This window comes from Peromyscus maniculatus, chromosome X (genome assembly GCF_049852395.1).
Source record: "Peromyscus maniculatus bairdii isolate BWxNUB_F1_BW_parent chromosome X, HU_Pman_BW_mat_3.1, whole genome shotgun sequence".
NCBI classification, from domain to species: Eukaryota; Metazoa; Chordata; class Mammalia; order Rodentia; family Cricetidae; genus Peromyscus; species Peromyscus maniculatus.
In genome coordinates, this window is record NC_134875.1 from 52,283,278 (window position 1) to 52,355,366 (window position 72,089).

Consider the following 72,089-nt stretch of genomic DNA (forward strand, 5'->3'; position numbering starts at 1 on the left):
CAAGTTTTTATGATTCTCTGAATTTCATGAGGTGTACAGTTTTTTACGTTTCTCCAGATTTCCCGAGGAGTACAGTTTTTTTTTTTTTTATTATTCTCTGGATTTCCTGAGGAGTACAAGTTTTTATGATTCTCTGGACTTCATGAGGTATGTATGTTTTTATGATACTCTGGTTTACCTGAGGTATGCATGTTTTGAGTATCCTCTGGATTTATTGAGATATGCATATTTTTATGATCTGGATTTCCTGAGGATTACAGGTTTTTATATGTCTCTGGACTTCCTGAGGTGTGCAGGTTTTTTTTTTTAATTATTCTCTGGATTTCCTGAGATATACAGGATTTTATGATTCTATGGATTTCCTGAGATGTAGAGATTTATATGACTCTCTGGATTTCCTGATTTATGTATGTTTTTTTTGATACTCTTGATTTCCTGAGCTAAACTTGTTTTTATGATTCTCTGGATTTCCTGAGATCTACAGATTTTTATGATTCTCTGGATCATCTAAGTTTGCATGTTTTTGTGATTCTCTGGATTTTTTGAGATGTTCAGGTTTTTATGATTCCCTATATTATTCTCTGGATTTCCTGAGGAGTGTAGCTTTTCTTTTCTTTTTTTTTTTAAATTCTATAGCTTTCCTGAGGAGTACAATTTTTTTTTTATTCTCTGGATTTCCTGAGGGATGTATGTTTTTATGATATTCTGGATTTCCTGAGGTAAACTGAATTTTATGATTGTCTGCTTTTCCTGATGTATGCAGGTTTTTAGGATTGTTTGGATTTCCTGAGGTACGTCTTTTTTTGTGATTCTCGGGATTTCCTTAGGTGTGCATGTTTTTATGGTTCTCTGGATTTCATGAGATGTAAAGTTTTTATGATTCTCTGGATTTTCTGAAGTGTACCAGTTTTTATGGTTCTCTAGATTTCCTGAGGTTTACAGCTTTTTATCATTCTCTGAATTTCTTGAGATATAAAGGATTTTTTTATGATTCTCTGTATTTCCTTACATAGAGAGGTTTTTAAGATTCTGTATATTTCCTGAAATATTCAGGTTTTTATTTTTCTGTGGATTTCCCCAGGTGTACATAGTTTTATGGTTCTTTGGATTTTCTGAGTTCAACCTTTTTTTTTTAATATGGATTTCCTGAGGTGTTCAGATTTTTATGTTTTTCTGGATTTCTTTCAGTATACAGGTTTTTATGACAGTGAGGATTTTCTGAGGTATACAGGATTTTGTTGTTCTCTGTATTTTTTGATGTGTTCATATTTTGTTGATTCTTTGGATTTCCTGTGATATACAGGGTTTTTTTTTTATGATTCTCTGCCTTTCCTCAGGTTTTTGTGCTTTCATGGTTCTTTTCTATATCTGAGGCACACAGGTTTTTGTGATTGTCTGAAATCCTACCTTGTATATGATTTTTTGTTTTCTGGATTTTCTGAAGTTAATAGGTTTTTATGATTCTCAGGTTTTCCTGAGATATAGATTTTTATGATTCTCTGGATTTCCTGAAGTGTATTTTTTTTTTTACAATTCTCTGGATTTCCTTGGTGTCTGCTGTTATGTCCCTCCTTTTCACCTTTAATTTTGTTTAGATCTTTTCCCTCAGCCTTTTCCTTAATTTGGCTAATGATGTGTGAATCCCAGTGATTTTCTCAAAGAACCAACTCTTTTTTTTTTTTTTTTTTTTTGGTTTTTCGAGACAGGGTTTCTCTGTGTAGCTGTGCGCCTTTCCTGGGACTCACGTGGTAGCCCAGGCTGGCCTCAAACTCACAGAGATCCACCTGGCTCTGCCTCCGGAGTGCTGGGATTAAAGGCATGGGCCACCACCGCCCTGCATAAAACTCTGCTTTTTTTTTTTTTCTTCTCCAGAGCTGAGGACCGAACCCAGGGCCTTGTGCTCTAGGCAAGTGCTCTACCACTGAGCTAAATCCCCAACCCGAACCAACTCTTTATTTCATTGATTCTTTGTAATTTTTTTCTTTTTCTTTTATTTCCGGAGCTGAGGACCAAACCCAGGTCCTTGTGCTTGCTAGGCAAGCGCTCTACCACTGAGCTAAATCCCCAACCCTTCTTTGTAAATTTTGTGTGTGTCAGTGTGCTGTTAAGTTGCTGTTAGGAGATCTCTCCAGTTGTTTTTAATGTAGGCACTTAGTGCTGTGAACTTGCATTTTAGAACCACCTGCATTGTGTCCCATAAGTTTGAGTTTGATATGCATTCATTTTCATTCAAATCTAGAAAGTCTTTAATTCTCTCTTTGTTTCTGCCTTTACACAGTAGTCATTCAGTAGAGAGTTGTTCAGTTCCTATGAGTTTGTAGGCTTTTTGTTGTTTCTGTTGCTGTTGTAACCCAGCTTTAATCTGTTGTGGTCTGATAGCATGCAGAGGTTTATTATTTCAGTTTTCTTGTATGTGTTAAGACTTGCTATGAGGCCGAGTAAATGGTCAATTTTGGAGAAGGTTCCATGAGGTGCTGACAAGAAGGTGTATTCTTTTGTAGTTGGGTGAAATGTTCTATAGATATCTGTTAGATAGATTTGGTTTATAACATCTGTGAGCTCCATTATTTATCTGTTTAGTTTTTGTCTGGATGAACTGTCTATTGGTGAGAGTGGGTTATTAAAGTCTCCCAAAATCAATGTGTGAAGTTCTTATATGATTTAAGCTTTAGTAATGTTTGTTTTATAAATGTAGGGATGCCCTTGTGTTTGGAGGCATTGATGTTGAGGATTGAAATGTCTTTTGGTAAATTTTTCGTTTGATTATCCATCTCTTTTGATTAATTTTGGTTTGAGGTCTATTTTGTTGAATACTAGACGAGCTACACCAGCTTGCTTCTTGGGTCCATTTGCTTAGAAAATCTTTTCCCAAGTCTTTACTCTGAGTAAATTTCTATTTTTGATATTGAGGTGTATTTCTCATGTGCAGCAGAAGGACAGGTTCTGTTTTTACATCCATTATGTTACTCTGTGTCTTTTTCTTTGTGAAATTGAGACAGCTGATGTTGAGAGATATAAATAAGCAGTGTTTATTGATTCCTATTAGTTTGTTGTTGTGATGTGGGTTTCCCTTTTTTGATATGCTGATATGAGATTACTTATTTTTTTCGTTTTCTTGGGTGTGATTAACTTCTTTAGGTTGCAGTTTTCTTTCTAGTGCCTTCTTTGGGGCTGGATTTGTAGTGCCACCACTGCCTGACCTCTAAGTCTAATGTAGTGGCTGCCTCTGTCCTCTGACCCTCAGGCAAGTTTATTGGGGTACCCAATGTATCATCACAATGTGGAGCTTTCATGAGACACTTAAAAAGTAAAATAAATAAATAAATAAATAAATAAATAAATAAATAAATAAATAAATAAATAAATAAATACAGGATTACATATTTAGAGTTTGAAATGAAAGCCCTCAAGTTCTGGCTCAAGGAGTAAGGAATGCCCAGCATTCTGAGAGCACAGACATTTCTCTTTTTCTTATTGATATACTTCATTTCACATACAAAAATTTTATTGAAAAGCATTATGAAATTAAGATGTTGACCCTAAAATTATACAACTCCTACAGGAAAACATTGTTGACCCTAAAATTATACAACTCCTACAGGAAAACATTGGAGACCAAGTTTTCTTAGATGTGCTAATAAAAGCTTGAGTCATAACAGAAGAAATAGATAAACATATTATCACAATTAAATCTCAAAAGGCACTATTGAAAGAATGAAAAAAAAAACAAGTGACAGAGAAAAAATATTTTGAAATCATACCTCTGGTATAAGACAAAAATTTCCCAGTTTGCCCACAAGTTAAATCTCAGGCCTTATGCCACTGTCTATGAATTTTTCTCAGCTTTCACTGTCAGTGTCAGAGTTGGGAATATGTGCTTATTCCTAGAAGCAGAACTGACCTTCTCATTTCCATATGTTTGTACCACTACTTTTACCTTGCAAACATAAACATACCCCACAAACTCCGCTTTTCCTGGAACTGAGTTTCTGTGTTCATGCCTGGAAGCTGATGATCGAGACTGCCACTGGATGTCAGCAATTGTGATAAGTAAAGATGTATAAAATATTATTTGTTATTCAGGGAGCAGTCCAAGTTCATAATTGTGTAATAATACAATAGAAGAATTCAGCTTCTCACAAACTTGCCATGCCAAATTCTCATTTGTTTAAAACTAGATGCCCTCACCTTTACTATACTGCATTGTTGAATCCTGTATTTGTCAGTTGTGCTCTCAATCCCGATAAGCACATTAGTTTTTATCTCGTGTAAATTTCTATGCAAATAACTATTTTAAGTTCTAATTTTAAAGGAGAGTTTAAAAACATTATTTTGTAAAGTATCTCTTTGTGCTTGTGCTGGTTAGTTTTGTCAGCTTTCTACAAACTAGAGGCACCTGGGAGGAGGGAACCTCAATTGAATGTCAATTAGGTTTACAATGTTATTTTTTTGGGAGGGGGGCGTGGTGGCAAAATTTTGCTATGCAGCCCAGGCTGATCTTAAACTCATCATCCTACTGCTTCCACTTCTTGAGTTCTAGGGTTCCCCACCATTACCAGCTTAAAGTAATTTTTACTTTTCAAAATGTGAATTATAACCAAACGTTTCAGAAATGGAATAACCCACCAAATTATTTCCTCCATTTCTCATAAAAATTTTATTTGTTCATATTAATACTTAGTTTTAACTTTTTTCTTTTTGTGAGGCTAGTAAAATATGTTAAGAATTTGTATTTTTTTTTATCAGAACTAACTGAAAAATAAGATGTAAGTGACAGTGAGATCAATTGGTTTTATCCCTGATAATCTATAGCCAAAATACTTTAAAGTACTTTCCTCTTGAACTAGACAGATTTACTAAGACAGCCTCCGGGTCTCCTAGAAAATCAATGCCCTCACCAACTTCTGGCACAAGGAGGGTCTATGTTAATTTATGGCCTAGAGGAAGCCAGAATGAGTCTTCACTGTGCACAACCACATCTAAAAAAGGAGCTGATAAAGTCATACTTAATTTTTCCCCTAAATTTACAAAGCTTACCAATCATTCTCCAGAGGAAAGGGAAGGCTATGGGGAGAGATCAAGGGTATTACTCTCAAATCAGACTTTCCTTCCATAAACAAGGACTTAGGAAAATAGTTGATCTCCAAGACTTTGCATTCCAGTGCTCCTCCAGGCTCTTGTTCTTGTAACACACACGACTTAACCAAGAGTATAGTTACATTCTGTCACTGGATTTCATTGGAGATAGCTTTCTTCCAGCATATTTCAACTTTTTAACTTGTGTTTTGAGTCTTTTTTCTGTCAGTAAAGTCATGAATTGTCAATGAACTGTTTGGCTTCCATGCTTTCTCCTAAGCTAGATGTCCCACACACATGTCAGCCAGATGTTCATTTACAAACACAGCTTTGCTGTCTCTAGTTCTAGTATTGTACCATGTGTTTACTCAGTGTTTCCTTATCATTTAATGTCTATTTATATTATTCAATTTAATGTGCCAAAGATTCTAAAAATATGAGATCACATGAAATGGGATCAATGTAGACATGCTCCAGATATGAAATTTCCTTTCTCTTTATAAATTCCAAGGAAATTAATAAGAACCAATTTTACTTTTATGCCAAATTTAATTAAAATCCCAGCATAAAATCATAATCATGAATAGTTGTTTTCCATAGTGTTGTCAATGTGCTCCAAATTTTTGGATTCTATCAACTTAATTCAGGCATTACATTCTGGAAAAAATTTTATTAGAGTTGGTGAATGATTTCAAGGCCTGAGAAATCATAGGCATCAAACGACAACTTTCTCATGAGCCCATCTTTCTCAAAGGCAAATAAAGAGTAGGACTTAAGAGATTTGGTTTGGCTAGTACTCCTTTATTCAATTTATTTCACAAATATCTACTGGGTACATTTTAGAAAATTCATTTACAGATTTTAAGATAATAGTTTTGTGTCTCAGAATACAGTAGAAGGTGCTGGCAAAGCCTAAATCAGTTGTATGTGATTTGCTGAAAGGAGATGTTACGCTTTATATAGCTGCTCAACTTGGACAGACAAGAGTCACTTAGGAAACTAACCTGTGGGCATTCCTGGGAGTGAGTGTCTGTATTAAGTTAACTGATATTTGAAGCCCCACCATGACTATGGGTAGCACCAGTCCAGATTGAATCCGGAGTCCAGATTGGATAACAAGGACAATGTGATCTGAGTATCAGAATTAATCTCTCTTTTCTTCTTCACTGTAGACACAATGTGACTAGCTGCCTCAAGCCCCTGTTGCTCTAACTTCTCGGCCAAGACAGATTGTACCCTTAAAGTGAGAGCAAAAGTAAATGGTTCCTCGTATTGCTTTTCTCGGCAATTTTTATCAGAGCAACATGTAGTTTCGAAGGAACACAATTTTAGCTTTACTATTACCAATGATGTAATGCCTACTCATGAAATTTCATTGTAGGGGATCTGTTATGGAGCCATATTATGCAAATGTCTGTGGATTAGTTGGGAAGACCTATTTAGGAATGCATTACCTTGTTTTTCTTTCCTAATATCTCTGGGGAAACATGCCAATAAAATATTTTGTACAATCAGTGAAGGCAGGTCAATTCTGTTATTCTGTTTGTTATTGTGTGAATGTGGAGGGGGGCATGTGTGTGCCATGGTATCCATCCCTGTAGAGGTCAGAAGATAACTTGCACAAATCCTTTGTCTCTTTCCACAGTGGGCTCTGGGGACAGAACTCAGTTCATAAGGCCTTCACAGTAACTGTTTTTACCTAGTGAGCCATCTTATCCACCCCTGGCTGATTTCTGATGTTAGATTTTGGTCTTTCATCACTGTGTGTGATGTTGTAATGTTATTTATAGATTTTCCTCAAATTATCATAGTAAGGAAATTATTTTCAATGCCCATATTGCTTTTTAAAGCAAAATGAGTTAATCATATTGCAGTTCTATATCTCAGAAATATGACATGTGTCTTACTGTACTAAGTTAAGGTATTGCAGTATTTTATTTTATTCTGTAGACTCTATGGAAAATCAGTTTCCTGTCATTTCCTGAATTCTTATATTATTTAGCTTCCCCTTCCTCCATTTTCAAGCCAGCAATAACACAGGTGGAGTCTTTCTTACATTTTATAACTGTAATCTCCTTCTTGGTCTCTTTTACTAATTCACTTCAGCTTTATTTAGATCCAGTGGGGAAGTAGAAATTGTACATATTTCCAGTATAAAGTAATATACGTATGTATAAATTATTAAATGAATATTCACCTATTCATGACATCTAATATTTATTAATCTTTCTGATATGAACATTAAGATCTAGGCATTTAACAGTTTTCAAGTATAGAATACATGATATAACTATGGTTACCATGTTATACAGTGAATCTCCAGAATGCATTCATCCTACATATCTGAAACTTTGTGACCTTTGACAAAAAGGTTAATGTGGTGGTAATCTAATTGTATTGAAATATTATTTTGATTTGTACTGAAATATTAATTTGATTGTATGTTAATAAATAAAGTTGTCTGGGGGTCAGAGCTATTAGAGCCATAGCAAGAGTGTGGCGGTGGTGGCACACGCCTTTAATCCCATAGATATCTGTGTGTTCAGGGTCAGAGCTATTAGAGCCATAGCAAGAGTGTGGCGGTGGTGGCACACGCCTTTAATCCCATAGATATCTGTGTGCTCAGGGTCAGAGCTATTAGAGCCATAGCAAGAGTGTGGCGGTGGTGGCATACGCCTTTAATCCCATAAGATCTCTGTGTGTTCAGGGATACAGTCAGCATTGGAGACATATGCCTTTAAGACCTAGGGGGCTGTACATTCAGACAGTGACGAGGCAGTCATGTGTTTGGGTTTACAACCAATGAGAAGGCAGAACAACATACTTTAAAAATACGAACCGAGAGGAAGTAGGGCTCTTTTCGCGAAGCTGGGACAGCAGGAGGAAGGGTGAGATTTTAGCTCTGAGCTCTGACCTCTCGGCTTTCTCTTTTACATTGTTTCTGTGTTTCTTATTTAATAAGACGGTTGGTTACATCAACATCTGGCGCCCAACGTGACAAGAATCCATTAAAAACTGCTTGGCTTGGCGGCAGGTCCGCTTTCCCGCAAGGGCGGCAGGCGGCCCGCGGCGGCGGCGGCGGCGGCGGCGGCAGCGGCGGCACACGGCGGCCGGCGGCGATCGGCTTCTTAGTCCGAGCTGCTGGCGTCCTAGTCCGGGTAGCAACTTCTAGCCCGGGCCTAGGTCTGTGAGCAGCTTGCCTAAAGCCGGTGCTACAAACAACTCAGACCTGCCCTGCCGAACAGGGCCCTGCCTGTAAATCCAACGCACATGGTCGGAGCTTAAGGAAGCCAGACCCAAGCCTTGACTCGGCACAAGAGGGAACACGTGGCTGCATTTAAGCTTTAGCCGGCTACGCTTTCTTGTGCGTTCTCTCTTTCCTCTCTCTCTCTCTCTCTCTCTCTCTCTCTCTCTCTCTCTCTCTCTCTCTGGATTTACACCTGGGACACTAGGTGGCTGCTTTGAAAATCCCCTCGGATTTCTACTGTTCTACGCAGATTTGGTAAGTCATAATATATCAGATATTTTAAAGGAAACTATCTAAAAGAGAATTTTTTTCCACATTAAAAAACAAATGGGTTTTATGTGTACATTGGAAGAAAATTGGTTTTTGTTCGAAATTTTAGGCAGTCTGGCAATGGAACAACTATATAATATTAGTATTGGTGGAATTATGCACCTCATCACTATAATAATCCACATTTTAATATTTAAAAAGATAGTCAATTTAAGTGCCAGGATAACAGCGTTAGAAGAACTTGTTAAACCTGTAAAAATTCAGACAGAAGAAATTAACAGTGAAGTTGTTTCAAGTCGGGATCATAAGGTTGCAGAAAGAAAGCCTGTTTTCACACAGTCACCCTTAATTTATCCTGTAACAGTACAGCAGATGCCTGATCAAATGGCTACACAAAATACTTGGGCTCCAATTGAAATGTTGGATTTAAAAAGGTTTAAGGAGGCAATAGTATCTTATGGCATGCATTCCCCATATGTAAAGCAAATGTTAAACACTTGGTCAACATATAATAGGATAGTACCACAGGACTGGCGGGACCTCGCACAAGGTGTTCTGGAACCCAGCCAGAGACTTCAATTTCTGACTTGGTTTAAGGAGGAGGCTAAAAACATAGAAAAACAATGGAGGGATAAAGGAGTACAAGTTTGCCAGGATCAGCTTATGGGCGAAGGCCAATATGCTTCAGCACAAGCACAATGTTTATATGATGTCCAAACCCTGATTTTATGTCGAACGGCAGCCTTGAATGCATGGGACAAAGTTGAGGAACCAGGAAAAAAATCTGAGTCATTTACAAAGGTGAAGCAAGGCCCAAAAGAGTCTTTTACAGATTTTTTACAAAGACTGGCTTCAGCAGTAAAGAGAACGGTCTCGGATTCAGAAGCTGGTAAGGCAATAATTGAAGCTTTGGCCTTTGAGAATGCGAATGCAGCATGCAAAAGAATAATCAGGCCATTAAGGGCAAGATCTGCACCTATGGAAGATTGGATTAGAGAAACAATTAATGTTGAAGCTGATGAGCATGATGATACATGGGTAGGAGAAGTAATTTCAAAAGGTTTGAGGAGTGTTAGATGTTTTGGATGTGGAAAGCAAGGACATTTGAAAAGGGACTGTAGACAGGTCATTTCCAGAAACAATGTTTCTTCAAGGAACAATGGCAACAGAATGCCCCTTCCTTCTGGAGTATGCAGAAGGTGTGGTAAGGGAAAACACTGGACCAATGAATGTAGATCAACAAAGGACAGACAGGGTAATCCTTTGCCTCAGTCTTCGGGAAACTCCCAGAGGGGCCTCAGGCAGGCCCCCAGTGCAAATCCAGTTCAAACCTTTCCGGCAGCCATAGAGGAAATGCCTGCTCTGGAGAGCGATTAAATAACCAAATGCCTATTGGAATAAATCATGCTGGTCAGAATGATGAAACAGAGAGAATAGAAAATTCAGGAGAAAACATAAAGAAAATTTTTTGGCAAACTTCTATTAATGAACAAAGACCAAAATTAACGATAAAAATAAATGGTGTTTTGTTGTCTGGTCTGGTAGACACAGGTGCGGACGTTACCATAATTGCACCAGAATTTTGGCATCCAACTTGGCCTCTTCAGGAGGTAAACGTTCAACTGTTAGGAATTGGGACATTATCTCAGGTGAAACAGAGTGCAAGATGGCTCGAATGTATAGGTCCAGAAGGACAGAGAGGAAAATTAAAACCATATGTGGCTAACATAACTATGAACCTGTGGGGTCGAGACTTGTTGCAACAATGGAATACTCAGATTAACATCCCTCCAATCTCAGAAACAAATCATAAACTAGCACATGTTACTGAGAGAAATATTAGAAGATATTGTTCTAATGAGTGGTCACCAGCCATCCATATTATACAAGAACAGGGCACAATAACTGATGATCTTCCAAAGACACCAACAGCTCTACCTTTAAAATGGTTAACAGACAAGCCTGTATGGGTCCAGCAATGGCCTTTAACAACAGAGAAACTCCAGGCTTTAGAAGAGCTGGTAGAAGAACAGTTAAATGCTCAGCATATTGAAGAATCAACCAGCCCTTGGAATTCTCCTGTATTTGTTATTAAAAAGAAATCTGGTAAATGGAGAATGGTAACAGACCTTAGGGCAATTAACAAAGTAATTCAGCCAATGGGTTCTCTACAATCTGGGATGCCTTTGCCTACTCTGTTACCAAAAGGATGGCCTCTCATAGTTATTGATTTAAAAGACTGTTTCTTTTCAATACCCTTACAAGAAAAAGACAGAGAAAGATTTGCTTTTACAGTGCCTACTTATAATAATTCTCAACCGGTTAAAAGATTTCAATGGAGGGTCCTCCCACAGGGAATGTTGAATAGCCCAACTCTGTGCCAATATTTTGTACAACAGCCATTGGAAGTAATACGTAAAAAATTTCCTAAATCTATAATTTATCATTATATGGACGATATTTTACTAGCTGACTCAAATGCAGATACTTTAGAAATAATGTTTGAAGAAGTAAAGAAAATTTTGCCTCGCTGGGGATTACAAATTGCTCCTGAAAAGATACAAAGAGGAGATTCTATTAATTATTTAGGATATAAAATAGAGCTACAAAAAATTAGACCCCAAAAGGTGCAAATTCGGAGAGATAGACTACAGACTCTTAATGACTTTCAAAGATTATTTGGAGATATTTCTCATCTACGAACTATTGTTGGGGTAAAAAATGATGAACTGACTAATTTGTTCAAAACCTTAGAAGGTGACAAGGACTTAAATAGTCCAAGAGAATTATCACCTGAAGCTGAGAAAGAATTAGCCTTGGTAGAAAAGAAAGTGCATGAAGGACACGTGAATCGTATTGATCCAAAGCTGGATTGCATTTTGGTTATCTTACCTTCTAGGCGTTCTCCTACTGGAATATTAATGCAGAGGGAAGATATTATATTGGAATGGATATTTTTACCAAATAAACCAAATAAAAAATTAAAAACTTATGTGGAAAAAATCTCTGACTTGATTTACAAAGGAAAATTGAGACTTCGTCAATTAGCAGGCATAGACCCAGCAGAAATTGTCGTACCATTAACTAAGGAGGACATTGAAAAATTATGGACAGAAAGTGAACCTTGGCAAAGAGCTTGCAGTAATTTTTTGGGAGAAATTAACAGCAAATATCCCAAAAGCAATAGAATTGATCTTATAAAGAGAGCTGAATGGATCTTGCCTCGAATTGTACGGCAAAAACCCATATCTGGAGTTCGTACATTTTATACAGATGCCAACAAAGAAGGAAAGGCAGGTTACAAATCAGAAAATTTAAGTAAAGTGGTTCAAAGTCCGTATAATTCAGTGCAAAAATCAGAATTGTATGCTATTCTGTTGGTATTAATGGATTTTTCAGAACCTCTCAACATAGTAACTGACTCTCAGTATGCTGAAAGAGTGGTGTTACATATTGAGACTGCAGAATTTATCCCTGATGCTTCAGAATTAACTTCACTATTTATTCAATTACAAGATACAATCAGGAAAAGGAATCATCCTTTATATATAACTCACATTCGATCCCATACTGGTCTGCCAGGCCCTCTAGCACAAGGCAATGAAGAGATTGATAAATTATTGATAGGAAATGTGCTGGAGGCCTCAGAATTTCATAAAAAACATCACGTTAATAGTAAAGGTTTAAAAAAGGATTTTTCCATAACCTGGCAACAAGCCAAAGAAATAATAAAGAAATGTCCTACTTGTTCTTTCTACAATCAGACGCCATTACCAGCAGGATGTAACCCAAAGGGTACTCAGAGAAATGAAATCTGGCAGATGGACGTGTTTCACTTTGCAGAATTTGGAAAATTGAAATATGTACACCACACTATCGATACTTATTCAGGATTTCAATGGGCAACTGCTTTGAGTTCTGAAAAAGCTGATTCTGTAATCACTCATTTGCTAGAAGTTATGGCCATCATGGGTATACCTGCACAAATCAAAACTGACAATGCTCCATCATATGTCTCTGTTAAAATGAAACAGTTTTTTGCTTATTACAATATAAAGCATATTACAGGCATACCACATAATCCTACAGGTCAAGCAGTTATAGAAAGATCAAACAGAACTCTAAAGGATATGCTAAATAAACAGAAATGGGTAACAAAAACCCCCAGAAATAGACTGCATAATGCTCTTCTAACTTTGAATTTTCTGAATGCCAATGAGAAAGGAACAACAGCTGCAGAGAGACATTGGATAATAGAAAAAACTACAGAATTAAATCAGCCTATATACTTTAAGGATGTGCTGACCTCAGAATGGAAACCAGGGTATGTATTACATTGGGGACGTGGTTTTGCTTTTGTTTCTACAGGAGAAGATAAGCTGTGGGTACCATCAAAATTGATAAAGGTTCGATTTGAACAAGAGAGACCTCTTAATTAGAGGAGGTGATAGTTCATCAACCAGCATGAACATCCAATTTAAACTAACTTGTATCAATAACACATGCCTTTTCATTTAATCAGATAATAACTTGTCAAAAGGAAACATCCCCAAAATTAGTCTTGGGGAAAGGTTTTTGTTTTTGTCTTTTAGGAGAATGAAGGTTAAGGAATCTGAAGAACACTGGACAAATGAGACAACTGAAGAAAAGGGACAAATCATCTATCCCAAGAAACAGAGTGAAACGGTGTATGGGTATATATTATCTAAAAAAATTTTATGTCTTCCTAAATGTTTGTTTCTGCCTTTCTCTAAAGATTTAACACTCTTGGTTTTCTAATAGTCCCAGTTCAATTAAAATTTAAAGCTGACTTTGGAGTTGGAGAATGGCTCTCTCCTTCTTTAAAATCAAGCATGTTGTTAAAAGGAAAATGCAAACTCCCTGTATCATGCCAGAATAAGAGCCATTTCTGCTATGGTACAGGACAAAAGCAAAATTAATTAAGGGACTATTCTATTACTAATCTCAACTCTTTGATTCTATTCTGATTCTTTAAACTGTTCTCAAAGTATAAATTTTATATCAAAATTTACAAGATTAATATATATATATACATTTTAAACTTTGTTAAGATATGAATGGTCACATAGAGTACTAACTAATTCTAGAAAAAAGGCTAGCTGCATATATATGTTTTTGTGTTCGAGTCTCTTATCAGTTTTCTGCAGGAAATCACGGCCAGGCCTAACATCAACTGAAGTCTCCAGAAAGAAGATGGGGCCCCACAACAACAACAATTCCACGTGGACAATAATAATATCATTAAGCTGACAAACATCATCCATAGATCAGCTTTGAACTACAAGGTGCTCAGAGCAAATTTGAGATGACTAGCTGAGATGATCCAGTCTCAAAGACTACTTGAATAAGGACTTGAGATAAACCCTCAACTTTGGCATTATACACAGACTGGATAATGAAGGATATAGTTACCTCTCCTAGAATTTGACAATTAACCTAAAATTTTTCTTTCAGGATAAAGAAAACTTCGCCCATACCCAGCAGGAAGCAATTTTAAGAATACGACGCCCACATTCCCAAAGAGGTGGTGTGGGGCGGGTGGTTTTTTGGTCTTTTTAATGGGTTTTGGGTCTGGGATAATTTTCAGTATTTAGGGGGGTTGGTTACAAGTTATTGTCAAGGGTTAGGAAAAAGGCTAAGCAAAGGAGATTAGATTTAAGGTTCTTGTTTAAAAAAAAAAGAAAGAAAGAAAGAAAAAAAAAAGAAAGAAAAGAGAAAGACAATTACTAGTTTTAAATACTTTACATTGGATTGAATTGTTTTATATTGTACACAAATTTGAAATTGATATTGTTAGAAAATGCTATATGTATATTTCTAATTGTATTTATTCCATCCATTTAACAATGTAATGCAAATTTCTGATCCTTGAATGTTATTATTATCAACTATTAGGATATAAAGAAATGAAAGCTAGTAGTTAGACATTATCATAGAACTTGTAGTCATATTAGATATGTTTTAAAAATTGAGCAGAGATGTTTTAGACAGGTCATCTTCAAACCCTTCAGAGATCTACAGAATATGGCATTTAAAATGTTTTAATAACTTAGAAAATTTTTCTTTTTTGAGACATGTCGGCTCCTGGCAGTACCAATCTACTTTAGAGAAAATATGGGCATTGAAGAAACTGCATATGGAGTCAACTTTCATTCTGGCAAAAGTTAGCCACTGGACAACAAAGTATCCTCGAATCAACAGGACAAAATGGACAGACAGATCACGAAACAAGGGACTACTGATTCTTGCCAAAACAAGTGTGGTTATGGCTTTATCAAAAGGCATCTTCTGAGGCCAGGACAATATGGCCCCATCCCTGAAGTGGCCTTCGCATCCGGAAAAGGTACGGTGCCCTTTTCTTCGAAGGCAGCTTAACAGGCAGAGGGCCGATGGATTCTGTTGTACAATGGAACAGCAGCTGAAAGCTCATGCCTCTCAAAAGTAGACTGACATTTAATAGAGGGATGTGGAGAAGAAGGGGATGCTGAGATGAAGCCATATATACACAGCCAAGAAGAATGGACAGCTGAATTAAGAAACTGTCAAAAATTTCCAGAATTTAAAATCCTGAATCATGACAGGACACTAGTGGAATTCAGGTGTTTCTGGTACGTGGACTGCTCTCACCCAATGTGAGGTTGAACTGTTGACCTTGTGTACATCCTACTTCACAAATGAGTCTGCCAGATACACTAAGCCTATAGGCTGAAGATGATGCCCCAACACTGCGGAGAAACCTCAGGTGACTGCCCAGGCAGCTGGCTGTTTCTGTCAACTCACAAAATTTTTTTTGGAAGTTGCTTGCATGCACTTCCTGTTTTTATTTTTGTTAGCTAATATTATTCCCTTCTTGGGTCTCTGAGGGAGTTGAAGATTAGTTAGTTATGGTTGAAGATTAGTTAGTTATAGTTGAACATTAATTAGGATAGAAAGTACATTAGATACATCTTGGAATTACCAAAATAGGATAGATAATGGAATTATTTTCTCTGATTCGTCAAATACCTGTTTAGGTATTTATTACTTGTATATATTGTATATAGTTATTGTACTTTTGTATATAGTTTTTCTTTTGTTAGTCATAACCTTTTGCTTTTTTTCTTTTTATTAAAATAGAAAAGGGGAAATGTGGTGGTAATCTAATTGTATTGAAATATTATTTTGATTTGTACTGAAATATTAATTTGATTGTATGTTAATAAATAAAGTTGTCTGGGGGTCAGAGCTATTAGAGCCATAGCAAGAGTGTGGCGGTGGTGGCACACGCCTTTAATCCCATAGATATCTGTGTGTTCAGGGTCAGAGCTATTAGAGCCATAGCAAGAGTGTGGCGGTGGTGGCACACGCCTTTAATCCCATAGATATCTGTGTGCTCAGGGTCAGAGCTATTAGAGCCATAGCAAGAGTGTGGCGGTGGTGGCATACGCCTTTAATCCCATAAGATCTCTGTGTGTTCAGGGATACAGTCAGCATTGGAGACATATGCCTTTAAGACCTAGGGGGCTGTACATTCAGACAGTGACGAGGCAGTCATGTGTTTGGGTTTACAACCAATGAGAAGGCAGAACAACATACTTTAAAAATACGAACCGAGAGGAAGTAGGGCTCTTTTCGCGAAGCTGGGACAGCAGGAGGAAGGGTGAGATTTTAGCTCTGAGCTCTGACCTCTCGGCTTTCTCTTTTACATTGTTTCTGTGTTTCTTATTTAATAAGACGGTTGGTTACATCTACAGGTTAAACCTGGTGCAAGCCTTGCCCCAAGCCTTGATAACCCCCATTCTTTTTTGCTATTTGTTGAACTTAAAAAAACTCTCACTGCATTTACAACTAAGATCATGCAGTATTTATTTTGCCATGCCTAGCTTATTTTACTTAGTGTAATGGCCAACAGGTTCATCCATGTTGTTTTAAAAGAAAATATTTTCTTCCTTTTTTAAAAAGATGAATAGTATTGTTATTCTTCATTATGACTTATGGCCAGTGAATACACACACACACACACACACACACACACACACACACACACACACACACACATTTTCACTATCCATTTATTCTTTGAGAGACTCCTTTCTTAAAAATATATTTATATTAATCATTTATTTTATGAATGTTTTACTTGCATGTATGTATGTACCCCATGAGCATCCCTGGTGCCTGGTGCCTGCAGAGGTCAGTGGAGGGTTTCTGATCCCCTGGAACTGGAATTATGGGCAGTTGTAAAACACCATTTAGGTGCTGGGAATCAAATCTAGGTCATCTCCAAAAGCAACAAGCCATTCATTTAGCCTCCTTTGAGAGACTCTTAAGTTGTTTCTGTTGTTTGCTATAATACATACTTCAGTGAATTTAAGAGTGTAGATACCTCTTGAAGACAATGATTTTGTTTTTCTTGGTTATACATCCAAATGTAGGTTTGCTAGATCATATAATAATCTGTTTTCAATTATTTCGGATCCTCATAGCATTTTCTAAGTGGCCATGCTAAAGGTTTTCTTCCCTTCACATCCTCACCAGAACATATTATCTCCTGTCTTTTGGGTTGTAACTAATAGATGTCATATGATGCTAAATTTGTGGTTTCAGTTTTTATTGATTTGATGATGAGTGATGTTGAGTGTCTTTTCATATACCAGTTGGCCATTTTTGTGTCTTCTTTTGAGAAATGCATATACAGGTTGTCTGACCAAGTTCCTTTAGCTCTTTTTATGCTTTGGATATTAACCCTTAGAGGATGGATAGTTTACAAATATTTTTCCATGGATTCTGGTCTCTGTTGATTATTTCCATTGGTGTGTATTCTTGGATTGTGGAGTATTTGATCTTAATTGCAAAATGGTATTGGAAATTATCAAATAAAGTTTTCTTCATCAATAATTACTATCACATGTGTTTTTTCCTTTTTATTCTGCTAATGGGTATATTACATTGACTTTTGAAAATTCCCTTGTTGAACCACCGTGAATTCCTGGGAGAAGTCCACTTGGTCATGGTATTGAGAATTAAGAGAGACAGAGACTGGTTTGATTTGCAATGTGCATTTCTCATGTATGATACCTCATAGTAGGAAGGGCATAGTGGAGCAAACCTGTTTCTCTCATTGCCAAGGCATAAAAAATAGAGGAAGAAGATGGGTTGGGTCCTATTATAGCCTTCAAGGTTGTGTCCAATGACTCCAGTACCTCCCACTAGGTACACTGTTCCTAGTTTTCCACCTCCAGACAATCCCAAGACAGGGCCTATGCCTTTAATATATGGAGTTTAAGAAAACATTACAAATTCAAGCTGTAGCATTCATGATATATAATGCTTTAAATTTCCCATTTTATTCAGTTTCTTAGTACCTTAAGAATTTTCACATCTATATTCATAAAGGACTGGCATATAGTCTTCTTTTCATTTTTTAATTTTTCCTGGCTTTATGATTACATTTACAATGACCTCATTATACATTACATGTATAAAAAAGAATTATCTTCTTGATTTATATCTATAAAACCAATAATTTTTAAAACATAAATTTTACTGTATTTTAACAACACATTTTATTCCATATATTTCAGAAGTATCAGATGATAGATTTTTTTTGGTTTTTCAAGACAGGATTTCTCTGTATAGCTTTGGAGCCTGTCTTGGAACTCATTTTGTAGACCAGGCTGGCCTCAAACTCACAGAGATCTGCCTGGCTCTGCCTCCCAAGTGCTAAGATAAAAGGCGTGCGCCACCACCACCCGCCCTGTTTAGTGACTTTTTATTGTTTATTTTTATAAAGGGTATTGAGTTGCATTCTTTGTTATAATATTGTTGAAGTCTTTCCTACAAGCTTTTTAAGGAAGGCTTGTGATTTAACAATTTTAAATTATCTAAAGCCAATGAAAAGTTAGAAAAGAAAAAGGGAAAAAGAAAAGGAGTGTAAGAATACTTGTCTTGGTCTTTTTACACACTAGGTCTAAGTCGTTGTGCTCCTCCATTCAGTTGAGTTATCAATAACTCAGCCTTAGGTTTTACTACTTCAATACCTGCAACCTTATGATCAGGCAGAATTGAAGACTTGAGTCTGCTGTGTGTATGTGCACATGCATGTGTGTGCATGCGTGCGTGCGTGCGTGCGTGCGTGTGTGTGTGTGTTTGTGTGTGTGTGTTATGAATCTAGCCTCATGCAGCTCTCAGGTATAACAAGCAAAAGCACTTTACTGTTCTGGTTCCCCAGGTACTAGTCTCTGCCTTCTTTCTTTCCACCCCACCCCCTTCCTCTTTTTTTTTTTTTTTTTTTTTTTTGGTTTGTCTGATACTTACTCAATCTGTTGGAGATATATATATATATATGTATATATATATATGTATATATATATATATAATGATTTTTTATGTGTATGGGTGTTTTGCCTGCACATATGTCTAGGCACCACATGTGTGAAGTACACACAAAAGCCAGAGGAAGGCACCAGATCCCCTGAAACAGGAGTTACACATGGTTGTAAGCCATCATGTCTGCTAGGAACCAAATCCTGGGACCTCGGCAAGTACAGGAGCTACTCTTAACACTTAGCTATCTCTTTAACTTCTATTATTTCTTTCAATGATCAGTGGCTTGTTTATGTGTTTAATGCTGCTGGCAAATGTCACCAAGGGGGCTATTGAATCCTAAATTTCTAAAGGAGGGACTCAAAAGCAATGTACAACCATATCTATTAACCACCTCTCTCTCTCTCTCTCTCTCTCTCTCTCTCTCTCTCTCTCTCTCTCTCTCTCTCTCTCTCTCTCTCTCCTTCACCCTCTGTCTCCCTCTCTCTCTCTGCCCTTCTTTCATTTTCTCTATTATTTTAAGAAAAAAAAGCATGGTTAGTGTAATCCTTCTAGTATTATCAGGCATTTGAACTGACATCTCAAAATTAGCTCTACCCTGGGGAGTAAAGGATGCTAAGCAAATAAGTAATAATGCTTCAGTGATCTGCTATGATGTAGCAGTCTCCTTTTTTCCCTTATGGACTCCCTTGGTGGTAATATGTAGACACTAAATATCTATTAATTATAGTTAAGAAAATCCACAAAATGACCACTTAAGCATACCCAAATGTACATTTCATTATTGTGAAGTATATTCATGCTGTGAAGTACATCTCCAGAAATTTTTAATCTGGCTAAACTGTAAGTCTGTACCTATTGATAAATAATGCTTGGGTCAACCAATTACAGGTACTTACTGTAAGCCTGGTAACCTGTGTTGCATTCCAGGGACCCACATGTTGATGAATTTCTAAATGGTCTTATTAAATAAAAATCATGGAGCCAAATATAGGGGTGGGAGCCTTAGATGAGGGAAATAAGGAAAGCTACCAGCCAACCTTATCTTACCAACTCTGCAGCTTCCAAATGTGCATTACTTCCTGTCTACCTACGCCTTTATTGCCTTGCTGTTCTGCTCTCTCATTGGCTATCTTAGCCCAGCTACCTCACTTCCTTGTCACTACCTGTCTGTACAGACCTCCAGGTCTCCATGGTTGGTACTGGGATTAAAGGCATGTGTCACCACGCTTGGCTTTGTTCCCTAGTGTGGACTTGAACACACAGAGATCCTGTCTGCTAATCGATTAAGGGCGTGTGCTGCCTGAATTCTTGTTTACTAAAAATGACTGACCTTTTCCCCCTGATCTCCAGGCAAGCTTTATTTATTAATACACAAATGAAGTATCACCACATTTCAGCACAAATAAAATATCACCACACCCTCATAGTAGAAGGAGTGAACTAAATCATCACATTGTCTTTGGACTTCCACACACATGATGTTGCACCTAGGCACTGGCCCCCCAAGACAAAATAAATAAAGGCAAGAAACAAAACAACTACCTCATTCCCCATCTCATCCTGTGATCAGCATCACTCTATTCTTTACTTACATGAATGAATATTTTTGATTGCATGTATGAATGGAAACATTCTTCTGGTTTATTTCATCTTGAAATCCATCATTCATTTTTTAGCATGTGACAGTCCTTTTTAAGGTTGAATAATGTTATATTGTACACATGTAATAATTTTCATCATTATTTTAGAGTGTATTCCTGATACTTATTAAAAATAAAGTTAACTGCTGAACCATTTCAGACTAGTACTTCAGGAGATACTTCAGAAGTCATTACCACCCTAAGCAAGTCCTTGCATTGTACTATATCCCAGGAACTTCCTGAGACAAGTGGAGATGGAAAACTGAAATTTATGATCCTAACTCTGTGTAGACCAAGGCTAATGTGTGTGTGTGTGTGTGTGTGTGTGTGTGTGTGCGCCTTATGTCTTATGAAAAAATTTAAAGTAAAAAAATAAACATTTAGATTGGAAAACATCTAATTGAATAGGAACACAGAATATGTATAGTATCTGTGTTTGTGTATTGAATAAAGCATTTTGGATTTTGACCATTGTATATTCAGGCATATTGAAGTTACCGTAACTTACTTTTAATTTATAGGTAGTTTTTTATACTTTAGTCAAACTTACTAATACATTCTAAAACATACTTTTTGCCAGTTTTTATTAATTTGGGTTCATCGTAATGGCTATGGTGGTTGGCACACATTTTATCAACCCCAATCACAGTATTATCAGTCTTTGCTGCTTATTATCAATCTAATCTGTACTGTTTAATTTTTATCACTGCTTTCTTCTGTGGGGGTGTGGTTGAGCAAGGCACTGTGAGCTACTGCATCATGGGCTTGATGTCTGTTCCTTTTGAACAATATGGTCTAGAAGGAATTCTCACTGGAATGTGGCTGCTTCCATGTGTAATTTCACTAGGAACTAATAAAAGAGACAAGAATAATCCTGTATGTTTATGGAGCTAGAAAAAATGCATGTGGGTATTTTCAGTGCTTTGCTTTATATATTTAGCTAAATATATATGTCTGAAGAAAGTTCAAATATTTTATAAACCAGTTTTGGTGGCACATGCCATTAATCCCAGCACTCATCAGGCAGAGGCAGGTTAGTTTGAGTTCCAGAATATCAAGAACTAGACCCTGGCTCAAAAACAAACAACAAACAAAACATAAGAATTGGGTTAAATCTTAATTTTTATTGATGTCATAATTAAGGGTGGTAATTATAGGATTATCCTCAATTAATTAATGATTTTAAATGAGTTCTTTTGTTCACCTTTCTAGTTAGCAGTGTGAACCTGGGAGAGCCTAAAAATGAGGCAGACTAAAATCTCATGCAATAGCCAACTATAATCAGAGCATCAGACAATTTATACTCTGAGGGTTAAGAGGAATCACATGAGTAAGGTGTTCAATCACAAGGACAAGCCACACATGGCAAAAACATGTTTTGCTGTAGAGCATATGAATAACAACAACAGCTGAAGTAAACACACTCCTATCTATTCCACCTGGGAGGAGCATGAAAACACATTCCAAGAACAATTCGATGTTTTGAAGAAACTGAGGTCATCAGACTCTTGTTTTCTTGGTATTTTTTCCACAAGAATTCTCCTTGCATGCCTCCATTCTTGAACTATGTTCCAGCAGTTTCTTATTTTAATGGATTATCAACATAAAAGTTTATATAATGTTAATATAAGAATGCATTCATTAATCTAGAGATTTGAGGGAATGGGACTGGAAGGTTACAAGATTAATTCTATATGTATGAGGTGTGTATACGTGGCCTGTGAGTTTATGTATTCCTGTGTCCTATTTTGCTTTCTATTTCTGTGATTAAACATCATGACCAAAAGCAACTTGGTTTATATTTCCATGTCACAGTTCATCATTGAGGGAAGACAGGGCAGCAACCCAAGTTGGAGCAGTAGCAGGAACCATGGAGAGATGCTGCTTACAGGGTTTGGTCCCCACGGCTTGCTCACGCTGCTTTCCTATATACTCCAGAACTAGTGCCCAGAGGTGGCACCACCCATAATGGGATGAGCCTTTCCAAATCAATTAGTTATAAAAGATGCCCAACAGACATGCCTACAGGTCAGTCTGATGGAGACAATTTCTTCAGTGGGGATTCCCTCTTCCTGGGTATCAAGTTGACAAAAATTATCCAGTGTGTGTTGTGTGTATGCATTTGAAATGCTCTTGTGTAAGTGTGAACTGTAAAGCTATATTTTTCATTAAATATAAAGAGTTAGCAACTAATGATTTATATGGAATATTTGTTTGAAGTTCAGCTAAAGGTTTGATGGCTTTGCTGGACTCATAATCCGTTCAATCAAAAAAAAAAAAAGAAAAGAAAAGAAAAAGACACAAACAGCAAATGCATGACACCAGTGTGTGATCATGGGATGATTGGTTGTTTATGTTTAAGGGGAACATTTTATGAGTTTTAATAAAATGGTCCTGAAAATGTCCATTTTTAATTTCAGTATAGAAACCCTAAAAGGAGTTTCTGATTTCACACTGGTTAGTAAATTGTGAAATTTTCCATTTGAGATGATAAGCTTATTTACAAGAGTTGTTTGAGTTTAATGTAAAATGTACAATCAATAATAATTATGCCTTATTAATTAACTAAAAATGACTGGTTAATGTTCATGTATAAAAGGATCCTATGAGATTGAAAAATTTAGTGAATTTTGTCCTTTACATAGGTTTATGTATATGCTTTGATGGATGAGAAGTACATTTTTATTTCAATTTTAAGTCATATGTATGTGTGTATGTCATGCTTGTTTGGGTACCTGTGGAGGCCAGAAGAGTGCATTAGATACTTCACATCTGGAGTTATAGGTGGCTGTGAGCTGCCCCAAAAGGGTGTTGGAAATTGAACTTGGGTCCCCTGGGAAAGCAGCAAGTGTTCTTAACTACTGAGCCATCTCTGCAGATCCAGGGACAAAATTTTAATGCCTAGTTAAACATGTGTGATATATGGTTAAGCATTATAATACTAATGTTTTACTATGCAGTATAGGTTAGCTTAGAACTTACTATGTCATGCAGTCAAGATTGAATTCATGGTCATTTTTCCCTCAGTCTCTGAAATGTTAGGATTATAGGCTTGCAACACCATACCTGGATTACTAGTTCATTATTAAGAAGTTAAGGGCAGGCTGGAGAGATGGCTCAGAGGTTAAGAGCACTGGCTATTCTTCCTGAGGTCCTGAATTCAATTCCCAGCAACCACATAGTGGCTCACAACCATCAATAATGAGATCTGGTGCCCTCTTGCCGGGCGGTGGTGGCACACGCCTTTAATCTCAGCACTCGAGAGGCAGAGACAAGTGGATCTCTGTGAGTTTGAGTCCAGCCTGGGCTACAGAGTGATTTCCAGGAAAGGTACAAAGTGACACAGAGAAACCCTGTCTCAAAAAACCAAAAAAAAAAAAAAAAAAAAAAAAGTTAAGGGTGTAATTCACAATATACATAGGCTTAAATTATAATTTCTTAATACTTAGTACTTAAGAATATTTGTGTGCTTCAGATAGAAGAATCAGGTAATAGTTTAAGCATACTTTCAGCTTTAAGCTGCTGCCGCTGAAATTTTAAGTGTCTTTGACTCCTATGTAGATCATTTCTCCATTCTTTTCATTTATAAGATGAAAGTATTAGTTACAAGTACTCTTCATTTGATAAGATTATTTTCAAATAGGCATGTGAGTGGTGTAATAATGATAACAATAGGGACATAAAAGATAAAGCCATTTGTCCATTACAAATGAAGGGTGTCCTGGGTGGCCTCTGATTCATTTAAGTGTCAGATCAGCTAAAAGAATTCAGACTAAGTGTTGGCATACTGGAGAGAAATATTATACTTCATTGTGTGTAGGTTAGCTATTGTGCAGGAATGACTGCCAGGATAAGGATTGAAAATATAAGTGTGACTAATATACTCCTTATTCAATAGGGATAGATTATATGATATTCTAAGAAAATAAGAGATATCATTTTGATTTAACAGGGAGGTGAACTATAAGAATATGTGGGTACAGAGTTATTGGAATCTCCTAGATAAGAGCAATATAAAAGGTATAGAATTAGAGTTAGGAAGTTAAGACTATCATTAATTTTATAGTGGGGACAACCACTTTTCCAGAGTCTCAAAATCTTTCATATTCCTTCAAATAACATGGTTAGGTGTGCCACAGCAATAGCCCAATTGTCATACCAACTTCTGTCTTGGTTAATTGCTGTGATAAAACACTATGACCAAGACAATGTATAAAAGAATATATTTATTGGGCTTATGGTTTCAGAGGGTTAGAGTTCATGATGGTGGAATAAAGGGATGGTAAGAATAAATGAGATTCACATCTTGATTCACAAGTAGGAGGCAGAGGTGCACACTGGGAATGGTTTGAATCTTTTGAAACCTCAAAGCCTTCCCCCATTGACACACCTTCTTCAGCAAGGCTACATATCATCCTTCAGAAATAGTTTCACCAACTGGGGACCAAGTATTCCAACATATGAGCCTGTGGGGGCCATTTTCATGATAATCACACACATGATACATAAATGTATATGGGAGCAAAATACTCATATACATAAAATAAATAAGTGTAGGAGTATTTAAAAACCCATAAAAGTTCTTAAAGAGGTGGTGGGGACATATGGAAGAAGTTGCATTGGGAAATGATGATTAAATATGATCATATTTCATTGCATAGCTGTATAAAATTCTCAAGAATAAAGTATTACTAAAAAATAAGAGCCCATGTACAGAAAATAGATGAATATGGAAGTTCCATTTGTGTGACTATATAGAAGAGTTCAACCATGATTTATATCTTGATAATTATGTGATAGGTGACACAATGCAGTTATCATGTTTGAAGTATCATATATATATATATGGATAATCTAGTTACGGTTTGGAAAACTAGCCACAAATTTGTGTCTAATAGCTACAAATTCATCATACAGAGTTATTTGATAGGGTTGTAAAATTAATTCATAAATAGTTTATTTTAAATTATAAAGACAGATTTTTTGATGTGCTCATCAATGCATTTATTCTTGAAAGACATTTTTTCATTTCATTATTCATGGTTTAATTCCATGTAAGAATTATAACATATTTTGTGCTAGATAATCTTCATCATCATTTTTTGATTCAAGTTTTGTCAATTTTCTTGAGAACAGATTTATTAGCTTTTTTGGATTAATTAATATAAAATTAGGGTTATTAGTGGTAGAACTGGTTGTGGTATTATATTAAATTTTGGTGAGTCTTCTATAGTTTTGATGTTTTTAAGTGTTTATCCAGGCATAGTAGAATTCCTTGGGTATTCTACACTAATAACTCTTTGGTATCCTGAAACTTGCAGATCTTTTGTATTAAAATGTGATTCATTACTGTCGAGTCTTTTAATTGAATTTATTATGGTTATATGAATAATTATGAGATTGAAAGTGTTGGGACCTTTAAAATTGTAAATGTTTTATTTCTGTTTTAAATATTTTTATGGTTTCTTTCAGAATTTCATGCAATATATTTTTGTCAGACTCACATCTATTCCACAACTCCTCTCAGCTCTCCCCATCACCTCCCTACTCCACCCATCCTCCTGTTTGGGTTTTTGGGTTTGTTTTTTTGTTTTGGTTTGTTAACTCCTGGAGCTTCTCAAGTACTCTTGGGTATGGGGCTGGCTCTAGAGTGTGTTTGACCTACAGGAGAACTGATTTTTCCTTTCCTGTCAGCTATTAGTTGTCAAGAGCTCTTTAAGTAGAGGTGGAATTCGTGCCTACCCATTCCCGTTCCATGATGGGTTTTTGTCTGTTTTGAGCTTGTGAAAGTTTGTGATTCCACAATATATGCATTTATATATGTGCAACATCTCTTATGTGTCTGCAAACACTGTTTCCTTGGAGTCATCCATTACCTCTCGTCTCTTACAATCTTTCCACCTCCTCTTCCAAGATGATCTATGAGCCTTGAGGAGAGTAGTGTGATAAAGATGCTTATGGGCTTCTTTAAAAATTATTTATTTTGAAGACCACATGAGAATAAGAAGAAGCCAAGTGCTAGAGAGGCCCACAGAAATCCACAAAGATACCCCCACAATAGACTGCTGGCAATGGTTGAGACAGTCCGAACTGACCTACTCTGGTGATGGGATGGCCAAACACCCTAATTGTCGTGCTAGAAACCCCATCCAATAACTGAGGGAACTGGATGCAGAGATCCATGGCTAGGCCCCGGGTGGAGCTCCGGGAGTCCAATTAGCAAGAAAGAGGAGGGTTTATATGAGCCAGAATTGTTGAGACCAAGGTTGGATAAAGCACAGGGACAAATAGCCAAACGAATGGAAACACATGAACTATGAACCAATGGCTGAGGGGCCCCAACTGGATCAGGCCCTCTGAATAGGTGACACAGTCGGTTGGTTTGATCTGTTTGGGAGGCATCCAGGCAGTGGGACCGGGTCCTGTCCTCAGTGCATGAGTTGGCTGTTTGAAACCTGGGGCTTATGTAGGGACACTGCTCAGCCTGGGAGGAGGGGACTGGACCTGCCTGGACTGAGTCTACCAGGTTGATCTCAGTCCTTGGGGGAGGATTTGCCCTGGAGGAGGTGGGAATGGGGGGGGGTGGGATGGGAGGAAGGGGAGAGGGGCGGGAGGAGGGAGAACAAGGGAATCTGTGGCTGATATGTAGAACTGAATTGTATTGTAAAATAAAATAAAAGAAAAAAATATTTATTTCTAGCCGGGCGGTGGTGGTGCACGCCTTTAATCCCAGCACTGGGGAGGCAGAGGCAGGCGGATCTCTGTGATTTCGAGGCCAGCCTGGACTACCAAGTGAGTTCCAGGAAAGGCGCAAAGCTACACAGAGAAACCCTGTCTTGAAAAACCAAAAAAAAAAATATTTATTTCAATTTTTTTTATTAATTATGTAGGTTTGTGTGTCTGCTTACAGGTATGTGAACATAAGTGTAGCCTTAGTGTATAGCATGTATAAATCTTACAGAAGTGCACTAACAATATTTGAGGTCCTCCATTCCCTCTCCACTGCCTCATTCCCTCATCCAGGGCAACTGCTAGTCCCCAAAGCTGCGTTCTTGGTATGATTTATAGACATGCCACTTTTTAATCACCCATGTTTTGGTTTTGCTCTATCTTTTCTATGTTTAGGAGTGAATACTTACAACTGTATTACAATTTCCTACTGTATTCAGTAAAGTAGCATGCTTTAGAAATTTATGGCTCATGAGCAATAGGATAGATACATCATGCAGCCTTGGTATGTAGCAGATCTAGACCATCTAGGTTTGTGGAAGCCCATGCTGTTGTTTTCACAATAATGAAAGCTTCTGATACCATAGTTAAATGATTCATGTGTCACATTTTTAAAATCCATTCATCCAACTTTCAACATCATGGTTGCTACTGATTTTTTTTTCATTAAACTGAATGTGCTGAAAGTATTAACACTGACAAGTTTTTGACACCGTATTTGTTGCCTCAAGAACTGCCTTGTCATTGGGGTTCCTTACTCAAACTTCAGAGGGCCTACTCAAATAAGTACATTTTCATAAATGTGATAATGTATTGTATTTTAATGTCTATTTATACCGGCTGACTCTGTCTCCCTCTTTAAACAAAAGTGTATTAAATAAAAGGAAAATGGGGGGTCACCCATTCAATAAGAAATACAACTTAATTTTCACTAAAGGGAGATTCTGTAATATGAAGGGGGAAAAGGGAAACTATTCCCTTCTCCCAATAAAAAATATACATTGAGTTGATATAGTTGTTACACTGACTATGTATGGCAACACAAATGAGGTTCAGATAAACCACACAAAGTGGTAAAAATGTAGTTATGCATAAGCATTTGTTTTTATATGAACATTAGCTTTGCTAACATTAATTTTTATGAAAGCAATTTAGGTTTATCAATTCACTGACTGTAGTGGGTAGCCATTCCAGCTTGGATCTGGAAGTTCCAACCCCCATTGAGACTCTGGTAACTGTCACGCCTACGAGGCGGGGCCAGGGGAGGCGCCTGGAGACCCGAGAGCAGGATGGGCCAGCGCTTGCGCTTGCTCTGTGCCAGGACGCTGAACGCTGAAGGTTGGGGGGTTAGAACTTCCAGATCCAAGCTGGAATGGCTACCCACTACAACTGACTTTGGATTTTAACTTTGCATTGTATATATTTAACCATACATATTCTTATTTAGCCTAAAGGAGAATCTTTCTCCGATTCATTCCTAAATTCCCAGATGATTACACATGTGCTTTCAACAATTTCGAATTAACTGCTATTGTCAGGCTAAAGGTTCAGATGATTTTAGGGATTCAAGATTCTCATTTTTGCTGGGCAGGAGGGACATGAGGATCAGAAGTTCATAGTGAGCCTTAAAAACATTTTGAGTTCCAGGCCGGTGTGGGCTATGTGAAATCCTGTTTCAAAAAGTTTATCATTTCCCTCTTTATTCTATGTCTCAGAATTCCATTCTTTCCTTGTTTGGATACAGATACATAGATGGTTAATTCTTCAAATACTGTGCATGGTCTCCATGCAGTTTGGCAGACCCCTAAGTAAAATCTAGTTTTGAAACTGAACAGTCTTCTTTTAACTAGAGATGAGGATCCCCTTTACCCAGTGGCTAGGGCAGATGGCAAAACAGGCATTTCCCTCAGGCTAAAAATGTATTCTAAGGATCAAGCTTGGGACAAACTTAAAGCCTGCCTTAACATCCACATAGTCTGAAAGCAATGTGAGGAAGCTTAGCTCCTTCTTTTCTACAGCCAAAATACCATTTGATGACCTGACCTATTCAAAGGGCACAGACATCTCAGTTCAGCCAAAAAATAGATGACATTTCTTTTTTATTACTTTTATTTATTTTACATACCCACCAGTTTCCCCTCCCTGTTCTCCTCCCATTCCCTCCCCCCACCTCCTTTCTACATGCCCCCCCCCCATCTACTCAGAAAGGGTAAGGCCTCCCATGAGTCAACAAAGCATGGCATATCAAGTTGAGGCAGGACTAAGCTCCTCCCTGCTGCATCAAAGTTGAACAAGGCATCCCACCATAGGGAATAGGTTCCAGAAAGCCAGCTCACACTCCAGGGACAGGTCCTGGTCCCACAGCTAGGGTTCCCACAAACAGACCAAAATATGCAACTGTCTCTCACATGTAGAGGGCCTAGGTCAGTCCTATGCATGCTCCCTACCTGTCAGTCTAGAGGCCATGAGCTCCCGCTGAGTTTAGTTCAGCTATCTCTGGGTTTCTCCAACATGACCTTGATGTCCTTGCTTATAGAATCCCTCATCCCTCTCTTCAACTGGACTCCCAGAGCTTGGCCCTGTGCTTGGCTGTGGATCTCTGCATCTACTCCTATCAGTTACTGGATGAAGGTTCTATGATGACAATTAGGGTAGTCACCAATCTGATTACCTCAGGCGGCCAGTTCAGGCACCCTCTCCACTATTGCTAGGAGTCTTAGCTGTGGTCATCCTTGTAAATTCCTGGGAGTTTCCCTACCACCAGGTTTCTCCCAAATCCCATAATGGCGCCCTCTGTCAAGGTATCTTTCATTGCTCTCTCTCTGCCCCTCCCCCAACTTAATCATTCCAATCCTTCATGTTCCTGTCCTCCATCCCCTCCCTCTCCACCCCCTGCCCCCAGATTACCCAGAAGATCTCAGATAGATGACATTTCTAAAGGGATCAGGTGCCCCATTCTTTACCTCAAACAGAATACCCAGGCATTCCCTAATATGAGGAAATCTGAGGCTTTAATTTTCAAATACAGGTCATCTATAAGTTTAATATTTCTCAGTGTGATGTAAACATAACATAGTCATGTTAAAAATTGTCACCTTGATCTCATTTCTGTGGCACCTACAATCTATCCTCAGAACAAAGATTTAAACCCCATATAGTTGATCTGCTAATTCACAATGATAAGTAGAATAATAAAAATGTTTTAGAACCAGGATACATAGATAGCTTCCTGGAGATACTAAAGGGAGCAATATGATGGACACAGTATTATAGTGTAAATATAATGCATTTTCCTAGAATATAGATCTACATACTGTATGGTGTATTGTGTCCTAACAAACTTCTCAAAGCTATGTGAAAATTGTGGGCATTGACACATTATGCATATAAAAGGAACGTTGGTAAATTTTAGGCAGGATCCAAAAGTGGTCTTGTTAGATACAAAGCATAAACAATTGTGAAGGTTTTCTTTTAAAACAATACAAAAATCAATCATGAAAGTGGGCATTTATTTAGAATGACAATTTATAACAAGAATTAAATGATAACAATGAGCAAGTTTTAAACAAATTGTGTGTGCATATATATATGTGTGTGTACATATATTAATTTACACAAACACCACAATGTTGCTATACAACTAAAGCAAAATGAACATCTAAAGTGAAGTATATAATCATTTTATTATAAATCAAATACCAAAGTTTTGCAAATTGTACATAAACATATAGCCATGTGAAATGAACACAAAAGAGCCCAAGAGTGAAAGTTGTCTCACTCTATGAGGTAAAAATGTAGATAGGTTTGTATTAAGCCCTTAATACATCTTTTCACATCAAGTTTTTTAAATATACTAGCTTTTCTAAGATTTCGTCTTATAAAAAAAAATCTTATTTCAAGTTACAAGAACAACTAATTTTGTATACGTAACCATATACAGAATAACTGCCACATGTAGCAAGGAAAGAACTTTTGCTGTAACATTTTCCCCAATTTGCAGATTCTGGTCCATCTCGTAGGTTGGAATGATTTACCAGTTGGCATTTATGTTATTGGAACCAATTGGAACCATTCTATAAATAAGCTAGATGCTAAAGCTTGCTTGGTTTGAGACAAATGAATTTATATTTGGAGACAGGATTCTGAACACAGTGCTTGCTTTTTCTAGTTTATGTTGAACTAGATAGACTTTGAAGCAGCAACCCTGGACTGTAGAGTGGCAGGACTGTTGATATGCTGATTGTAACAACTGTCTTCTACATGTGCTCAGATAGCTACAGAAATAAGACCTACTCACGATTATGAAGATAGCCAGAAGCTAATCTGTTTTAAAAAGTGACTAGGCATCGAAAGACAGACACTCCTCAAACTGGAATTTCAGAGAAGTGCAGAATGAACAATTCTGTTCATGGATGCCAAAAATCATTTTCTGCATGCTGAGATGTTATACACACACGCGCGCACACACACACAGAGATTACATGCAGATAACCCATTTGCTTTTTAATTTTAGATTGTTTTCTTGCAAAGCAATTGTGGTTAGTTATAATATATAGCAACATTTAGTCTATCTTTGGTTCTATGATTTAGAGATATTTTTCCCAAAAATAAATAGGCATGGCAGGAAAAATAATTCAGCTATCTTAAGAGAAAACTCAGTATTTTATAAAAAAAAAATTGAGCAAAAAAATATATAGCTGATATTTGCTTTAGACATCTTTTCTAATTCTCTTGTTTAAAATCTAACACCAGTGCAACTTTATTAAACTGAATGTGCATACTGTATTTACCTATACAGCAAAGACACAAAAATATCATAGAACAAAATAGTAGTTTCCCTTAAAATATCTTAAGAATTATGCTTTCTAACATGTATTAGAAAATTAAACTGCTAAAAATATATTGGCAAAGCTGACTCTGAAAAAGCGCAAGAAAATAAAGATGGATGTAGTGGTATCTGCAGATCACACAGATCTTCAAAAAATAAAAGAACTTATGATTCAAAAACCCTCCCCTGCAAACATTTCAGCAAATATTTACATGTTGGAAATTTTGAGTGATTACTTTTCCAAAGTTTCATCTAGCTTCCATTACGGTTTCAACTCTTGGCACAATTAATGAGCTTCATTTGCTAACGACCTCCGTCTCTTTTCAAATATGATTTTGGAATCATATAATTCTCTCTCCCTATAGCCAAGGGATGGTCCCTTTAGATACTTTGCCTCAGCTGCCTCATAATCTAAGCCATCAACAGCAGAAATTGAGCAAATAATTGCTTCTGGTAGAAGAACTTCCAAGATAAACTTGATTTTGTCATCTTTTATCAGAGTTAGCATCTTCTGATCTATTTGTTTATAGATTTCTTGTAGATATTTCACCACCTCATCCAGTTGATCTTCATCTTCAAAGTATGTTTCAATACAGGGTGTGAAACTCTTTGCATTCAAGAATGATTTCAGCCATTTGGATTTTTTTGTGCCCTTTAAAATGCCCAGGAGATGATCCTCTGTTCCTTTTGCATTGACAATGAAATCTACCAGGTTCTTGTTAGCTCGATCCCGAGCAGGCTTCATCCGGTCGGGGAGAATTTTCTGGAAAGATATTCTCTTGGCGTGGGATGTCACAGCCATTTGTTCCCCTGTGTCTTCATTGTGTAGCTTTGGAAATATATTTCTGAAGGTGTCTTGTTTGATTATTTTCCTGACTGGGTAACTGATGTCAGCAGCATAATACTCAAAGAATGAGCCTGTAAAAGATCCACAACCTAGTCTAACTCTGTAGTCACAAATGAGTGACACGCACCAATCGATACTTTCACTATACTCCTCCCTAGCTTTCTCCACTAGAGCCTGCTTCTCTTTACAGTCATATTTTTTTAACCTTCTGAAAGATACTCTAACACCTTTCTTTTGAGGATTCATGTTGGCCTCAACAAAAAGCACACTCGCTTTCCTCTCTTTTCGCCTAATGCTTTTTATCACTGCTGGCCAAAATGGGTATTTTTGATATTTAAACCACACTATCATTCCGGTTTCAAATGCACGTGTCTCATAGCAGAGAATGAATCGAGGAAGGTCTTCATCATCGTCATCGTCATCATTATCTAATGCAGCTGAACTAGCAGGATTCAGAGACAATAGCTTGCCAGAAGCTCGGGCTTCTTCCTCAAGATCTTCTAAATCCAGTCTCTGAAGCAGTAGATCACTATTGACTGGATTACAGGCAGGAAGTGAAACCTGATTATCCCCTGAGCACCCTGCAGGGGAGGTCTCAGCACCTACTTCTGATTCCACAGAAGACTGATTCTGGCTACCATAGAGGCATGGATTCTGATTCGATGGGCCCTCTCCAGGATCTTCCATATTATTCTCTGGGAAGGCGAAACATTCAGAGGAAACTGCTGGGACCTCTGAGTAGATGATGTCATGGGACTCTTCTTTGGGTACAGCAAGATCATCTGATGATGGGACAAACTTTTCTTCTTTAATGTCTTCACTTTCCTCTTTGAGTGATAAATTCACGGACATAATTGCTGAGATGTCAATCTTTTTCTTTTCTTCTTTTTTATCATCATCATCATCTGGAAATGAAGGATAAGTTTGGCACCAGCTGAAGTTCTGTGATGACTTTGTTTCCACTTCACTTGGAATACTATCACTGGTTGTGTGCACCTGCAACTTATCATCAGACAGGGAATCATCACTCTCTGAGCATAGTAACATAGAAGCTGAGTCTTCTTGGAGGTTGCTTTCAAGTTTCCGATACTTTTTAGGAGGAGGTGAATCCGACAGCTGTTGCGGCACACTTTCAGATGCTGTAGTGGTGTCTTCTCCATCTTGCATGCTTTCCTGGATCTGATGTGTTCTTTCTTTCACGATTTCCAGTGCCATTTTCAGTGATCTTTCATAGGCTGTCTCTTCCCTTGGTGGAACTCTCACCTCTGACTGTCCTGCTAGTGAGGACATAATGGCTTCAACCTCGGATTTACTGAGGACTTTTGTATCTTTGCTGTCCACGGTAATTTTCTCATCAAGCGAAAGTATTTGCACTTCCAGGGAAAAGGTCTTTTTCCTTTTACTGTTGGATGAAGATTCAGACCTATATAAGACTATTGCTGGCCATAACTGTTCTTTCCAATTACACAGGACATATTCACCATCCATTATGATTTAGATTAGTGTGACAAGTAGTTAGGATTACAGACAAAGATTGGTTGGCCTTATGGCTGCAAATACAAGTGCTACCAAAACAACAGTCTTAGTAAAGTTCCTTTTGATTTTAGAACCCCCAAAAGTTTATGGTTTATGTGCACTGTTTTCTTCCTCAGATGTCCCCAGGATACTTGAAGATGTTGTTTGAATAAGAACTCTGGAAGATACTAAAATAGGGAACACACTATTAATAAATAAAATGATCTTGCCAAAGTAGAAGGCGAGCAAATGCAAACAAAAGAGATAAACTAAAACCTGTGTTCAATGACAGAACAGATAGACTAAAAAAGCAGCCTAATGGACAGGGAGGTAACAACTGGAAATAAACTTGTATGGTAACCCCAATTCAAGAACCCCTATGTTTTGCTAAAGAATATGCATCAGTATTGCTAGAAGTACTTGTAATTGTATGCACAGAACCTATTCTTGTCATCTAATACTTTGGTTCTTTTATATTCCTAGTAATTACATCTGTGGTAGTGAATTTTCCAATTTAGCAATCAGGAGGATAATATGGAGAGGCTCATAGAATGTTAGGCTCCATTCTCAAAGTCTTATTCAGAAGTTCTAGAATGAGCTAAAAAAATTATAATTCTATTAAGTTCTCAAATGATTCCAATCCTTCATTAACACTAAAAGGTAGTGTATTAGCTCAGTACACGGCTTTGCCTCAAACTTTCAACTGAATTATGCTAATCCAAAAGTTGCTTTTAAATTGAAAATGCTACATATGGAAAGCAGGAAGCAAAATCAAGTATCCTTTAAGACATCAGCATACTTTCAAATGAGAATTTTCTCCTGAAATGGGATGAATCTTACCCTCTGTCACGTGGACGGTGACAGTCTTGCAATGCGATCCAACTATCTTGATTCTCAAGCCAGTTGATTTCCAGGCAAGTCTTTCACCCTACGGGGCATGTATGTAGTTACACTGCCTTTCTGGACTCAAGTCAAATCACATGCAGAGTTCCCACATCACATGCACCTCTGATATTAACTGAGGCTGTACAAAAGGAAGACAAGGAATCAAATCAATAAAAGGGAAGTGTTAAAACAAACAACAACCTGCCTACCCAAACTTCCTGGCATGCCACTGTGAAACACAGGTATGAGATAAAAATCTCATCATTAATGTAGATGGCATACTTGTTTTCCCTTGTGTTCTTACAAGATGAAATGTTCCTTAGCATTCATGCTGAAATGGTCTCACTCTTGAAAAATATGAGGTGAGACATGAGGAAAGGGAGGTAACAAATTATCTTGTGTCTACTGTGAATCACAGTTTTCTGACTGAATATTCACATCAGTTATCACGTGGATTTCTTATTTAAAGTTGCAGTGGTTTTCAATGGAGTCACAGTTACATGGCACACTCTGTCTCCTAGTCTAATTAAAAAAAAATAGCTTCACTGTTTTGTTTCCCTGCTTCATAACAATGATTGCTGGAAGAAAATTCAGGCTTTCTGGCACATATGCCATCTTATGACTAGAACCAGAAATACAGCCTGTTGGTGATATAGGCAAGGCCTTAACACAAGATCTGTCTCATGGGAGAAGGTTAGAAACTGTACTAGCCAGTCAGGAACCTTCTTGTGTGTTTAGAATTCTTTAGGCTAAGTGTAAGGTTTTAAGGGCTGGGGATGTGGTTCACTGTTAGAGTGTTTGCCTGACATGTATAAGATCCTGGGTTCAGTTCCCAGTACCACATTTGAAAACATTAAATAAAGTACATTTAATTTAAGGGTTTGAGTACAGGATAGAAATAGGGTAATGTTTTCACTAAAGTAGTTCTGATGATCCAGAAGCTCATACAAATTTAAATGATACAAAATGCATATACACATAAAAGGTAAGTATAGAGTGACACAAATATCTGTCCTGAATATTCTCTTTTTAGAAAATTTTTACAAAGAATGAATGCCCATTCAAACCAGGTTCAGGAACCCCTCTCAAGAGTATGGTTTGAACACAATTCTATATAAATAGGTGTTTTACACATGATTTTATATAACTTAGTAAATGAGGCTTGTCCCAAGTCTTTAAATATTTTATCTCAATATTTCCCTAAAGATGTAAAAAAAAAGCCCAAGTAAACATGAATTACTATTTTAAAAATAAAGAATTATAAAGGCTCTAACTATACAGATAATGTATATTTTGTTAGAGATGTATGTTCAGATTTAATTGCATAAACTATAGTAATATGCATCTACTGAGGTAACATATGTAACTAGTGTTCCATAATTTTCTCTCTTCATTAGGTGCTATTTCTCAGAAACTTTCCAATTGCTTCATGTGGAGGCTCATGTTTTCTCTTTACCAGCTATGTAATACTACAGAGTATGCATGCCCTACACTATGCAATATTCCTTAAATGGCTCACAGGAATAAACCAAATATTTTGTTTTAACCATACACTTCCATGTGACCTAAAATAATGAACTGCAAGGACGACACACACAGACAGAGTTATAATCAGAACAGCAGCTAAGATACTCATCTGACCAGATGTAGGAAAATTTCCACTATTGGAAAAACAATTTAGTATGGTTGTGGAAGCATGTATGTATGTTTATGAATGTTTGTGTGTCTGAAACAAAATGAATATGCTGTTTGAGCTTCATTTTTCTTTCACAGTTAAACAAATAATCATGAGGCAATCTACACTTTAATGGTATTAAAATGGGTTAAACACATTAAAAATAGCACTTTGACTACCCAGAAATACTGAATGCTAACATAGGAGTTTCTGTTGCTTTTTTCCCAACCAAACACACATACATGTATATATTATGTGTGCATGTCTTCACTCAACTGCACATCTGATCCCCTTCCTATACTCATATGCATGTAACATATATATATACTTTTCTGTGTATCCCAATTAGCAGTTGTATGAACACAGTGCTGTTGAATACTTCTGTCAGTTTTATTTCTGTGTAAATGAAAAAATGTTTGAAACTTCATAGAATAACAGGATGCCTTGTAATATCAACAAGGTCTGCCAAGTTAGGAAATTAGTATGAACGGCCATGCTGCACTGAAGCCTTAATTTAGAGGCTGTAATCTGATCACCCCTTTCCCCTCTGTGGACTTAAAAAACCTTGGGAGATACAAAAGTTCCAGAGGATTAATGCCCTCAAAATGCCAGCAATTCTTTAAAAATCACACAACGTTCCTTTCACTCTAAGATCATCCTTCCTATTTTCTCATTTTTTTTTCATCCCAGAGCTCCTAGAAGTCACTAGAAAGTAAATTTAAGTCAGACATTACCTTGAAGCTTCTTGTCAGCTGCAGCCTGGTAAAATTCAGCTCCTCCCCCAAGACTGGCAGGGCAGAACTCACAGGCACTGCTCAGAGAAGGCTCCGCCCCCGCAGTGATGCAGAGCAGAAGGCCACTCCCTGAATTACAGGAGAGACAATTGCCAAGAAAAACCGCTTAAGTGTTGAGACGTGGAAACGTTCCCCTTTACAGAACTTCACAGTGTAATAGCAACAAGGGTCTGTCTAATTTCCATTCAAACCCTGAGTGTGGATGATTTCTTGAGGAGGTCGCAAAACACTTTATCTCATAATAAGAAAACCACAGTTTAACTATTTCTTACATATTTTAACTAGCTTTCTCTGGCATCCTATGTCTATAGGTGATTCTTTTCTTTTTTTTATTAGTATGTCTTCATTGCAAAATGATGGGCTTGGATTAAAACTTTTTCATATATGATTATCATGTGCTTTGTTCTTATTTATTCCTCTGCCTTTTCTTGTTCCCACTTCCCACTGGGAATGCCCCCTTTCCTCTTCCCTCTGGCGCCCCTCCCCCATGCATACACAATACACCCACACCCCCCTCACCCTACTTGGAATAAGAACACAACAAAAGAAGAAAACTATATGCCAAATTCCCAGATGAACATAGATGCAGAATTTCTCAATAAAATACTTGAAAACAAAATATATTTAAAGGTGACCTGAAAACCATGCTGATCAACATCTTCTAAAGTAGAAATGAGAAAGATGTTGATTAGGATTGTGTAATAACTTTACATTATTTTAGATAAAACTGACTTCTGTGTCCAAAACATGGTGTGTCTCTCCTTTGACTCAGTTCTTCTCTTACGTTCTTCAGGAAAGCCTCAGAGATTGCTGCCTATAACATGGTTTTTTGACTAGAAAGTGAAAATCGTGTTTGGGAAGAAATGATCCATTTCTGTGTATTCTACTATATAATAGGAAGCTGTGTTTTCTAATATTTTGCTGCTGTGTTTCATACTTGGGAAATTCAGTGCAGAGAGAATCTGCTTTTAAATTACATGCCTTTTGTTCATCAGAATATCCCTATGGTAATTTTAAACTAAAAGGCCAGTTTAAGTATAATTATACTTAAATTATAATTGATAACTTGAAAAATGCAGTGTTTTATTTGCATCAGTACAACACATGATATGACATTATTTAGGTAGTATAATTTTTAAATGTATATTTTTAAAAATCACATTTATATAAACTTTAGTATCAGAATAATAATTACTAATAAACCAATAAAGTCCATCTCTAGGCTGGTATGTTGTTGGCTCTAATAGATATATAATGCAATGTTTGTGGCATAAATACCACAAATCTCACACATTCACTCCCCAAATGTCTGATTTGCTGATGTCAAATTTTAATGTAGGTCATCAAGTTGCCAGAAAGGGGAGGGTGCTCTGTTTTAAACAGTCCAAAGGACACAAACTTCTTCCATCCTATGGCTTTACCATCTTCTTGGGCCTTGAAATCCTTTGGTACATAATTTGTGTTGGGCTAGGGATCTAAGAAAGAGTGAAGATGGACAGTCTTGTGGACAGTTTTAAGGGTTGTGTCTGGCAAATATCACTGCTGGCTTCTGTCCTCTAACCAGAACTCAGGTAGAGAGGGCAGATTGCCATAGAGCCTGAGGAATGTAGCTTCCTTGTTATTCAGAAGAAAAATGGAGAGTTTGGCCAACATGTAGCACTCTCTCTGCCACTTGAAGATTTTTCTTTCAATTTTTACTGATGTCTTTTATTTGTCTAACTGCGTAGCTGTGAAGATTCTAAAGACAATACAAGTAGATGAACTGCTAGTCTGGGCTTTTCTGCTTCACGTTCACTACTTTTCATGTTCACTAGAAATGACCACAATAATAGATACACTTTGGAAAGCTATTCTGAACTAAGAAGTGAATTAGAAAAATGATGTAACTCATTAGAGATGGATGATCTTAAGCCCCTAACAGGACTACCACATTCTGATATCAACTTATGGAACTGTGAACTTGAATCTTAGCTCTATCCTTGTATTTCCCAGTCTGTCTTTTGAATAGCAGAACAAAAATAGTTATCTTTTATGAACCAACAAAAGCAAATCATTCTTGCAGAATACTAAGTATTATTATTTAACCTAAATAGGATTACTGGGCTGGTGTATTATATATATGACTTTATTTAAATGAAGAGCATTATTTGATTATATACTTTATAATACTTTTCTACCTACTTCATTTACATGCCAAGTGCACATAAAATACAGTTATTATACTTTAAAACTATACTTTGTCCGATCTGGAGGAGGTGGGAATGGGGGGTTGGCTGGGGGGAAGGGGAGGGGGGCAGGAAGGAAGAGAACAAGGGAATCTGTGGCTATTATGTAGAACTGAATAGTATTGTAAAATAAATAAAAAAAAACTATACTTTGTCTATTTCCTATAGTGTGCACAAATCAGTTAATATTATGCCAATTCCATGGATATACTTTTTATTTTACTGTTTTGTAGAATGATGTGAAGAGTGATAACTACTAATGAATGCTAACGTTATACTAGTGATATTATTATGAAGTAGATGATATAAAAAATCAAATATATTTGCTATAATTTTTATATGCCAGACAATAGTATTAGTATTTGACTGGTAACTCACTAAAAGCCAGATAATAACTTATTTCATTCCATATAAACATTATTAGTATTAGTATTGAGTATAGATGCCAGTGATTTATTACCACATGCCAAGCAGTCTATTAAATCATCTACATACATTATAAAATATTGTTAGAAAGGCTCTCGAGTTTGAACAAATCCCTCCAAGTTCATGTAAAGGAAATTTAAATCCTCAGTGCTGTGTTGATTAAAACATCAGTGAACCCATTACTGCCACACTGCAGCAGTGGTTTATTCCTTGTAGGAGTGGGTTCCAGTTAAAAAGATGAACTCGGGCCCCTCTCCCTTTTTCTCTTGTTTGTTCTTTCACTATATGCTACTTTTTGTGACCTTACAATACATAATAAGGCGCCTGGAAGATATGGCTTCTCAGTTCACGGATATTTCAGCCTGCACAACTGTGAGCCCAATATTTGCCCCCTGTGAAGAAATTTCTTGGTCTCAAATACTCTGTTATAACAGCACAAATGGACTAAAGCAGTGAGCATTTTCAGCATTCTCATTTTGCAAATGAGGCATTAGAGAGATTAAGGAATGTTTACAAGAATGTCCACAGTATATTTGGCACAGGACATTTGAACCTAGGTACTCTGACTTCAGAGTTAATATTTGTAATCACTAAGACACATTGAAAATCCCATTACAAATAAAAACAACGTTCTATACTTGTGCGTGGGATGAACAGCTGAGCAAAATAATTAATCTTAAAGCATTATGTGCTGAGTCACTGAAACATAAAAGAGAATATTGTACCTGATTCTGCATTTAGCTTGCCTCCCTCCTTGCTCCTCTCCTATGTCTCCTCCATTTGGCTATGACAGTCTCACATAATCATTGCAGTGAGTGACATCCCATCATCTTTGCCAAATTATGCTAAATGCATACAAGGTGTAGCCAGAACACAACAGGAGGATACTTTGCAACGGAGTGGGCCACTTAGAACCTGTCCACCACAACACTGATTGTATATGACATTTTCAAAATAATAGAAGGGTAATAACAGTGAAAAGTTCAGCACTGCTGGTGTTCCAGATGAGAAAGGGTGTAGCATTAAAGGGACAGCACAAGGAAATCATGAAGATGATGCAATATCGACTTCCAACTGTAGTGGTGGTTATAAGAACCTGAATATATGTTAAACCATGGAGAAATACGTACAGTTCAACTATAATGTATTCTGCTTTAAAACACAATTTTAATCTATAATAATACAAAGAATAAAATGTAAACACATCATATAGTAACTGTTAAACAAAAATCAACTCTATTAACACTTTAGGAACCACTTGTTCCTAGGGTGTATTTAATATAAATAGCAAGAATAACACATGCATACATTACTAAAAGGCACCAAAAGTACCTTCTCTTAAAATATAAAAAGACATAAGACAATGTCATTAACAAATTAAATAACTTAACAATGACAAATCTCTAGATATCTTAAAAGGTCCTAGTTTTCCCTCAGTCCATCATAGAACTATGTTAAATTAAATATTAAAGGTTGATGAACTCTGTGGTAGTATGAATGAGAGGGGCCCCCCATAGGCTCATATATATGAATGCTTAGTCACCAGGGGGTAGAACTGCTTGGGAAGGATTAGGAAGTATGGCTTTGTTGGAGGACCTGTTTCCCTGGGGATGGGCTTTGACGTTCTCTCTCTCTCTCTCTCTCTCTCTCTCTCTCTCTCTCTCTCTCTCTCTCTCTCTCTCTCTCTCTCTCTGTGTGTCTGTGTGTGTCTGTGTGTGTGTGTGATACAGTAAGCTATAGCTGCCTTCCAAAGATCACTCAGAGAGATTCTAATTGGAGGTTCCCTGCCACTGGGAGAGGGAAGACTACTGAGAAAGCTTTAATTTTCAAGGTCCAAGCCCAAAGGCACCACTAAACATTGAGGCTACCTGGGCAATACTTCCTGCCTCACTGGGACCCTAGTACCTAATACTAACAGGGGCAAAATGGAAGAGCATGAAGATAAGACAGATTACCTTCTGGTAGTACAGGTATATAGGGACTGACGAATATTTAGGGTAAGGAATAGAGGACCAAAATCTTTTAGTGCACCAGTCTCTACTTGAAAAACTGATAATGCAAGCCAGTAAGGATAAGGTGATAAAACATAAGAAACAACATCAAGCATAGTTTTATGACACCAACATTTGCTGGATACCAACAACACAATAAAAAGTACAGAAAACTACAGACTAATATCTCTTATAAACATAAAAGCAGAAATCCTCACCAAATGCTACTGCTCAAAGCAATGGCATAGATAAAAACATATAATGACCAAATGAAATTCATACTTGGTAATATAAGAATTGTTGCCGGGCGGTGGTGGCGCACGCCTTTAATCCCAGCACTCGGGAGGCAGAGCCAGCAGATCTCTGTGAGTTCGAGGCCAGCCTGGTCTCCAAAGCAAGTTCCAGGAAAGGCGCAAAGCTACACAGAGAAACCCTGTCTCGAAAAACCAAAAAAAAAAAAAAAGAATTGTTCAACATCCCCAAATCCATCAATTCAACTTACCATACTAGAAGACCAAAAATGATGAAAAAAATCATAGTAACTGAGGCAGACAAAGCATCTAACATTCCACAAACATTTAGGATAACAAAACTGAGCACATTATAAAACAAATGAATCTTCCTCAATCAGATCACCAGTATCTATAAAATCCCTAGTTACCATTATACGTAGTGTAATGCATGGAATGCCTTTCTGCTAAAAGCAGGAACACAGTAAAAATATCTGCTTTGAACATTTCTAGTCAACATTGGTTTGGAGCCCCAGTAAATAAAATGAGTACTGAAAAATAGATTAATTATGTATGCATGTATGCCCTGGAAAGGAAAGGTAAAACTGCATTAGTAGATAACATGAATGATCTATAAAGAGAACCCTAATGAATCAACCAGTCTACTGTTGACTGTGTTTCTATACAACAAAGATTTAAGGTAAAAGTTTTTAAACTCCATGTATAATTTTGTTTTTTAAAAATACAAGAAACAGCCAGGGGTGGTGGCACACGCCTTTAATCCCAGCACTCGGAAGCAGAGCCAGGCGGGTCTCTGTGAGTTCGAGGCCAGCCTGGGCTACCAAGTGAGTCCCAGGAAAGGCACAAAGCTACACAGAGAAACCCTGACTCAGAAAAAAAAAATACAAAAAACATGGCCAGGAGACAGCTCAGTTGGTGACATGTTTGCATTGCAAGTAAAAAGATCTGAATTGGATCCCTATGACCTATATTTATAAAGCCAGGTGTTGTGGTTTGTGCTTGTAATCCAGTACTTGGATGGTAGAGACAGATGGATTCCCCAGGGCTTGCGGCCAGCCAAGCTTACCTACTTGGCAAGTTTTGGGTCAAGGAGAGACTCCATCTCAAACAAAACAAAACAAAACAAAACAAAAACTAAACTAAACTAAATGCAAGATTAATATTTTGGAAACTTTAATATGCAGATGCAAATAATTAAAGATCTAAATAAACAGGGATATATACTATGTGAATTGATGGAAACACTGATTTTAGGGTAAAACAACTCTCCATAGGTATCTATAATCACTGTAACTTCAATAAAATCCCAGCAGGCTTTTTGTGGAAGTTGAAATAAGAACTCTAAAATATGTTGGAAAAGCACACGAAGTAGAGGAGCCAGAATGATAGTGAAAAGGAAATATAAAAAGTAGAAGACTCACATTATGTATACTGACATAAGACTGACATAGGCCAATAGATCACAAATAAACTAGCAAATAATGCCTACTGGTTTCTGAAAAGTTATTTTTGATAAATCATACTGGAACATTTTTAAGAATGATTATTCGTCGTGACACCTTAGCTAAGACTATGAAGAAAAATCATTAAAAATGGGCCATAAGCTTATATGTAAAGTGAAAAATCTATAAAATATTAGAATGTCTTTTAGACCGTGGATGAGCCATATGTTTTTTAAAATACAAATCTAGAAAAACAAGCCATGAACCATAAAAAATAATAAAATTGGGCCTGAAATTTTTCTCAAAACTAAAATGAAAAAAATCAGAGTTGGAGAAAATATATACAAAATATATACATACTTCTTATAGAGTTTGTATCCAGAATATATAAGCAACTCTTAGAATTTAGTAATATCAACATCTTCATTAAAATTGATACACAAATTACAGTTGAAGGCATAAAAATATGTTCAACACCATTAGTAATTAAGTGTATGCAAGTAAAAGCATAATGAGGCATCATTAACACCTTTATAATATGGCTGGTATTGAAAAAAAACAGTGACAAGATAAACTTCAGAAAATGATGCAGAATAACTATCATATATTGCAAAAATATCAAACACATTTTAAAAACAGCCTAGTGGTTGTTAATGTAGTTAAGCATTCTTCATCATTCAAAGCCAAAAATTCTACTCAGATATTTACTCAAGAGAAGTAAAAACTTATATAATATATATGTATATGTGTGTATACATACATACATATATATATATATACATATATACACACATACATATATGTTTAGCTACTTTAACCACAATCATCAAAACTGAGGAGTGGTTACTCAAATCATAGAACAGTCATATCATATAATAGTCCTCATGATCATATAATAATCATATAATATGTTAAGGAATAAACTATTTATACATGCAAAAATATTTGTGAATACCTGTCTAATGATAAATTTAATGAAATTGCTGGATTTAAAGGGCTACTTTTTGATTCCATGTAAGTGGCATCCTGGGTAAAGAAAATCCATAAGGAGAGAAATAAGCTTGCTGTTTGTCAGGAAGTGAGATTGAGACAGTGTACTGAATACAGTGAGGTCTGAATGCCATATATTGGAGATAAGAAAACATTCCATAGTCCAACTGTGTTGTTTTGTGACTAAGTTTGTCAAAACTCATTATGATGTACAGTTGAAAAAAAGAGTGAATTCATCCAAACACTAGGCTGTGGTGGTCCTGTGTTCCCCCAAATATTGTGCACCCTAATAAATTTATCTGGGGTCAGAGAACAGACAACCACTAGATACAGAGGCTAGAAAATGGTGGCACTCACACCTTTAATCCTAGCATTCCAGAGGCAGAAATCCATCTGTTCAAGGATACAGCCAAATATGGTGACTCATGCCTTTAATCCCAGAAAGTGAGCCTTTAATCCCAGGGAGTGAGGCAGAAAGGCAGAAAGGTATATAAGACCTGAGGACCAGGAACTAGAAGTATTTGGCTGGTTAAGCATTTGGCCTGGTCAAGCTTTCAGGCTTTGGAGCAGCACAGTTCAGCTGAGATTCATTCTGGACGAGGACTCAGAGGCCTCCAGTGTGAGGAAACAAGACCAGCTGAGAAGTTGGCCAGGCTTCTTCTGAGGTTAGCTGTGACTTGTTCTGATTCTCTGATCTTCCAGTTCACCCCAATACCTGGCTCAGGTTTGATTATATTAATAAGAACTTTTAAGATTCCTGCTACACTAGACAGAGCCAGGGAACCCCGTAGAAGAAGGGAGAGGATTGCAGGAACCAGAGGGGATGAGGACATCAGTAGAGCACAGCTCACAAACTTGAACTAAGCAAGACTCATAGGGGCTCACAGAGACTGAAGCAACAATCCTGGACACTGTGTAGGTCTGCGCTAGGTCCTCTGCATATACATTATGGTTGTGTAGCTTGGTGTTCTTGTGGGACTCCCAAAAGTGGGAGTGAGGGGGTGTCTCTGACTCTTTTGCCTGCTCTTGGGACCCTTTTTCTCCTACTGGATTTCTTGTTCCACCTTAATGTGAGGGGATGTGCTCAGTCTTATTGCATCTTGTTAGACCATATTTGATGAATAACCTTGAGAGGTCTGCTCTTTTTATAAAAAAAAAAAAAAAAAGGAAAACAGAGGAGGAGTTGATCTGGGGGAGAGGGAAGGTGGGGGGAAAGTTTGGGAGGAGTTGAGGGAGGGGAAACTATGGTCAGGATGTAATGTATGAGAGAAAAGTTTAAAAAAGAGTGAATTTAACTATGCAAATTATTTCTCAATAAATGTGAGCCTTCAAAAAAAAGAGAGCATCAATCTCCCAGAATATAACCTATAAAAGACATTTGTATTTTACTCTGAGAATACACAGAGTTTGAGTTTTTCTTTGGATTAACTGACTACCAAAGAAGGTTGTATGTACCAGAAGTACATATAAAATATCATTTTAAATACCAAAAAAATCTATTAGAAATTAAATTATTTTAATCCTCTGTAATATTTTTATTAACTTGTTAATTTCTTTTAAAGCATTTGGAAAGCTTCTAAGACATACAGCTTTTAAAAAAAAATAGTTTCTAAATCCCAAGATGGGAGAGCTGGTTACTAGTGTGCTTCCACTGAAAAGCAGAACCTTAATAACACAGAAGATATAGATTGGCTACAGAATAAATAGCAGTATTTTTGTGCATTAGGTTAAAGGAGAATCAGAGTTATCTAGTAAAAATGTTCCCAAAGATCATTGGGGGTGTCCATGGACATGATTAAAGAATTAATTTTAGAAAAGGACAGTCCTCCTATGTATATCAGCTAGCCATGGCATATCAAGTTGCAGTAAGACTAGGCACTCCTCTCCTGAGGCTGGAAGAGGCAACCTAGTAGGAGGAAAGGGTCCCAAAAGCAGGTAACAGAGTCAGAGACAGCCCCTGCTCCCACTGTTAGGATGGATGGGGGAAGGAAAAGGGAAGGCTGGGGGGAAGGACTGAGAGGAGAAGAGGGAGGGAGGAGAAACTGTGATTGGGTTGGGGAAAAAGTAATAAATAAACAGAAGAAAGTAATCTTAGACATTTTATGGACATGCAAACTATTCAGTTATCCTTAAGACAGAGGTACACATAAATAACAAAGGAACTTGACAGTAAACAAGAATATTTCAAATGGAGTAAAAGGCAAGCTGCAGTATATCATTGGCAAGGAGAAAAAAATTCCATAATCTTTGGCCAAATGTAAGTATGTTTCATGACAGAAAAGCTTTACAAAAGAGAATAGCAACAAGAAAACAACAGTTCTATATTTTTCCATTACTATTAAAATCTATAGAATGCCAATAGATAAGACTACTGAGAATTAAGGCTGTAGATTGTGTAATGGGAAACATTTTCTAAAGAACAAAGTCAAAGAAAAGGAAACTAGGGCCTCACAACACATTATCACAACACATACACAAAGCTCTATTACATGCCCAGATAATTAAGCTGTACTGTTCTTCACTGAAGTAAAGGACAGAAAGACCTGTCTAGGATCCACTTCTGGAAATTTAAAGAAAAAGAAATATTCCTCACAATGCCTGCCATTCTCTGGGATATCCATAGGAAAAGATCTAGACACGACCAAACGTATTCTTATCACCAAGTTCATTGTACTTATCTAGTATTTTTTTAGTGAGGCCATAAGAGAGACTGTCAAAGATCAAATACTTAAATATCAATTTTCTCAGGCAGGCGTTAAGCCAAGGTCCTCTGATATAATGTATAAAGACATGGGTTTTGGAACCCAGTTCTTTTTTTTTTTTTTTTTTTTTTTTTGGTTTTTTGGAGACAGGGTTTCTCTGCGTAGCTTTGCGCCTTTCCTGGGACTCACTTGGTAGTCCAGGCTGGCCTCGAACTCACAGAGATCCGCCTGGCTCTGCCTCCTGAGTGCTGGGATTAAAGGCGTGTGCCGCCGCCGCCGCCGCCGCCGCCGCCGCCGCCGCCGCCGCCGCCGCCGCCGCCGCCGCCGCCGCCGCCGCCACCGCCACCGCCACCACCACCACCACCACCCGGCGAAACCCAGTTCTAACTGTACTGGAATACTGAATGGACCACTTGTACCACCCTCTATCAAAACGTATTCCAAGGGGTAAATGTCTTTTGAGTGACACCAGGCAGAGGATGACAGGGAAGAAGGTCAAGTGGAAGCTCAGTGTCAACTGGAGACAGTCGCAATATGGGAAGGATTCATTAGTTCATCTAGATTTGGGCAAGAAATCCATCAGTGAGCTTTCAGTCATCCAGAGAAGTCCTTAGGTCACAGTGCTTTATGTTTGACTATCTGGCTTAACTAGAAAAACAGTCATTTTAGAGGCCTCTATTTAGGGCTACTTAACAGTTTTTTTTTTCTTGAAGCTTACTCAAGTGTTTCTGAATCTTTATAAATGAGGTTGAATAAAGTGCTGGGGAACTATCTCAGTAATGTGCTTGCCACACTTGTGAAGACCTAAGTTTATCCCAAGTACCTATGTAAAAGCCAGATACAATGGCTTGTGCTTACCATCCCTGTCTGGTGTGTGTGTGTGTGGGGGGGGGCAGACAAGAGGATCCCTAGGGCTTGCTGGCCATGTCAAGGGAACTGCAGGTTCAGTCGATATTTTGTCTCAAAAAATGTGAAGAGTGATTGAGGAAGACACCCAGTGAAGACCTCTGTCCTCCACATACATAAATGCACACACAAGCCTGTGCCACCCCCACCATGAACATATATACAATTCAGTAAGAGAAAAAAAGCTTGAATAAATAATTTGAATACATGACACTAGAAGATAATTCATTTAAAAAAAAAGATGGATGAGGGCTGGTGGAATGGTCCAGTGTTTATAGTGTTTGCTGCTCTTTCAGAAAACTTGAGTTCAGTTCCTAGCACACATATCAGGTGACTCTAAACTGCCTATAATTCCAGCTCCAGGAGATCCAACACCCTTTTTTGGGCCTCCACAGGTACCCATACAGAGAGGCACGCGCGCGCGCGCGCACACACACACACACACACACAGAGAGAGAGAGAGAGAGAGAGAGAGAGAGAGAGAGAGAGAGAGAGAGAGAGAGGAGAGAGAGAGAGAAAACTAAAAAAAAAAAACAGACAAAATTACTTGGCACCAGGTCAAGACATAAGACTGTGGTTAGGAAAATTATTTAAATTGGTACTTTTATAATGTTCCAGTACACAGTCCTTATTGTAGCTACTGTAGAAAAGGAATTAGTATGTGTGCTGGTGACAAATGAAAGATGAGCAAGAAGAGCAGGGAGAACACTAGGGGTACCGTTTCCATCTGTGTCCTCTGAGATCTAAGTTTATTCTAAGGACTCGTCTTTTAACTTACCTAAGTTGTCAGTGCTGTTTTAACTACCCGTATCAGCCAGATAGAATTCAGAATTTGTGTCTCCTATGCTGGCCAGATAATGTAATAACCTATCATTAAGATGATGTCAGTCAGATGTTTAGAATGCCTGACATGGTTACTTATTGTCAGGATTCTTTCCAAGGGTCTTTTGCAAGTCATATAGTTGGCTTGGACATGGCAGTCTTCCATAAGTAGCTATCATTGTGAACACTTGGCTAATTTCATTATAGAGCTTTAACATATATGTTTTTCTCAAATTATAATAAAGTCATACTCAAATAAACTCATCATAGTTTGAAAATATTAGTTAAACTGTGTTTGTGGTGTTCTGTGGACACACTGAGATACACAGACAGACAGACACAATGCACACACATTCCAGAATCACTGATAGAGATGGCTATGCTAGTTAATACCTATAATTCCAGCACTGTGGAGGCAGAGACAAGAAGATAGCTACAAATTCTAGGCCAATCTGGTCTCCATGGCCAGTATCAGGGCAGCCTATACTATAGAGTGAGACCTTATCTCAAAAAAACAAACCACAGGGGGCTGAAGGGATGGCTTAGTGTTAAGAGCACTGGCTTGTCTTTCAGAGGATCTGAGCTTGAAACTGAGCAGCCACATGGTTTTATTTGTTTCCTGTTGTTACCACATGACTGACTAAAAGCTGTCTTGACTCTCACTCCAGCTATGTTCCCAGCAAAGCCTTTGCTCGGCTGGACACTTCTACAGTTGCATTGCCTTTCTAGGATGCAAATGGATCCCAGTCACACTGCCCATGCCACTTGGAAATGTGATATTAACTGAAGCTGTGCAAAAAACGAACAGAGAATCCAAGCAATAAAATGGGTTTTTTAAAAGTGTTAATAAATTTCCCTAACAAAACTCTCCTAGGTATGCCCTTTTGGTAACAGAGACGGAAGAGAATGGAAGTAACAGTAGCTTTCTGTCTACTATGGGCCAAACAGTATGTTTTAAATGTTTAGAGTCCTCACATCAGTCTTGAATGGGGCTTCTTTGTCTTCCTTACACAACAGGTTTTCAAATGAATTTCAATTATATACTACATGCTGTCTTACACTTTCCTAATACAAAATGTTTCACTGTTTTGTTTGCTCACTTTATAAAAACACTTGTCTGGAGAAAAATTAGACTATCTGGCAAGCGCCATCTTGTGTCCAGAAGCAGAACTGTCACTACCATGTCCTTGGAGAAAGGTGGGAACTGTATCTTGCCAGCTAGTAGTTTTCTCAGGCTTCTAGAATATGCCAGACTGAAAATCAAAGCTTTGTTACACACTGCACAAAAGGTGGAATCCAAATGTCCTCACCTCCAAAGTTCTTGACTGTAAAATAAATTTCATGTCTACTGAAAAGATAAAATATGAGGAAGCTACAAAAATTGTTATTTTGGAAAGAAAACTCTACTAATAATTACCTGTATAACTTATATATTTTTACACATAAACATGAATTCATACTATTACAAACCATCTTTTTTGTTTGTTTTAATTTGGTTTTGGTTCTTTGAATCGAGGGAGTGCTCTGCAACCCAGGCTGACATGGAAATCACTATGCAGTCTCAAGCTAACTTGGAAACTCAAGGCCACTCTCCTGCCTTAGACACTTGAATGCTCAAATTACAGGCGTAAAACACCATGCCTTGTAGCCAGTTCAGTTCATTAATGCATTGCTTCAAATTCTATTTTCCCCGAACTTGGAAGCATTTTATTTTAAGGTTTATTTTCTGGTCATTAAAAAATGGCTAAATATAGATTAAAGATGATTTGAAATCTAGCATGTTTGCTAATGCCTATATCCCCATCATTCAATGGGCTGAGGCATGAGGATGGCCGCAAAGTCAGCCTGGGACTACATAGTTCAGGTGAGCCTGGTCTATAAAGTCTGTCTCAAACAACAACAACAACAACAACAACAACAACAACAGCAGCAGCAAAGAGGCTATTTTAAAAACAGAGATAGTAAGATCACATAACAATTCCATTAGTAGGTTGATCCCCTTTTTCTTATTTGATGGCACATATTTTGTTAATCGTATTTTTTCTCCTTAAATAACTTCAAACGCTGCGTGCCATTCTAAACACTTTTTTTTCACCGACTTCTACTTTGCAGACAGCTTTTCAAATCACTTGCGCTTCATACTTTTATTTGCCAGCTATATGTAACACTCCATAGGATTGAAGTATCATGCCACATAATACTTTTAAAACTGCTTAGAGAAATATACCCAGTCCCCTTATCTCACGTTTAAACTGAGACAATACAGAAAAAAAATGGTTCTTGCTGATCACTGCTATACCTGTGGCCTGACAGAAGCGCTCACAAGCAGGATACACGCAGGGCTCTAGCGTACACAACTTGGTTCCTTGCTTGACTGCGTCTGGAAAGAAAAAAAAAATATCTCTCAGCAAAAGAAATAGGTTATGAGAGCACTTATCTCTGTGTGTACTTGTGTGTGTTCGCGTGCGTGCGTGCGTGTTTGAAACAAAATAGGGATGCTGTCTCAGCATCATTTTGCTTTTTCTAATTATGAAAATTGTCTGGGAATAAAGCAAATCTGAAAATGCTGAAAGCGGTTTTTTAAAAAAAAAAATAGATCACGCCTCACCTCGCCACCAACCAAGTGTACATACCCAAAACACTCGGAGACACAAGGAGTCTAGTTTCCCGCCCCCGCCCCCAGTCAGGAAAACGCGCATTTTTTTTTCAGAAGTGATATCACTCAACAGCGTATCTAAATCTCGTTCCAAGCCCAGGCACCTTTCTGTGTCATTCATTTTCTGCCAGTTATTTTTTTTGGAAGAATACAAACATTTAAAACAAAATTTCATTAAAAAAAAAAAAAAACAAAAACAAAACTGTACCAGAGACAAAAACATGGAATGCCACGTAAGAAAATGAGCATGAAAGGCATGCCTCACTGAAGTCTTAATTTAGAAGCTGCAATCTGATCACCTCTCCCCACACTACGGACTTTCAAATTACCCGAAAACCCCAAATGCCAGAGGATTGATTCCAACAGAGAAACGACAAACCTATCGCAACATTATTCCATCCCCACCTCTCCCAGGCGCGAATTTCTCTCTTCCTTTTCCACCTTTCCCCCAAAAGCGCGAAGAAATTACCAGAAAATAACGGGGCTAACAGACAGCCATTACCTCGAGCCTCCGAGTCTGCAGCCGCCACGGGGAGAAGTGCGGCCCCTCCCCCCGGCCAGGCGCCGCTGCGCGCTTCCCACGAGCTGGCCGAAGCTCCGCCCCTTCTCGTGCTAGGGGCTGCAGGGGGAGTGCCCCCTCTGAGAGGGACGGACCAAAGGCTCCAACTCAAACCCAGACTTGCTTCAGTCTGGAAAAAAGGGCCGTTTGCAAAAAACCCGACAACTCGAAAGCAGATCGGCAACATGTGTCCTTTACTTTGCATTCAAAGCACCAGGGTGGATGGTCTCCCCCGGAAAAAAATGCAGAAATGCCTTTATCATATGGTAAAGACCTAGACAAGAATATCTTTTGCAACATACATAGTTGGTTTGTTCCCCCCCTTTATCCCTCCCTCCCTCCCTCCCTCCCTCTCTCTCTCCCTCTCTCCCTCTCTCCCTCTCTCTCTCTGCCTATCCTGCCATATTATTTCTGCAAACTATATTAAGGTCCAGCTGCTTAAAATATTTTTTTAAAAAAATCTGCCAGATCCTGGTTTGTAATTGAGGTGAATTAATAATACCTTATTTGGGGGGAGAATTAAGTCTTTGCAAGATTAATTTTCCTTGTCCTGAGATATGTGTTTACCCCTACTTGCCTTCTCTCTCCCCCCTTCCTCCTCCTCTCCCCTCCCCCTCTCCGTGTGTGTGTGTGTGTGTGTGTGTGTGTGTGTGTGTGTGTGTGTGTGTGTGTGTTTTAATCAGGTCTTCTTATTCATCCTTCAGAAAATTTCACACATTTTAGTCATTTCTAAATATGTAACATGAATTAAAATTCTTTAAAGAAATGTGCATTAATACTGAAATTAGCGAGGGAAGCCTTGTAGTACAAAAATACTGTAAGCTAAAGTGGAAAACTCAACAAACTTGGCACAACCATCTGTGGTTTAAAATAGTTCTTAAGTGAATGTGAGGCCTTACACCTGTAATCCAAGCACTGGGGAAACTGAGGCAGGAAGCTGGGGGTGTTGAAGGGAGCTTGGGCTACAGGGTGCGAACCTATCTCAAAAACCAAACTAATGCTTCCCCCCAACACACACACACCAAAAATACCCAATAAAATGTTGAGGGCAGCCTAAAGTAGCTCTTACATGTTAACTAGAAATAAACAGCAAAATAAAAATAAATGGACAAAGGACAAGAGGACATGAATAGTTCATGAAATTCTAAGGGAACACTCTGCTTCCTTGTAAGCAGCCTCATGCAGAGCAAATCTAAATATCTCGGTTTCTGTACTGCTACAAGCCTCAAACCTGTTTGGCAGTGTTTACTTAAATTTGGTGCTCCATCTTAATTAAGGTCCACTTGACTTTTACAATTATCAGTGTTCTGCAACTTACATTGTACTAAAGCTTACACTTTCGCCTTCCTGTAAAAACTCCATTTTATATCAATTTATTCAGTGGAGAAAGGCAGACCATTTTTATTGGAGCTCCTTAAAACTCAGATATTCAAAATGAGAACTGAGCAACACATGAAAGATATCCACCCACTTTAATAATCAAAATAATGCGAATGTAACTAACACTAAGACTTCCCATTTTTAAAGCCTAGTTTGACTAAAACACAGCAAAAAGATTATGAAAGCAACAATTGGCAGGATTACAAGGAAGCAGAAACTCATGCCTGCTACAAAGCCAGGTAAGGGACGACAAGAAAGAAGCCAAAGTCAGTCAGTCTGACTCCTTTAGAGCCTCTCCCCAGTGCATTCATTGCCTCCGGGACTTAGAATCCTGCCTGTTTGCTAGAATGCAGGGTGATGTCATTTACTCTCGGACTAGGGGGAAATCAGTGGCTGTAATACAAACCTGAGTGCCGTTCAACATTCACATTCCTGCTGGTGAACACATGGTAAACTGCTGTCATGCTCAGTGATCCCTATACTTCTCCACATACTCTCTCCCTCATACAGGTTTTGGTGCACTATGCCTTTGGGCTAACCATAATCAGCATGGTTACATACCCTTGGCCTTAGAGTCATTATGGCACATCTTTCCCTGCTGCTGAAGCCTAGTGGTCGGTTCCCTTTCAGATCTGCCTGCTTCGGTAATGGCACCGAAGGTCGTGATCTTCTGCAGTGAAGTGCTCATTTCACTCCAGTTTATTAATGATTAGCCATTCTTTGTTCCTGTGCTTTGTTTTTAACAGCCAGACCCATATGGGAAAGCTGTATTGCTGTCATCCTTCATTAGACTTTTTTTTTTTAATTCAAAAGCACCCAAGAAATTAAGACTAAAATGTAGAATTTTCTTTTCCTTTAAGCCTGACTTGTTGCTTCCTAGGGGGAGCTATATCTTACACACCACCTGTGGATAACAATTCTGAGGTTTACATCTCTTGAGATAATGTTATGCTAAGTTTAAAACCAAAAAAAATTCTAAAACATTAAACAACCCCATCAATTAACACAGTGAACAAGTAACATGAATCTCTTGCTCATTTTAACAACCAAGAATAGAGAAACAGAGCTGGACTGTTAACAAAGCTCTTCCTGTAATAAATAGGAAGCGGAAAAGAAAAAAAAACCTGCTTGCATTGGGAACTCTACAGAAAGAAGAGTTCTTCCAGTGATCCTAAGCAGAAGGGTCAGACAAGGTCAAAATGGTTCTGTACCCATTCTGGAAAGAGCATCTAGGGTTTATTGGTGAGACGTGGGTCTCTACTGGTAGGATCCAATGTCAGAATTTACACTGCAGCAGTAGAGGCATTATGCTTCTATTTTTCAAATAGAAAGTCAGACTGTTGTGGGTTTGAAACCTTTACTACCTTTATGGAAATAAAATTTCCAATTCTTCACACAAATTTAGGTTGTCATCTCCACATCCCAGACAGCTTATTTACTAAAGATTAATGAGTCACACGAACCTCTAATGTTAAATGAGGTTGTTCAATATCAAATAGTAACTACATTTCATGGTGTGATAATAAAAAATTGCAGACCCCTGAAGTGTTTTCCAAGAAGCCTTATGCTAAGTGAAAGAGATACTAAATGGTTCTTACTTCCCATTAGCCCCTTTTCATTCCCCTGAAAATTCACAGGGTAGCTCGGAAAAAAAATGTATTTTCAATGAGCGATAACTGGGTTAGATTAAAACATAGCCCCAAAGAAAAGGGACTAGATAAAGAGTTTACTTTGCCAAGTGGAAAGGTAGAGGGACAATGAGAGAGGAGACAAGGTACAGGTCAGAAAAACAAAGGCAGGGTGGACAAAACCAGATAACTAAGATAATACAAACTGGATACCTTATCTTTTTTTTTTCTGTTGTAAAAGAAGAAAGGAACGTATTTATGTAGGAGGGTCTTTGGCAGTATCAGGGACATTATTTGTGTTCCTGAATGACTGGAGACTTTTGGGCTTCTCTGGTTATACTGGGGAGTGCTGGATTTTAATGTTTTCTGAGTTGCTACTGCTGCCCTGTTTATCCAATAAAAATGAAGAAAATCTCATGGACAAAAGACAGAGGGCTCAACTTCAACAACACAGCACAAACTTTGGAGTCAGAGATTTGTGATGGTTGCCAGAGAAGAGGTGAATGGGTTAAACAACTATGAATACTATTCAAGAAAGCATGCAGATTTCCTTCTAAGGGAAGCCTTGGGGCCTTTAAGCAGATCTTGAGAAACCTTAGTGACTGTGCTATGTGATGACAACCCAGAGCAATTCTCAAGGACTTGACAGTCCGGTTCACAGGCCAGCTCTAGATAGCCACTAGCATAACTTCTGTTTAAAACAAGGCAGTCTTTCTCAAAACTATGACATTTAATTGCACTTCTGGTTTCAGAACAGGGAGCTAAATAATCCATACCCCCAAATTTTCAACTGAAAACAGCTTTACTACAAAAGATAGTTTTAAATTTAAAATGCCACAGATGCAAAATAAAGTAACTTTTGCCATCTCAAAATGTTTTTAAATGTTAGAAGTTTGATGAAATCAGAAGAGCCTTACCCTCTGTCACATGGACTGTGGTAGTCTGACACTATGATCCAGATGTTTCGATTCACACTCCAGCTGTTTGCCCAGCAGAGCGTTCACTCTCCTGGGTACTTGTATGGCTACACTGCCTTTCTGGGCATAAGTGGTGTCACAGGCTGACTTGCCCACGTCACTTGCAAGTCTGATATCAACTGAGGCTGGGTAAAAGACAGACAGAAAATCAGATCAATAAAATGAAAAAAAAAATAATGTGGAGAACCTGCCTACCCAAACTCTAAATACCAAATATATCATTGAGGAGATAAACCATCTAATTTCAGATGGTTGTGTCAAATCCTTTACAAAAATGAGTGTTGTACATTAAGAGAATGAGTGTAAGAGAAAAATGAATACATAAATGGTAATTTGAAAATGGGAATGTAAGTAAAGTTGGAGAGAAAAAAATATTTCAACTTATGTATTGCATCTCTTCAGTTTAAAAATAGCATATTTGAGTTGTTTTCATTAGAAGAAAATTTAAAGGCACAGAAATAAGGGGAAATCACATCCCTGATAATCTCATGATATGCTGATTTTCCTGCTTATTTCTATACGTTGAAATGCTTTTTAGGACATCTCTATTTGTTTCATGCTGAAATAATCTCTATTCAGAAAATTAAGAGGTAGAGCCATAAGAGAAGGGAACTGATAACTGCCTTGTATGCTCTATCAGCCAAATTCTGGCAAACTACCTTGTTTTGTGTTTTTGTTTTTTGTACTTTGTTTATAAATTCTCATATCACTCACTCTCTTCGTGTGGACTTTTCCAGTTATATACAGCAGATATTTTCAATTACACCCCATGTGAATGCTCACAGCTTGCTAAAACAGAATATAATATATTATTTGTTTCTTTACTTTATAAAAATAATTGCCTGGAAAACGTTTAGTAAACCTGGTAAGCGCCATCTTTTGACCAAAACCAGAACTGCAGACAATCAGTTGGAGGGGGGCAGTGGGAGCAATAACCATGTAAAGAGTACTTTTCTCAAGTTTCTAGAGTTGTTCATTCTCAGCTTAACAGTTTCTCCAGTCTGTCTGTCTGTCTGTCTGTCTGTCTGTCTCTCTCTGTTATGAAAAAAACAGGATAGTAAACTCATTTTAGGGTTTGGACTATAAAATATCCAATGTTTATTTTCTATTCAGGTTTGGATTCCAAATACAATAGTGATCAAAATATGAGTTTTCTTCATATATTGCTGTACATTTGTGTGCTTATAATTTGAATGATCTGAAATTAGATGGTTTATCTCCTCAATGATATATTTGGTATTTTCATATCAACAATTTCCACATTATTATTTTGTGAATCATTTTAAAGGTTTTTTCTATATCTCTAAATTTTAAATTTTCTTCTAATGAAAACAACTCAAATATGCTATTTTTAAACTGAAGAGATGCAATACATAAGTTGAAATATTTTTTCTCTCCAACTTTACTTACATTCCCATTTTCAAATTACCATTTATGTATTCATTTTTCTCTTACACTCATTCTCTTAATGTACAACACTCATTTTTGTAAAGGATTTGATATTATATTATGCAGAAGTTTCTGGAAGTTGCTTAATTTTAGAATACACCTTAAGCCTATTCTCTTATTGTTGCATCTAGAGTTATTTAATTCTTTAATTTCTTTTATTAATTGAGTGTTTGTGAGTGGGTGGGTGGGGTGGGGTGGCTGGATATGCATGCCGTGGCATGTATATGGAGGTCAGAGGAATTCTGTAAAGTCAGTTCTCTCCTTTCACCTTTACATGGTTTCTGGAGCTGGAACTCAGCTCTCCAGCCTTGCATAGCAAGCACATTTCTGAGCCACCAGGCCAGCCCATAGCATTCTTTTTACAGCTAAATAGTGTTCAATGATACGGGTTTGCTAGCCTGCACATTATCTCCTACATACTGCTCCACAATATGTGTTTGAACATTTTCTACATTCTTTCTCAAGAGTATATAAATATCGTCTGTTTGAACCAGAGTCTGGACTATAGCCTAACTATCTGAATTTTAAGCAAACACAAGTAATTGGATAACCAGCCTTCTCAGATCCACAGGAAAATCCAGCTGCAGCTTAAGACAATGGAATGTGTGTGGGCATCTGCTCAAGCACCTGTAACAAAACAAATTATTCCTTTTTCAGCTCCATTTTTATTTCTGAGTGTAAAAGTCCATAAAGTCTAAAGCAAAAACCACACATCCCCAGTGTGCGCCGCCTGAGCTCTTTATACTGCTTTGATTTTATTAGTCTATCATATGTACACTTGAATGCACTTTTGAAATGACATTTATTCAGTCCTCATATATAGTTCACATCTTAGTTAATTTATGCCAATGTAGGTACTACATGCTCAGTGAAACAGCAATACATTCAATAATCCCTCCGATGTTCTTTAATGTGAGACATCCTTTGTTATTAGCGGAATTGTTTATTCCATTTAGTATAATGATATATGTTCATTGTTTTTAATGATCTCTCAGGTTTTGATTTTGAGACAAGGCCTAGTGTAGCCTAAACTAACTATTGGAAGCTGGCTTTTAACTCCTGATCATCCTGTGCCCTCCTCCCAAGCACTGAGATTCCAGGCTTTTACCACCCCCCATGCCAGCCTCTCATGCTTACTGTTTATATTTTACTACCATTCAAGACTCATCTCTTCATATGTAAGAAGAGATGTAGAAAAAGGCCATATTTGTATTTATTTGCAATTATTTAAAAATTGATTTTTTTAAAAAACACTGAGTTGACAAATGACCAAACTTCCAGCTCACTGAGGCACTTGAATCTGCAAATTATATTTTGCTGTATACTATTATACAAAATTCACCAAAATATTAGTATCTGTGGGAACTACAATCGACACAGAGAAGGTAAAATGAAAGCCAGCATCCTGAACACTTTAAATTCTCCTTTATGACATCAAAACTTTTTTCAAAATAAAAGATTAATTTGCCAGGAGTTTTCTAAACATTTACCACAGCCACCACGGCTTTTTGCCTGAAATACCAAATGATCCATTCAAAAGTTATTGTTTGCAACCTCATGAAGACTTCTTTTCCACAGGTGTAATATGATCGCCACCTCTCTCTCCCGTTGGACTTTTAAAAAAATCTGGAATACAAAGCTCAGTTATCATTTCTCTCATAGAAATGACTAGCACAAAGCGCCATTCCGTTTCTAATACTTTGAACCGGCGGCCGCGACTTTTCTCACCTTTAACACGCAAATCTTCCGCAGACCTTGGAAAACATCCACTTCCCGGACCGCTGAGTCCAGGGCCTGAATGCTCAGCCGCCGCTGCCGCCGCAGCCGCCGCCGCCGCCGCTGCTGCCGCCGCCGCTGCCGCCGCCGCCGCCGCCGCCGCCACTCAGGCACTCCGCAGTCTCTCCCCTGCAGGCAGCCAGCGAGTGGTGGGCCCAAGCCTCGGGCGCCCGTATAAGAGCAGCTCCTCCCCCAGTCTCGGGGGTTACCCGCCTTCCCCTCCGCCCAAGGATGCTCCGCCCCCTACCATGATGGAGGGGTTGGGAAAAAAAAAACCCGCGAGGTCTCTCCGAGCTCTGGAAGGAAAGTACACAAGTAAAACCAAGGCACAGCTCAAGAGCAGAAAATCTTTAAAAGAACTTCGAAGTGTGGGGGCCAGGAACATCCCTTTAATTTCTGTTCAAACACATGAGTGACTCCTGAAGGAAAAGAAAAGATTAAGAAGCAGCTGTTATTTTTCAGATAATACAGAGGGAAGTTAAAATAGTCCTCAGGGTGTTTTTGCTTGTTTGTTTTGTTTTGGATTTTTTTTTTTTGTGGTCATTTCTTGTACTTGCTTCTCTTCACCTTCTCCCTCTTCCTCTCTCCCTCTCATTCGTTCGTTCCTTCCTGTCCCTTCCTATTTTTCTCTTGTAAGAGCTTGCAACTCTCAATGCTGCACACGCCGATTTTAAACCCATTATCTCCCTGCCTCAGTCTCGCCAGTGTGGCTATAGGTGACTCAATTGCATCAGCTAATTAGGTAATTTCTAGAAAAAAAACCCTCCATATCTGATTATACTGAAATTAGAAAGAAATATGAATATCAACAATAAGAGAGTGAATGAAAGGCTATGAAGTTCGGGGGGTGAGGAGATGGGGAGGATCTGGGAGGAGTTGGGGGAGAAGAAACCATGATCAGACTATATTGTATGAAAAATTCATTTTCAATAAAATATAAAATTAATAATAAGACTCGCTGAGGCATATATATATTTTGTAATCAAGCATTTCACTAGGGAAGCCCACCAGGGCTACACAGTGAAACACTTTTAAAAGAGCAGACAAATGTAGTTAAGACCATAAGAAGCTGGGCGGTGGTAGCGCACGCCTTTAATCCCAGCATTTGGGAGGCAGAGGCAGGCAGATCTCTGTGAGTTCGAGGCCAGCCTGGGCTACCAAGTGAGTCCCAGGAAAGGCGCAAAGCTACACAGAGAAACCCTGTCTCGAAAAATCAAAAATCAAAAAAAAAAAAAAAAAAGACCATAAGAAGCCACATAAAGGCAGAAGAGAACTGACTTCACAAAGCTGTCATCTGATCCCATACATAGGCTGTGGCACTAGTGCCACACACACAAATAATAAATGTTTTCAATTATTTTTAACATTTATTAATGTGTGTGTGTGCGTGTGTATGCATGTGTGCATGTTTGTCCTTTTCCTGGCTCACATGCAGACAACTTTAGGGAGTTTTCTCCCCCCACTGTGGGATCTAGAGATTGAACTCAGGTCAACAGGCTTCAGCAGGAAGCACTTTTACCCACTGGACCACTGTTGGCTCTTGTCTGATTTGTGAGCCTGGAAAGATTTCAGTCTTCTACCAATGTGTATAATGTTAGCTATGGACTTTCCATAGATGCCCTTATCACGAGTAAATCCATTTCAATTCTCAGATTTAATTTTTAAGCAACACCTTTATCAGATGTCTTGCCAACCACAAACTAACATTTTGTGTATGGTGAGACAATTAAGATCCATTAGCATGGTAAGTTTCAAATATACATCACGCCACAGTAAGTATACTGTATATTAAGTCACTAAAGTGTTTTCATCTTATAAGTGAAAATGTGCACTGCTGACTAACATCTTCCAGTTTCTCCATGGAGTAAGCCCCATCCCTGGTAACCATCCTTCTATCCCTTTCTTTTATGGTTCTGACATTTTATTTTTTTAGACTTTTTAAAATTATTTTATGAGTGTTTCTCCTGCATATATGTATTTGTACCCCATGTGTGCCTGGTGCCTGCAGAAATCAAAAGAGGACAACAGATCCCCCAGAACTGGAGTTACGAAAAACTGTGACATGTTTTTGTGGGTGCTGGGAATCAAACCCACTTGGTACAGTAAGTGGGGTTAACCAGTGAACCAACTCTCTAGCCCACAAATTTGACCTTTTAAGATTCTGTATGTGAGATCATGTCTGTGTCTGGCTTATTTCTGTTAACATATTCTTCACATTTATTTATGCTTTTAGAGATAGTGTGATATCTGTTTTAAAAGACTTAATATTGTGTATATATATTTATCCATCCATGAGCACAAGTTACTTTTGTATCCTGTATATTGTTGAATAGTTATGCATACATAAATTTCCTTGAAACGATATTGTTTCCTTTGAATATATACTCAGAAGTCAGTTTGCTAGATCATATGGTATTACTATTTAATTTTTTTGAGGAACATTTTTTTTTCTAAATTGAATATACTAATTTACATTTCTAGCAATCATTTATATCAATTGCCCCCCTTTTCTGAGTCATCAACATTTGTTAAATTTTGAATTTTAGGTAATGAACATCTTAACAGGTAAAGGGTGATGGATCAGTGTTTTTAACCTTATTGATTATTAGTGCTGTTAAGTGCCTGTTCGTCTATCCATTAGTCATTTGCATACATTCCTTGGGGGGAAATGTATATCTACATCCATTGCACTTTTTAAATTGAGTTCTTCTTGTGCATTTATATGGTTTCCAATGGAGAGTTCTCTAAAGAACACTCATATAATGTAAGCTTCCTAGTACTTCAGTTCAATAAGGTAGCTGCCATTCGGGCTGGTAAGGTGGCTCAGTGGCTAAAGGCCTGTCTGCCAGGCCTGTCCTCCTGAGTTCTAGCCCCAAGATCCACAGGGTAGAAGAAGAGCACTGAGTCTTGTGAGTTATCGTCTGACCTCCATGTGCAGAAAGTGGCATCCTTCCCCAACCCCCAAATAAATAAATGAAAGCATAATAAACAAAGTTTAAGAAATAGTTTCTGTGTGAGGGAATCTGGAAAATTGTCAAAGCACTTTTCCTAATGCGTATCAAGGACATAATGCTAAGAAACATTGTTGACTAAGAAGGAAGACAAACCTGATAAACTTTGTTTTTGAAAATCACAAGACCTTGAAGAGTGCTGCTATTTAGAACAAAAAGGTTATTTTCTAAAGAGTTGCCTTGTTTTAAACCTTTTGTTGAAATTACTTTTTTTCTTTTAAATTAAAAGTGTTTTTATAAGTAAGTGAATATAAATATGACAAAAATAAATAATAATGTAAATACAAATATTGGTAAGGAAAAAAAAAAAGGTCAGGTTCACACAGAAGTCACCTAAGTTGTGACCGACATTTCTGAAAAATGTTTGGACATCTTGCCAAAAACAAAACATCAGAGAGGTAAACTAAAATAGGTTAAAGCTTTCAGAAGAAAAAGGACATTTGGCCGGGCGGTTGTGGCGCATGCCTTTAATCCCAGCACTTGGGAGGCAGAGGCAGGCGGATCTTTGTGAGTTCAAGACCAGCGTGGTCTACAGAGCCAGATCCAGGAAAGACGCAAAGCTACACAGAGAAACCCTATCTCGAACCCCCCCCCCCCGAAAAAAGAAAAAGGACATTTGTACATGATGGTGAAGAAATGGCCTCCATTAAAGCTCTTGTGGTTGTAGAGAGAACATAAGACCATTGCATAGAGCATAGGAAGTAAATGTTTTGAGTTTATTTTCTTTTAATTTTTATTTGTTTAATAAACTTCAATGTATAAATTTTAAATGTATATAATAAAATATTACTACTATTTTTATAAAATTATATATTTGATAGAAGTCAAATTATTTGAGGATGTGTGTCAAAATTCTTTAGAATGGTGCAAAGTAAATCTGTGGAAACAGAGGCCTTACAGTTCACATATTCTTGTGAAATTGTCTTCTCCTAGATTTTCAAGAATTATTATTACAAAAAGAATAATCTAAATTTCCTATATACTGAGCCCACTGCTCAGAAAGGCTAACATATCCCATTAAGTATTCAAGGTAAGGATAAATTGAACCACAATATGCTAAGTCTTGACAAAGATTTGTTTCTTAAAAATTTCAAACAATACATGAAGGTATATAGCTATAAAGTTATTCTATTTGTACTATAATATAAAGTCCAGATTTTATTGCTGATTCTGTTTTTCTTTAATGACAGACTAAATTTAATTTCTGACTTCTTCAAACAAATTTAAGGCTTTGAATGTAAAGTGATAATTTTGTATCTAGAAAATTCTAAAGAGTGTAAAAACTGATAAAAACACATAACAACAAGTATATCGTTTCATAAAAGCAATTATCTCTACATTCTTATTAACAGCATTTCTTTTTGGAAGCTCAAGTTACAATGATAAAATCAATATTGTATATGAATCATCTTCTAATATATTAAGTGATAACAATAGCTTAAATTTTATATTTAGGGGCCAGAGAGAAGGTTTGGCAGTTGAGAGCACTTGTTGTTCCTCCAGAGGACCTGGGTTCAGTTCCCAGCACCCACATGGTGGCACACAACCATCTGTAACTCCAATCACAGGAGATCCGATACTCTCTTCTGGCCTTCACAGGTACCAGATGTACATGTAATGCACAGACATACATGCAGACAAAATGCCCATACACATAAAAATAAGTTAATTAAAAATTATACTTAAACTTAAACTTTTCTTATATGTATCTATATGTTTTAATACATGCTTATAATATATTAATGTACAATATGTTTCAAAAACAATGGAATAGAAGGGATAAAATTAAAGTGAAAAATAATCTTAGAATATACAATTTATTCTCATAATGAAAATAAATTTATTGCTTATTTTTTATTTTTCCATCATAATAGTGAAATATTAGACATCTTACATGTGTTGAAATTTTCAGTGTGCCTTGCAGGGCATGGTAGTGAACACCTTTAGTCCCAGCACTTGGGGGGCAGAAGTTGGCTGATCTCTGTGAGTTTGAAGCCAGCCTAGTCTACAAGGCAAGTTCTAGGACAACAGGGCTGTTACACAGAGAAACCTTGTCTCAAAAAAACACAAACATAAAAGAAAAAAATTTCAGTGTACCAAATTAATTTATATCCTTTAATGCTGACTCATGTAAATAGATTCTTTATTTCACAAAAAGATAAATTTTGTTTTTGCACCTCATTCTGCCCAGTTTAACTAAAATATCATATTCTCACTACAGTTCATGGCTAAAACTGTTCTTTCTTCCATCTAATTATTAACCAGGGCCAACACTGCTTAGCTTCCAGGGTCAGGCACATTCTCTATGGTGTCTATGTTCCAATTTTATTTGAGCAGCCATTCCCCTAATAGTCTCTTCTATTTTCTTCCTCCGCATCTGATACTAAATTTAGATAATAAAACTGTCAAGGTGTTTCTTACATCCGAATCATCTTTTTCAGTTTCCAGATGGCTAGAAATTAATACAAAAGTCTCTTTCTTACCTTGTAAAAAGAAAGATGAAAAATATACTTCAGCATACTTTGTGTCTTTCATATTTGTAATTAGATTGAAAGTGTAAAAATAGTAATATCTTTTTTTTATATGTTGTGGAAAAATATCAAATCAAAAGGAGAAAATCAATTTTTCCTAGATCAATTTTGTATAGCTGAAGGGTTATTGGTATACAAAAGCTTCAGTGCCTGTATTTGTTAAGATAAAAAAAAACATATTCTTATTCATGTACACAGAAATGTACAGCAATGTTTTGCAAATATATTCAATTTCATTTCAAAGGAACATTATTCTTTGATTGTCAATTATAATTATGATTATACCTTATGGGAAGATTTAAAAAAATCTTAGCGATTTGTTAGCTGAATCTATAAAACATTCTGATGCTTAATTATGACAATTATTGCCTAGTTCCTTAATAAAACGTCATGGCTAGGCCCATATGTTTATGTCTTATATCTCACAAGAAAGGCAATTCTCCATTTTCACATACTTAATCACTTTAATAAGTGAATCTGTGCCTGTCTGTCTTGCATCTACCTATATAGTTTTGGGCTACCTGTTACAATCTGTAAGATAAGAGCTGGCATCATGGAAAAAAAGACATAAAAAAGTCTTAGAATCGCAATGGAACAGATTAAACAAAGTATCTGTGGTCCAGACTTTCCCAGACTATTACAAAGGAGTCAGTTGTTAAATTCATGACAAATAGAACAAGAATTAGTTACTTGAGACTAAGGGAGAGTCGAATGAAGGAATGATAAAATTGTAATTCTGATCAGTCATCCCGGGATGTTTTACATTTTGTACTTGATATCTTATTCTGATGTTCGTGTACAAGTTTTTATCTTAAAATGTCCCCTCTCCCATTTTTCTTTTTGTGCTAGCTCTCAATAATCATAGAGAACAGAAATATCTCACTCTTTAAGTTGCTTGAAATTCAAGTCATGACCCAAAAATCTATGGAAAAAATACTGTATGTCTCATGTTAGCAAATATTAAGATATACCAGATTAAAACCCTCAGATATTATGCTATCATCAGCCCATCAGAATCCAGAACCAAAATTTTTTTACATTAATAACTTTTAATGTAAGAAATAATTTTAAATGTAAATTTTCAGGAGAATGGAAAACTGAATAATGATGGCTAGGTACACAGGAGCCTATCCATTAGGCCCATTGCTTGACTTTGCTTTTATTTTACCAGTGATTCACATGAGAGGAAGGTTATATATTTTATTTTATTATTTTAAATATGACAGACACTCTAACCAACACAGATTTGTTTCTCAGCTCTGCCACTTAATTGTATGGTTTTAAGTGATTTAGTTAACTGTCATATACCTTAGTTCATTCATTAATAAAATATGTGTAGATGTAATATCTATTTAAGAGTTAAAAACATTTGAAACAATACCTGAAATCAGAATTATTTTCTGTAACCATATCAATACCTATATATTTCTCTCTTTGTAACACAGGCTGTCCTGGAACATACTATGTATCACAGGCTAAATTAAAAGTCACAGCTATCCTCCTAACTCAGCTTCTCAAATGCTGAGATTACAGATGCGAACCAATAACCTGGCTTAGAAAGACTACATATGTAGGTCTCTACATCTATATCTGTTTCTTGTGTCTTTCCTTGGTCTCTTTTCCTTTTGTGTGTTTGTATTATCCTATTCTGATGTGTTACTTTCTTGCTTTGTATTATTATATTATATATTTTATTATTATTCCTTAAAAGCCTGTTTGTTTTCTTTCTTTTTTATTAATTAAATTTATTTATTTTTCATCCTGACCACAGTTTCCCCTCCCTCCTCTCCTCCTATTCCCTCCCTCCACCTCCTCTCTGCCCACCCCACAATCTACTTCTCTCTTTTTTTTTTTTTTTTTTTTTTTTTTTTTTTTTTTTTTAGTTTTTCGAGACAGAGTTTCTCTATGTAGCTTTGCGCCTTTCCTGGAACTCACTTGGTAGCCCAGGCTGGCCTCGAACTCACAGAGATCCACCTGCCTCTGCCTCCCAAGTGCTGGGATTAAAGGCGTGCGCCACCACCACCCGGCAATCTACTTCTCTTCCATTTCTGTTCAGAAAGGGCAGGCCTCCCATGGATATCAGCAAAGCATGGCATATCAAGTTGAAGTAAGACTGAGCACTTCCCCCTTGGATTAAAGCTGGGCAAGGCAACCCAGTATGAGGAGGAGGTTCCCAAAAACCAGCCAAAGCATTAGTAACAGCCCCTGCTCCCACTATTAGGAGTCCTGCAAGTAGACCAAACTACATATATGTAGAGTGCCTAGGTCACTCCCATGAAGGCTCCCTGGTTGTCAATTCAGTCTCTGTGAACCCCTATAAGCCCAGGTTAGTTGATTCTGTGGGTTTTCTTGTGGTGTCCTTGATCCATCTGGCGCGTACAATCCTTCCTCCCTCTCTTCAGCACAATTCCCTGAGCTCCAACTAATGTTTGGCTGTAGATCTCTGCATCTGTTTCCATCAGTTGCTGGATAAATCCTCTCTGATGACAATTGAGGTAGGCATCAGTCTATAAGTATAGCAGAATGTTGTTAGGCATCATTACATTGACTTTTTTTTTCTCTAATCATGTTTGATTCTATCCTTGGTCTCTAAGCCATCCAGCCTCTCTGGGTCCTGGCACTCCAGGCAATGTCAGGGGTGGGCTCCTTCTCGTGGCATGGGTCTCAGGCTGGACCAGTCATGCCTATTTGTTTTCTACTGAGGAACAGAAAGTGGGTGGATCAAAGTGGGAGGAGAGGTGGGGAGGAACTGGGAGGAGTAGAGGGAGGAGAAATCATATTCAGGATATATTATATGAGATAAGAATCTCTTTTCAATAAAAGGAAAAAATAAATGGAACACTATGAGATCTTAAAAAATAATAAATCCCATTCTCTGGTATGAAAGCAGACTTCAGAGTAGATACTTAGGTATGGAATTGTTAGGCTCAGGACATGGAAACTGGCAGCATTGCTGAGCACTGCTCCATGACTTCTCAAAGAGGTTTTACCAATTCACAGTTCCATGCATTATGTGAGAGTCCCCCTTTCCCCATGTTCCATGTCCTCAACACTTGCTAATGTCAAACTTTAAAGTTGTTGACAAGCCAATGGGTGTGAAATGACATTTCAATGTTTTCATTTGCAATTCCCTGTTTACAAATGAGGGAGATAGGAACATACTTTCTTTCTTCATTGGCTATTTGGCTTTCCTCTTTTTTAAGTTGGCCATTGCTTTCTTTGTCAGTGCTTTTGTTGGTTCACGTCTAGGAATTCTTTGTATGTTATAGGTACTAATCCGTTGGGCTGTGACCCATCTGGTGTCTTTATTCCACTCAATTGCAGTTTTAAATTGATGTGATTATTTGGTGATTGCCTTATTTTCCTCTTAGACTATTAAGTGCACGAGAAAAGGGACTGTCCCTTGCAATAAATGCAGTATTTAATACATACCGGGAGGTCAATAAATGTTTCTGACTGAAAGAAAGGCTACATATAAAAGTAAAATTACTTAGTCAAAATTAACACATCTACTACCCAAAATAAGAACTGAAGTTGACAAGTTTTTTTTAAAGGTCTCCCAGGAAAGTATTATTTTGACCTGTTTACCAAGAAGTGTCTAGTTTTTAGGAATCAAATTGTGTCTCGTAAACCAGTGGATTGCTCCTATCTGCAACCTCAGCAATCAGGAGGCAGACAAGAATTATTACCATGAGTTTAAGGCCAGCCAGGGCTACCTGCTGTGTTGCAGACTAGCCTGGCCTACAGAATGAGACTGTCCCTTCTTCCCTGCCAAATGTCTTATACCTAGAAGATGAGAAGACTATGAAAGCTCCCAAAAACTATGGGATTGCTGTACCATAGTAATGGGCATAGAAAACAAATGGAAGAAAACAAACAGCTTGATTTGTGTTTTCTTGACCTGGAGAAGCAGAAGCTAATAGAAACCACACAGAGCATGTCTGAATAATAAGGATCATTTAAAACAGAGATTTTGATGGTTTTCACAATCTTTCTATGAGTTATTGGCCTAGGGGCTTTATGGCACACACCTGTATTCCATGCCACCTGGGAGACTAAGGCAGAGGATCAGATTATCAAGTCCGTCCTTGGGTACATGACAAATTTGATGCCAGCCTGGGCTACATGAGACCCACTCTCAAAAAAATATTATCTCACTTAGTAAGGTATTTCATCATTTCCATCAATGATTCTGAAAAGGTCATTTTTGAAAAAAACATTTCATTCTGGCTAGATAAAATCCTATCCTGCCTATTTACTACATTTTCATTATCAGTTGATGGGCCTCTAAGCTGATTCCATTTCTTTGTTATGAAGACAGCACCATAAAAACACATGTGCTACAAGGATGACCCCACCTTGGACTACTGGCAGTGGTCCAGAGGGTGCCTGGACTGGTCTACTCTGGTGACCGATCTAGTGAATACCCTAACTGTCATCATAGAGCCTTTGTCCAGTGACTGATGGAGGCAGATGCAGAGATCCATGGCCAGGCACCAGGCTAAGCTCCAGGAATCCAATCGATGAGAGAGAGGAGGGATTCTGCAGGCGGGGGATGTCGAGATCATGATGGGAAGACATGCAGAGATGACCAGCCACACTAGAGGAAGCCCACGAACTGTAGACTAGTGGCTGTGGAGGCCCCATGGGGCTGGACTAGGCCCTCTGGATACGGAAGATGGTTGTTTGGCTCGAACTGTTTGGGGGGCACCCAGGCAGGGGGATCAGGATCTGTCCCTGATGCATGGGTAGGCTTTTGGGAATCCAGTGCCTGTGGTGTGATGCCTTGTACACAGCCTTAGTGCAGTGGGAAGGGGCTTGGACCTGCCTAGGCTCAGTGTGCTGGGCTCTGCTGACTCCCCATGGGAGACCTCGATTTGGGGGATGTGGGGATGTGGGGTGGCTGGGGAAAGAAGGCTGGGGGGTGGGAGGAGGGAGGAGGTGGGATCTGTGGGTGGTATGTAGAGTGAGTAGAAAATTTCTTAATAAAGAAAAAAACGCATGTGCTAGTATATCTGTGACAGGATATACAGTCTTTTATTATATGCTTAGGAGTGTTAGAGTGAGGTACTATGAAAATCCCATTTTCATTTTTTAAGAAATCTCGACATTTATTTCCATATGCTATATCAGTTTATATGCCCACCAACAGCCAATAAATGCTCAGAAAATCAAACACAGCATGATTTCTCACATATGCATATCCTAGCTTGTACTTTTGTATATATATGAATGTGGGAATGAGTGTGAATAGAGACCAGGAAACTAGAAGAGACACCTGAAAGGGAAAAGAAGAGGTTTTAAGTGGAGATGGGGAGGATAATAGAATACATGAAATATAAAAGTGGAAGAGAGAGTATTAGGGGTGGAATGGTACAAATGGAGACTGGAGACATAGGGATATGGGGAGAGATGGAGGGTGAATCAACTAATCTATCTATCTATCTATCTATCTATCTATCTATCTATCTATCTATCTATCTATATTATATATATATATATATAATGTCATAAGTATCTTACTGTATACAATAATTAAAAAGAAATTTTAAAACAAAAATACAAACAATGATATCAGTGTGTGGTAGTTTAATCACAAAAAATATTTAGTAATACTGCAATAAGGTTTATATCTATTTAATAAATGATACCATTATATATTTCATCCAGGGCATATAGGAAAAAGCATACTCTAAATGTCTAGACAATTAATGGACAAATTAATTTGTTATCAATGAGATTGATTTACTAGCTGGGTGTAGTGGGACACTTCTCTCTTTTTTTTCCTTTCTTTCTTTTTTTCCTTTTTTTTTTCCCGAGACAGGATTTCTCTGTGTAGCCCTGGCTGTCCTGGAATTTGCTTTGTAGACCAGGCTGGCCTTGAACTCACAGAGATCTGCTTGCCTCTGTCTCCCAAGTGTTGGAATTAAAGGCATGCACCACCACTGCCCAGAAGTGGCACATTTCTAATAGCAGTGTTTAGGAGGCTGAAGTAAGAGTGTGTTGAATTCCAGGACAAGGGCTTCATAGCAAGTTCCAGATCATACTGAGCTATATAGAAAAATACTCCTCAACACACACACACAGAGAGAGAGAGAGAGAGAGAGAGAGAGAGAGAGAGAGAGAGAGAGAGAGAGAGAGAGAGAGAGAGAGAGATCATGAGACTACCCTGGGCTACTAAGAGTTCTAGGGCAGCCTGGGTACCTTAGAGAGACCCTGTCTCACAAAACCAAAAAAAAAAAAAAGAAAAGAAAAAGAAAAAGAAAAGAAAAGAAGAAAAGAAAGAAAGACAGAAAGAAAAGAACAAAGAAAAATGTGGCTAAACTAAGGAATGTGCAGACTTTGGATTCTCTATCTGAAAACAGCTCCTCCCACCATGTGCTCTGCCTCTAATCTCTGTCTCAACTTTCCTTCATGCTTTCTTCTTAGGTGTTCCCATTACACAGCATTCTTGTGGATGAAAACTTTGTATCTCAAGCCTTAGCGTTTGCTACTTGACTGCACTGTTTTTATCTGATACTCAGCATGTCCT

The 72,089-nt window shown here is 37.6% G+C and overlaps 1 protein-coding gene and 1 long non-coding RNA gene across 3 annotated transcripts in view; both read right to left on the bottom strand.

The window, feature by feature from the left end:
* Nucleotides 1-30,781: 30,781 nt before the first annotated feature.
* On the bottom strand, nucleotides 30,782-60,101 carry Pwwp3b (PWWP domain containing 3B). 2 transcript variants are annotated; one of them, XM_042268994.2, is made up of 7 exons: nucleotides 59,968-60,101; nucleotides 58,795-58,866; nucleotides 56,731-56,915; nucleotides 51,890-51,970; nucleotides 37,776-37,904; nucleotides 35,322-35,505; nucleotides 30,782-34,669 (listed from the first exon to the last, which is right to left on the bottom strand). In XM_042268994.2, the coding sequence occupies exon 7, from the start codon at nucleotides 34,452-34,454 to the stop codon at nucleotides 32,406-32,408; it is 2,049 nt and encodes a 682-aa protein (XP_042124928.1). In that variant the 5' UTR covers nucleotides 34,455-34,669; nucleotides 35,322-35,505; nucleotides 37,776-37,904; nucleotides 51,890-51,970; nucleotides 56,731-56,915; nucleotides 58,795-58,866; nucleotides 59,968-60,101; the 3' UTR covers nucleotides 30,782-32,405. The 2 variants fall into 2 exon arrangements, with proteins under 2 accessions (XP_042124928.1, XP_042124929.1); XM_042268995.2 differs by lacking the exons at nucleotides 56,731-56,915; nucleotides 58,795-58,866; nucleotides 59,968-60,101 and adding an exon at nucleotides 52,749-52,860.
* A 7,496-nt stretch (nucleotides 60,102-67,597) lies between these two features.
* The window catches only part of LOC143270990 (uncharacterized), a 6,842-nt gene continuing 2,350 nt past the window's right edge, over nucleotides 67,598-72,089 (bottom strand). Inside the window, exon 3 of the long non-coding RNA XR_013048228.1 lies at nucleotides 67,598-68,064. This is a non-coding gene — a long non-coding RNA (uncharacterized LOC143270990). The remainder of the gene's footprint in view (nucleotides 68,065-72,089) is intronic.

Bases quoted from the DNA above. Each gene is read 5' to 3' on its own strand.
- Pwwp3b (XM_042268994.2), bottom strand. From the start codon at position 34,454: ATGGATGGTGAATATGTCCTGTGTAATTGGAAAGAACAGTTATGGCCA.